This window comes from Ceratotherium simum, chromosome 2, assembly GCF_057802395.1.
Source record: "Ceratotherium simum simum isolate JZ-2026a chromosome 2, ASM5780239v1, whole genome shotgun sequence".
In the NCBI taxonomy this organism is placed as follows: domain Eukaryota; kingdom Metazoa; phylum Chordata; class Mammalia; order Perissodactyla; family Rhinocerotidae; genus Ceratotherium; species Ceratotherium simum.
Genome location: NC_141901.1, coordinates 48883984 through 48954959, shown reverse-complemented (window position 1 = coordinate 48954959; position 70976 = coordinate 48883984). Strand labels below are relative to the sequence as shown.

At 46.2% G+C, this 70976-nt stretch overlaps 2 protein-coding genes across 2 annotated transcripts in view; one reads left to right on the top strand and one right to left on the bottom strand.

The window, feature by feature from the left end:
* The first annotated feature begins 19858 nt into the window (after positions 1–19858).
* Positions 19859–53507, top strand: PHGDH (phosphoglycerate dehydrogenase). Its single transcript, XM_004420596.2, has 12 exons — positions 19859–20092; positions 30433–30584; positions 32282–32347; positions 35785–35839; positions 35938–36036; positions 43814–43946; positions 44471–44619; positions 46184–46336; positions 49431–49563; positions 50813–50943; positions 51896–52133; positions 53190–53507. Exons 1-12 carry the CDS (start codon positions 19955–19957, stop codon positions 53342–53344), a joined length of 1602 nt encoding a protein of 533 aa, XP_004420653.2. The 5' UTR covers positions 19859–19954; the 3' UTR covers positions 53345–53507.
* A 4526-nt stretch (positions 53508–58033) lies between these two features.
* HMGCS2 (3-hydroxy-3-methylglutaryl-CoA synthase 2) overlaps positions 58034–70976 on the bottom strand; it is a 19591-nt gene continuing 6648 nt past the window's right edge. The window contains exons 3-10 of the mRNA XM_004420594.3: positions 68283–68408; positions 67541–67705; positions 65966–66131; positions 64199–64369; positions 62954–63060; positions 62245–62370; positions 60880–60988; positions 58034–58417 (exon numbers count right to left, since the gene is read on the bottom strand). Of these exons, the coding sequence (XP_004420651.1) occupies positions 60882–60988; positions 62245–62370; positions 62954–63060; positions 64199–64369; positions 65966–66131; positions 67541–67705; positions 68283–68408 (968 nt within the window). The 3' untranslated portion in view covers positions 58034–58417; positions 60880–60881. The remainder of the gene's footprint in view (positions 58418–60879; positions 60989–62244; positions 62371–62953; positions 63061–64198; positions 64370–65965; positions 66132–67540; positions 67706–68282; positions 68409–70976) is intronic.

Below are 70976 nucleotides of genomic sequence, written 5' to 3'. Positions count from 1 at the left end.
ACGAGTTCGTGAGTCCTCGAGAACTAATCCTCCAGCTATCATATGCTGTCTCCAATTTTCCTCTCCTTTGTAGCATCTCCTTTTGGAAATGTCTCCTGTTGCCAGTGCTGCCACAGAAACCTCAGAAGCTGCCCCAGCTCCTCCCTCCTCCTTCTTCTTCCATCAGCCAATAAGGGCCGGTTCGGCTCCTTGGTCAGCTTTCTCGCCTTCATCAACAAACCTGCTCTGTTAGAATCAGGGACACAGGCCAGAAAGCAGTGCAAACGTGGAGATTTTAGTGAAACTGTACTCGTAGTTTTTACAAGCTTTACCTCGCAGTCCCTTCTTCCTTGAGCATCTGTAAGTCCATAGTTGTGGGGGGGTGGGGTGCGCAAACCAGATGGCAGACAGTCTTCTTATCATTGCCTTTTCTTTTTTGCCGACTGTTCCTGGGCTGAGCTTACATAACTTGATTCTCTTCTCCTTAAGAGGAAGTTTTACTCAATAGGTTCCTCAGTCCCACATGCAAACCTATGCCAGGTAGGTCTCTCAGAGAGGCCTAAATATGTTTAAAGACTTGGACACACACAAGTTAAGGTATCTGGGCCTCCTGACACAATAGCATAGATCCAATTCTGGGCTTTGCCTTTTTCATTTCACATTTTGAGTGTGGAACCAGGTTACTACATAATTATTGGGTAAGTAGTTATTATAAAAAATATTATTTATGATGAATATATTATAATTTACCTACTTGTTCCCTTATTTTGGACATTTAGGTTATCACTGATTTTCCTGTGGTTTAAATAGTGTGACTTGAGCAAGAACAATTTAAGCAGTCTTGACTGTGTGTTTTACTTTGGGGGTATATTAGTAAAGGAAATTGTAGCTTCTGTAACTCCCCAGATTTCAGAGGCATAACACTGTAACCGTTTATTTCTCACTCATATAACTGTCCAGTGTGGGGTTCTTGGTCAGCAGTGTGGGGGAGGGTTCTGCCCCACACATTCACTAAGGGACCCAGGTGATAGGGCTCTACCATTGTCAACACACGGCTTCCAAGGCCTCTCTGGGCGCCACCATCAGCCAGCAGATGAGTAAGAGAGGGAGGTTCATGAGAGGGTTTTGTAAAATAAAATTCATCCACTTTTATGGTACAGTTTGATGAACTTTTGGTAATTGTGTACAGTTGTATAACCACGGTGACAATCAAAATATAGCCATCTCCAACACCCTAAAAAGTTCTTGGTGCCCCTTTACATCTGAACCACTCTCCCCATCCTTAGCCCCAGGCAGCTTTCTGTCAATATAGATAAATTTTGCCTGTTCTTGAATTCCATATAATTGGAATACAATATGTATTATTTTGTGGCATGTTTCCTTTGCTCAGCATAATCCATATTGATGATTGTATTAGTAGTTCATTTCTTTCTATTGCTGAGTAGTATTTTGTTGGACAGATACACCATGATTTGTTAATCCATTCACCAGTTGATGGACATTTGGGTGAGTTCTAGTTTTTAGTTATTAAGAATAATGCTGCTATGATTTGCATAGATGGCTTTGTGTGTACGTATATTTTCATTTCTCTTGTGTAAATACCTAGAAGTGGGATTACTGTGTCATAGGGTAAGTGTACACTTAACTTTAGAAGATATTGCCATACTGTTTACTAAAAAGGCTGTACCATCTTGTATTCTCAACAGTAATGTCTGAGAGCTCTAGTCCTCATCAATACTAGGAATTGCCTGTGTTTTTAATTTTAGCCATTCTAGTGGATATATAATAGAATCTTGGTTTTCATTTGCATGGTCCTAATAACTAGTGATGCTGTGCATCTTTTCCTATGCTTGTTGTCTATTTATATAAAGATCTTCCTCAACTTAATATGGGGTTACATTCTGATAAACCCGTTGTAAGTTGAAAATATCGTAAGTCGAAAATACATTTAATACACCTAACCTATCAAACATCGTAGCTTAACCTAGCCTACCTTAAGTGTGCTCAGAACACTTACATTAGCCTACAGTTGGGCAAAATCATCTAATACAAAGCCTATTTTATAATAAAGTATTGTAATTTATTGAATACTCTACTGAAAGTGGAAAACAGAATGGTCGTGTGTGTACAGGATGGTTGTAAGTGTATCGTTGTTCAGCCTTGTGACCACGTGGCTGACTGGGAGCTGAGGACTCGCTGCTGCTGCCCAGCATCATGAGAGAGCATCGTACTACGTATCGCTAGTCCAGGAAAAGATCAAAACTCAAAATTTGAAGTATGGTTTCTACTGAATGCCTATCATTTTCACACCATTGTAAAGTTGAAAAATCATAAGTCAAACCATCGTAAGTCAGGGACCATCTGCATTTTATTTTGTGAAGTATCTGTTCAAGGCTTTTGCTCATTTTTAAAAATTGGATTTCTTCTTATCATTGCGTTGTAAGAGTTCTTTATATATTCTCAATATGAGCAAAGAGTATACTATTCACTATTCAGTACTTTCCAATACCTTTAGATAGCTGCTTTTTGCATTATGTTCAGACTTGATAGTTGTTTTCTGTGGGATGGGTTGGTTCTGTAGCATCTTACTCTCTCATTACATGAAGTAAGATTATTACAGGAAGTGGAGATTATGAAGGAGGCTTTAAGGGATGGAATTTAGCTCTCATCAATTCTGCTTACATCCTGTTGCTAGAATTCAGTCATGTGACAACACCTAACTCCAAGAAGGCTGGGAAATGTAGTCTACCTGTGAGCCCACAGGGTAAGTGTTCCCTGGAGAAGAACAAGATTGATGATCGGCCAGCAGTATCTGCTGTGGTGGACTTGGAAGGAACATGTAATGGCAGAAATTCTGGTCCAGCAACATGGTAAGTCTGTTTCTAGATCCCTTCCACAATAAGTAATCATTCAGAACCTGCTGTATGCTAGACACTGGGCTATAATAACTGAGGCTAACATTTACTGAGCACTCACTGTGTGCCGGGCATATATAGACTCCCTGTAAATGTGTCTTGACTGTTGAATGGACCTAATTTCCTGGGGTAGCCTGTGGAGGACTACCCACACTTTCATTGCTACTGCTGTTCCACGGTATGTTGAATGATGCCTCCCAATCTTGCTAGCCACAGCAAGAGCAAGGTTGTGAATAATGAGGCTGGTTGCCAAGCACTCCCATTTCCCCTGAGGGAAAGGCTCACTGACTTCAACATGCCAGTTTTTCCACTCTCTGGATAATTATTTGTGGGCTTCTGTTGACCTTCAGGGGTTTGGGTAAAAATCCAATTTACAAGCTGTCCTGTTGCTCTCTGCTATGTCTCTACACCAAACTCATCACTATGCACAGCATTCCATTCTAGAGCAGTTCACAAACCTATGTTTCTGATCTTTCAGTGAATTTCCTGCCTCCCTACATGGTTTTCCCAGATTTACTTGTAATAGCCCTTTGATTATCTACATGGATTGGAAATGCTGCCTATGTTATCATCTCTCTATCCAAAGCATCTAGACACAAAATATATGTTATAATACTAATAGCTAGCACTTGATGGGCACTGTTGCTCACAAACTGCTTCCGTATACATTATTCTATTTGGTCCACCCCCATCACGTAAGTCATTTGGATGACCAATGGTAGAACTACTGTACTTGTTCAAAGGCTTAGTAGAGTAAAATGTTCAATTTTTAGTTTATGTTTTTCCTCATTCTACTCTCTTATTACAAAAGTTACAGCCATTGAAATGGTCCAAAGACATTCAGTAGGATGGCCAGTGAGAGAACTAAAACAACTAGACAATACAAATAGGGTCAAAGGCTCCACAGTATTTTATAAATGACTGTTGTCAACATATCCACACCTAGAATCTCTCTTTTATATATATACTCCAGATAAAACCCCACCACCTGATCATCTTCTCTATCCCTTCAATGCTTCCTGATCTGTTTTTTTTTGTAACATGCACAGTCCTTTTATTGCATGGCTCTTCCTGACCTGGCCGGTGTCCATTCTCCTGTGTCAGGACTCATCACTATTCCCTCACAGCCTACATTCTGATATTGCTGATCTACTTGCAGTTTCCGGAATATACCATGGTTTCTCATGCATTGGTACTTTTAGGCATCTCATTCCCTCTGCACAAGGTGTGATTTATTTACTAGATTGCTCCGGAGGTCTTTCAATATTCAGCTCAATATTCCCGGCATTGGGACCTTCCTCAGCCCAGCCCAGAATCTCAGCCAGCCAATCTAATGTCTAGTAGAGCATCTGAGAACACCCTCATCAGAGTACTTTTCACACTGTTTTGTAATAGTGCCACTGACTTGCATGACTGCGTGGCTCACACACTATGTGTTTCTTAAGAGTATAGATTCTTTCTTATTTGCATAGTTCCTGGCATATTTTAATTGAGCCATAAATATGAATAAACAAATACATAAATGAATAAATAAATATTCACACCATATGCTTCAACTCTTGTTCATTCCACTTGTATTTGAGGTACCTTTTATAATCTTGTACAGATGGGCAGAGCAAGAAGAGACTCCGGAGAAAAGGAAAGATCAATAAATAAAATGGCTACAAGAAAAACACGTTCAATGAAAATGGTTGTAGAATAAGAGAAAATAAATGGTCATCTTTAAACACACTTGCCTTTTTTTTTTTATCAAGTATATACTCTTCAAACATATCCAGAACAATAGTGGCTCTTATTTCTCATCACTGTACAGTAATAACAAGTAACAGTTGTTTAGGATGTGTGTTTTCAAAGCATTTTCACATCCATTTTCTTCAGGACATGTTCACAATAACTCTGTTTTTCAGATGAGGATGTGGGAGATCAAAATTGACCACCCTGAAATATATCTCTTTACCTTGATTATTTTCTCTGATGGACATTTGACCTCCCCCAAAGTGCCTAAAGAATTTAACATAGAAGACTTGTTCAAGGAAGGAGTTACTATCATATGATGGCTGTAATATACTGCAAAATAGATGTTATAATAGGAAAGGCACCAACAAGCCCCTCTTATCAAAAATTCTCTCTCTCCCAGGCCACATTCTCTAGGTGGCCCTGCAAGGAGTTGCCAGACGAACGTTTACATTTATAAGGGAAATCTCTGTTTGTAAAGGTGTCTCCCTCTGTGTGCTGGGAAGAGGTGGGGATGGCCTTGTTTCTGGAAACTTCTCAGTATGGAAGGAAAGGACTTAAATCTACATACTCTTGATTACTGTGATTCCTGTCTCTCCAGCCACATTCTCTATAGGTGGCCCTGTAAAGAATTGTCTGACAGGGGCCGGCCCCGTGGCTTAGCGGTTAAGTGCGCGCGCTCCGCTACTGGCGGCCCGGGTTCAGATCCCGGGCGCGCAGCGACTCACCGCTTCTCCAGCCATGCTGAGGCTGTGTCCCACATACAGCAACTAGAAGGATGTGCAGCTATGACATGCAACTATCTGCTGGGGCTTTGGGGAAAAAGAGGAGGAGGATTGGCAATAGATGTTAGCTCAGAGCCGGTCTTCCTCAGCAAAAAGAGGAGGATTAGCACGGATATTAGCTCAGGGCTGATCTTCCTCACCAAAAAAAGATAAATAAATAAATAAGAATTGTCTGACAAACATTTACATTTCTCTCTCTATGTAAATTGTCTTCTTCCCCTCTGAAATCCCAAACCACTGGCCACTCCCAACATCCTCCTTTGTCTTTAGCTGAAGATAGTATCTAAGATGAGAATTGCCACTCTTGTGTTAAGAAACTCAGTTTCCCTGGTTTCTCACATGTATACATGTTATTAAACTTGGTATTGTTTTCTCCTGCTAACCTGTCTTTTTAATTATTTGCCAGCCATAAGAACCTTAAGAGAAAGGGTGGAGGGGGATTGTCCTTCTTCCCCAACAAGTACAATGAGCTGCATAGAGAAGAAGTGATTTATCAAAGTTCCTATCACCACTATATGGCCAAACTGAATGTCTGTCAGCTCAGGTCTTTACACGATACAGGGTCATTGTGACAGCTTCTGATTATTGGATTGCCAATTAATACTTTATCTGCCTATCTAACGTCTTAAGAGTCTCTGTTTGCCTTCTGGGGAACACAGAAACATACCGCTTATCTGCATGTACTACACATTGTCTAATAACTGGTTATATGGATAGTGGGACCAAGGTGCTAATGAAGACAAAATCATGGGCTTAATTCTAGAATTTACCAGTTAGGTTGTCTTTTTTTCCCTCTGTTGACAGCCTGACTCCTGTGTCAATCTCTTAATTAAAAACCTCTCCATGACATAAAAGGTTTTTCTATAACCTACTTTTCCAAACTAATTTCCTTTTTTTCCACCAATGAGAAGTTTCTGCTATAGCCAGGCCAGGATCTTTCCCCTTCACTTCCACCAATGTCCAATGCACATTGCTGCTTCCACACCTGTGCTTAGAACCTTCTGGAAAGACTCACGCTTTTTCATTGCTTATCCTATCCCTTCTTAAAGGTCCAGCCCAACCATTTCATGAGGCCTTCCAGAAATGCTAGCCCCCAATGAGCTAGCCTTCCTCTGAGCTAACCACTAAACATATGGTTCATTTTATTTTCTTGGTCCGTAACAATACTGATAATAATAACATAGTGCCTTATTACAATTTTTGTATCCTCAACATTTACTCAGGTCATAAGAAAGCCCTCAATAAATGCTTATCAAATGAAAGAATAGGGGTTATGCTTTCATTTAAATCTTCTAATACCAGACTCAGTTTGAACTATCAATAAGAACTGTTTTAGGACCATCACACTTCCTGGACCCTGAGCCTATAATGCCTAATGGATGAAGTGGCCTTGCTCTTATTAAAAATGGACCCATGATACCAGTGCTCTAATCTGTAATTTTGATGGTGGAGCTCTGTTCTCAGGTTATACTCAGAACTTCCCCTGCCCTTCCCTAAACTTAGCCCTTTCCTTTCTATGTCTTATTTTCCAAATAAAATGTAAACTCTTTTGGGAGCAGAGCACATATTTTATTTACTCTTTGATTCCCCACATTGCCAATCTTGCATAGCCCTTTGTACAGAATAGGTGTGTAATCAGTGTTTGTTAATTAAATAAATGGCATAGTGTTATGTATTGCTGCATGGTGTAATGGTTAAAGGTTGATATTGGTGTCAAAAGACCTGCACTCAAGTCCCTGGTCTGCCACTCTCTGACTTTGGGAAGGTTATGTAGCATCACTGCATTTACTTACATAATTAGCATTTCCAGGGCTCTTCATTCTTTCGTGTAGATCCAGATGGTATCATTTTCCTTGTACCTGAAGGACTTCCTTTAGTATTTCTTATAGTGAAAGTTTGCTGATGATTCATTCTTTCAGCTTTTGTATGTCAAAAAAGTTGTTTTCATTTTTGAAAGATGTTTTTGCTGACTACAGAATTCTAGGTGGATAGATTTTTTTTCCTTTCAGTACTTTAAAGATGTTATTCCACTTTCTTCTGGCTCGCATGGAGGGGAAATCCGCCACCATTCTTATCTTGGTTCCTCTGTATGTAACATCATGTCTTTTTTTCCCTCTGGCTGCTTTTAAGATTTTTCCTTTTTTTTCCCCAACTTAATTGTGTGATAGTTGGTGTAATTTTCTTCATATGTCTTGTGTTTGGGGTTCATTGAGCTTCTGGATCTGTTATTTAAAGTTTTCATCACACTTGGAAAAATTTTCGGCCAATGTTACTTCAAATGTTTTTTCTCTCCCTTTGTCCCCTCCTCTCTTTTGGGGACTCCAATTGCATTTATATTAGGCCACTTGAAGTTTTCCAACAACTCACTGATGTTCTGTTCATTTCTTTTCAGTCATATTATTCTAAATATTTCATTTTGGATAGTTTATATTCACATGTCTTTGAATTCACCATGATGTCTAATCTGCTGTTACTCCCATCCTGTGACTTTCCATCTCAGACATTGTAGTTTCTATCTCTAGAAATCTGATTTGGGTCTTTTTTTATATCTTCCATGCCTACTTAAAATGTTTAATCTTTCCTTTAGTCTTTTGAATATATGGAATACAGTTATCATAATTGTTTTTATGTCCTTGCCTATTAATTCTATCACCTGTGTCAAGTTCTGGGTTGGTTTCTGTTGACTGATTTTTCTCCTCATTATGGGTCACATGTTCCTGCTTCTTTGCATGCCTGGTAATTTGTTATTGAATTCTACACATGCAAATTTTACCTTGTTGCATGCTGGCTGTTATTATATTTCTATACATATTCCCAAGTTGTTCTGGGATGTGGTTAACTTAACTGGGTACAATTTGATTCTTTCAGGTATTTCTTTTAAGCTTTGTTAGGCAAGACCAAAGCAGTGCTTAGTCTAGGGCTAATTTTTCCCTACTACTAAGGCAAGAGAGAGTATCCTGTGAATCATGAGGGTTTCCAGTCTGCCTGGTAAAAATAGAAACTATTCCTGGCCTATATGGGCTCTGGAGATTGTCCCCTCTAATTCTTTCAGATTATTTCCCTGGCCTCTGGTAGTTCCCTTACATGCATACCATGGTCAGACTCAGCGGAAAACTCAAAGGACCTCCTCTTACCGAGCTCCAGAATTATCTCTGTTTTTGGCCCTCTCCTCTCCATCACTCTCCATTGCACAGCTCCATGTCCTTAATTCAGGGAGACCACTGAGCTTCGCTTGGTGTCCCTACCTCTGCCCTGTGGCCTGGAAACTCTCTCCAGACAGTAAGCTGGAGCAATCATAAGACTAACCTTGTTTGTTTCTTGTCTCTCAGAGATCACAGTCTTTTGTTTTGACATCCAGTGTCTTGAAAACCATGTTTCATGTATTTTGTCCATTGTTTTAGTTGTTTCAGGTTGGAGGGTAAACCTGGATGCTGTTACTCTATCTTGGCCAGAAACAGGAGTCTTACGCAGTTTCTTTGAGCCTCAATTTTCTCATCTTTGAAATGGTTTTGATAATGTCAGTTTGTTCTACCTTACTGGGTCATTGCTATTTTATGAACTATGCAATTTCTACGTAAGATCTTATTTGAATAGACAGAATGTGCATGCAGATAACTGTGAGAGAAGTTATATTGAGATTATATCGGTCATTTGCACATTACTGAGAATGTGTTAATCAGAGCTTTTACTAAAACAGATTCAGCGCTGACAGTAAAATTGCAGGTAGCAACCCATTTTTCCCCAGGTCTTCTAACTTTCCATGATACAAGATAGAGATTAGGGGTCCCATGTGGAGGAATGAAGCCAGATGAGAGTAAATTAGTCAAGGAATTATTCCAGATTGCCCTAAAATACAACACTAAGTGTTTCTATCAGAAGTTAAAGAGCTGGGCCTAGAGCCTGGTAGAAAAAGACATTGCCTCTTTGAGGACATGAGGGCTTAGATAGAGGGCAACCCTGGCCTGAAAGTGTGAGAAGGTGACCTAAGAAGAGAGAAGAGTAATTCCGAGGTCAGGATTAGGAATGGGGAGTTTGCTGTCTGGAAGAGCAATAAAATTAGAAGAATTTGGAAAAAAGAAAGATACGGTACAGCACAGTCTAGTCTAGTCCAGTGCAGCCTACAGTATAGTCAGTGCAAACTGAATAAATGGAGACTTTGAATTTGCAACTTGTCTCAGCTGTGTATATATTTGTATTCTGAAATCCCCTGTGTCCTGAGCTATGAAAGTATAAAGTCTTGAGCTTGATACATGTTGAAGAAGCCTGACCTTGGGGCCTGAGTTTTGGAGGGGAAATGATAATGTTTTGGAGGGTGCTAGGGACTGAATGTTTGTGTACCCCCTCAAATTCATATGTGGAAGCCCTAATCCCCAAAGTGATGGTATTTGGAGATGAGACCTTTGGAAGGTAATTAGGTTTTAACAAGGTCTAGGCAATGGAGCCCAAGTGATGGGATTAGTGTCCTTATAAGGGGATGAAGGGACCAGAGCTCTCTCTCTGCCGTTTGAGGACCAGCGAGAAAGTGGCCATTTGTAAACTAGTTCACCAAGAACTCAGCCATGCTGGCACTTGATCTTGGATTTATAGCTTCTAGAACTGTGAGAAATAAATGTTTATTGTTTAAGCCACACAGTCTATGGTATTTTATTATAGCAGCTCAAGCTGACCAAGGCTTTTGCAGGAAAGTACCTCTGTCCTCCTCAGGTCTCTCTGATTCATTTTGGTAATGACAGAAGATGAAATGTGATGAAACTTTGGTGTCTACTTAAAGATGTCTATTTTGTCTTGAATTCCACTTCCTATGTACGTGGCAATCATTAAAGGAGTGGCAGAGCCAGGGTCCAACCCAATCCTGCCTAAGACCCTAGTGGCATGGAGAGATCAAACTGCACCTTCTCTGTTTCCTTTCTTTCTTTTTTTTTTTTTGGTGAGGAAGATCAGCCCTGAGCTAACATCCCTGCTAATCCTCCTCTTTTTGCTGAGGAAGACCGGCTCTGAGCTAACATCTATTGCCAATCCTCCTCCTTTTTTTTCCCCAAAGCCCCAGTAGATAGTTGTATGTCATAGCTGCACATCCTTCTAGTTGCTGTATGTGGGATGCGGCCTCAGCATGGCGGGAGAAGCAGTGCGTCAGTGCGCGCCCAGGACCCGAACCCGGGCCACCAGTAGCGGAGCATGCGCACTTAACCGCTAAGCCACGGGCCAGCCCCCAAACTGCACCTTCTCTAGGCATCCATCACAGTGGTTGAATCTTCAAGATGCGTCAGAGGACTGCACCTCAAGCCACACAAGATCCTTTTACTTAGAGGTACCTTCCATCTTCTTACTCTACATCAACGCTGCAAGGCTGAATTCCCTGCTTCTTGCCCCACTTGCCTACATGGCTGCGTGCATTTGCCTCACTTCTGCTACTTTGCTCATGCTCTCTGTAAGGATACCACAATCTCTGCCAATGATGCAGCCAAAGATCCTGGAGGTACTAGAATGACGCTCCATGCATGCCCTGCTCTCTGGACTGGGGCCACACTGGCTTTCTTTCAGTTTCATGAACATGCCATGCTCTCTCCTCATCTCCCAACCCCTCTACAGATCTGCTTTCATGCTATCTCCTCTGCCTGGAGCGTTCTTTCCCCTTTTCATTCTGTCTCTCTCCCCCGAAAGGTTCAAATGGCCTAGTTAACATCTACTCTTTCTTCAGACGCCATCTGGAGCTTCACTCCCTCAAAGAAAACTCCCCTCCCCCCTCATACATCTTAAGTTCTTTCCTCAAAGACTCTCAAAGAACCAATTCTGTATAACATTTGTCCTAGGTTGCAATTAAACCCTCATTTGTGTGATTATTTAATTAACCCTTGTCATCTCCACTAGAAGAATGAAAGCGTGAAAGCTGGTGGTGGTCCATGAAAGCAAGGACCCCAGCACCACCCAGTGTGTCATAGTTACTCACTGATACAGTGTTTGTGGAAAGAATGAATGAAGAATGAGGATAGTGCACCCCCTCCCCTCTCCCCACCTGCCACTTGAGCAGCATTCCCCTGTGACTCCGGGTCATCTCCCTTAAATAGCTCTTTCAGATTTTGCGTATAGTGTGTCACACTCCAGTGGCTCAAAATCTAGCTCTTTGAACTGGTTGGGGGATGGGCAGCATATTGTCCTTTATTTCCTGTCTCTTTCATCTCTGGCCACAGTATCCTTAATCAGCTAATCACTCCAGGGAGTAGATGCTTGAGGAGTGAGGAGGGGAAGGTGGGGAGAGTTCTCTGGTCCCATCCATCCAGTCTCACTTTAGGCTTAGCTGGGACGACACAGGGTTTCTGTTTGTTTATTTGTTTTAATGTAAATTCCCTGGTTAATTAGAGGGAGAAGAATTAATGGGGGACAAGGAGACCATTAATGTCCCTTCTACTTTTCCTATCTTCTAAAATTTCTTTTTGTCTCTCTTCTACTTAATCTTTCTGTCCTGGATGAAATTTTGTTCTTCTCATTTTGCCTGGTTTCCAAGTATATTAGTTTTCTATTGCTGCTGTAACAAATTATTACAAATATGGTGGCTTAGAACAACACACATTTATTCTCTTAGAGTTCTAGAGTTCACAAATCTGAAATGAGTTTCACTGGCTAAAGTTAAGGTGTCAGCAGGGCTGGTTCCTTCCAGAGGATCTAGAGGAGAATCCATTTCCTTGTCTTTTCCGGTTTCTAGAGGCCACCTGTATTCTTGGCTTGTGGCCCCTTCCTCCATTTTCAGAGCACATCATTCCAGTCTCTGCTTCCATCATCACATGGCCTTCTCTCTCACTCTGACTCCTCCTGTGTTCCTCTTATGAACACCGTTGTGATTACATCCTCCCCACCCAGATAATCCAGGATCATCTCAGCATCTCAAACCCCTTAACATAATCACATCTACAAAGTTTATTTTGCCATATAATGTAACATATTCACAGGTTCTGGGCATTAGGACGCGGACACCGTTGGGGAGCCATTATTCTGCCTAGGACGCCAAGACACATTTCTCGGTAAATACCAATATGTTGGACAACGTCTCAGGCAACATAGAATCCCTGATTTCTGCCTGTTGTCAATAGTTATAACATTCAAGCTTTTGTGCTGTTGTTTCTAAATTGAATATAATATTTTAGAGATGGAAGGACCTTCCATCTCATTTTGAAAGATTCAGGAACAACACAATTAGGAGTTTAACTAGAGATTTGAAGAAATACTATAATCCCAATTTTATGTCTTATTGCCCTGTAACATTTGGTAAGTCATTTTATTTCTATAAATTGTAAAGTTGGGTTAACTATGATAATGTGTCTCAGATTCATCATTTGTAAAATGAGAATAATAGTGGTGTCTAGTCCATAGAGTTGTTGTGAGGATTTACTGAACTGTACTTATCTAACACCTAAAAATGATCAATAAATATTAGTACTATTATTATGGCTATTTTGCATTTTGTTATCATGCCTAATCCATGGAAAATATGGGGTTCTAACAAGAGGTTTATGGGATCCTAGGTGGCTTGTGAATAGGCGTCAGGAGGTGCATGAGTCTTCGAAACTGTATGCACAATTCAGATGGTGAGAGGGTTTGTAGTTTCATCAGATTCTTATAGAGTTCAGTGACCTAAACAGGTTTTGAGACACTGTAGTTGAAGGTAAGGCGAGGAGAGCTTGAGATCTCAGAGGGAAGCTCTCTGATTACTAGACTTCCGAAGTGGTAGCTCAGAGTCCATTCTCAGGTCAATAAGGTTAAAAATGTGATTTCACCAGAGCCCCGAGTGTTGATCCGAGTTTCCGAGAACACCACTAGCTCCTGTGTTCATGAACATGGGGACTGCCCGCTTAGTGACTGCGATACCAGATCCTTGTCCCTCTGTCACTCGACAGCATTCCCCTGTTGACAGGAGCCCTTCAAAAAACAGAATTTTAGTTTGTGCCTGTTTCTCTTTTGCCACAGGACTTAAACACGATGGGATCTGGTGAGAAACAGATCCACCCCGAGGCCATTTACTGGCATCAGGGTATCTGGAAAATAAAATAATTACTCAGAAGAATGGTAAAGGAAAGGAGTTACACCATCAGAGGGATATTTTTATACAGACTATGATAAAATCTAATGAATTCTCCCTGTACCACATCAAAGTACACCTCGCTAACGACACGGCTCTCCTGTCTGTCACATGTGCTGCCTTCCTTTTTCTCCTGGAACAGGGCTGGGTAGAAGCCAAGACACACGTTGCCTCATCTTTTTGAACGTGCAGACCAGCCTTTCTATTAAAACATTCTTCTTGCAGAAAAATTACAATACAATCGATTATATTAAGAAGTTTTTTTCTTTTTAACTTTCAATTGTGTTTGGATAAAATAGTATTCTTCTTCCCTTAATTTGATCTAGTGGTTCCCAAAACTCCTTTTTCAGGCATTTGCCTTCTCTCAGGATGGGTTACTTTCTCAGGCGGTTAACTTCATCCATTATTCATTGATTCTTATTAGTTTCACTGTCAGAGAGTTGCCTTTTCAAGTTCTGAGTGTACCTTACTGACTGGCTTCACGTGCCACACAAAGGATCTACTCCTCTGCTAATCATTATTATCATCATATTCATTGTCATCATCATCATAACAAGAATAAAAACAACAATGTAAAAAGGAGCTTTTTTTTGGTGTGTTAATATAGAGTGATAATTTTTAAACTTAGACAATACCTGCCCCTCCTTATAGCTAACCCTTGAATGGTTTCTCATCCTACTTAGAATAAAATCTAAACTCCTTACCATGGTGGGGTGGTCAAGGGTCGGTGTTGCCAGCTTGTCCAATCCGCACTCCCCTTCTCTTGGTTCAGCACCTTGACTTTTCCTTTGGGGACCAACTTTTCTCATACTCTTAGTGTACTCTTCGGATAGAACTAATCCTTTCCTCAGATAGAAGTGGGTGTTTTCCTCAGGACTGACTGGTCAGCACAGCCCTTCCCCTGGCCACAGTGATTAGTTGCTCAGGGACAGATACATGACCCAAGACGGCCCAGTGATGATCAGGTCGGGAAATTTTGTGGTAATTATTGGAAAATTAGTGCAATCTTCTAGGATGCTCAACTGCTAGAATATATAGCTGAATCTTATATTCTTCACTAACTGGTGACATTCTTGCCACATCTTGCCCTTCTGGAAATGAAGCAAACCCAAAGGAAAACAGAGACAGGAGAGAGACACAGATGGCCAGTGACACTGTTTGAGCTCATTTCTGCCCACACTTGATCTTTTCAGACACCTAAGTGTTCCCTTTTTTCCCTGAGCCAGTTTAAATTGAGTTTCTGCTATTAGCATCCACAAAAGTCCAGACTATTCACATGGCCTGAATGGTGTGGCCCTTGCTGACCTCTCCACCTCGTCTTGTGCCACGTTACCCCTTGTTCTCTATGTGACAGGTGCTCTGAACTTCTGTCAGTTCCTAAAAAAGCCATGTTCTTTTCTACCCAAGGGACTTTGTTCTTATTGTTTTCTTTCCCTTAAATTTTCTCCACTGGCTCTTCCTCCACTTTCAGATCTCAGCTTAAGTGCTGCCTGTCAGAGACTTTCCTGACTCTCCAATACACTCTGCACAAACAACACATACAGTCACACACCAAACTGTGAGCCCACTGAGGGCAGGGACCTCATGTTGAAGCTGGGTACCTGAGGGTTACTGTAGATATTCAATAAGTTTTCTTGTTTAACCTGAGGGGTGACTCAGAGGTTGAGAGCATTTGTGAGCTTGTGTTACGGAAGAAAGAGAATGCCTTCAGGGAGGTAACCATCACCAGATGACCAGTAGCCAGCTGCCGTTGATGTCCAGAAGTCAGATTGCCCAAGGGCTTCTCTGGAGTGAAAGATTACCCCTTTGTTTCTCTGAAACTCCTCCTGCCAAGCCCCTTACCTCTATAAAACACCCCTCTTTCTTCTCTTGTTAAGATGGATTTGAGAGAACTCATCCTCCCACCTTCTTGTTTTGCCCAATTCAAATAAAACCTTTCTCCATCTCCAAGCACTGACGTCTCAGTGATTGGTTTACTGTGCATCAGGCACAGGAACTTGAGATTAAGAGGTTCGGTATCAATGTGACTAGTTCAGTATCATTATCCCAGTGCCTGCCATTGTGCCTGACAGACAGTAAGTGCTACAGAAATATTTGTGGGCAGGTTTCTTGAATGTGCCAGACTTGTTCTGCTTTTTAATCTGCCTAGAATTTCCTTTCCTTAGTTCTTTGCATAGTCAACTTCTTATTTCAGTCTCAACTGAAAGATCATCTTCTTGGAAAGGACTTCCCTGATCATAAAATCTGAAATAGATGTCCCCTCATCCCGTCCTCTCTATCATGTCACTCAGTTTTATATTCTTCATCATATTTATCACACCTTGACATTATCTTGTTCAATTTTTCATTTACTTATTTATTTTCTGTCCCTAACCAGAACAAAAGCTCCATGAGAGCAGAGACTGTGTTTGTTTTGTTCAAAGCTTCCTTCCCAGTGCCCTCAGCAGTGCCTGGCACATTATAGGCTCTTAATAAATATGTGTTGATTGACTGACTGAATGAATGAATGAATGAAAGAAAGGCAAGCACTACAGGTTGCTCTTATTTGTTTGCTTTCCCTTATTTAATCCTCACAAGAGCCTTATGAAGTCAACACTATCCTACTATTAGCCCCTTATTACAGAGAAGAAAATTAAGTCTTAGAGAGGCAATATAATTTGCCCAAGGTCACATTATCAGTAATGTGAGAAGCTGGAATTCAAATCCAGATGTACCTGTTTTGCAGCTGACGATTCATCATCTACCTCTCCAAATATCTGTTTTATTACTCAGAATGTGAGTTTGGAGATCACAGCTGGGCTCCAAGTAGAAAAATGGGATTCCTACTTCTCCTGCTTCCCCCTCCCCCATTAACCTTATCCTCTACAGGCAGAGCAGCTGGACAGCTGTAGCTCTGGCACCCTCAGGTGCTTGTGGTGGGGACTTCCCTGGTGGGTTCACCACACACAAGGAAGCAGGAGAGTGCACATTATTCGTGGACTTCCAGCTCCAAAGGGGAGAGCCAACAAAGGGTTGGCATGGGCTCACACTAGGATCAGAACTGGTCACTGCAAAATGTGTCTCTTTGCCTTGGCTTGATTATTTTTAAGAAGAAAAGACTCTGAAAGAAACTTCGGCCTTCCCCCTAACTGCCTAAAAGAATTTGAGATAAAAGGCCTGTCCCCAGGACGGGCCATCATCATAGATCACTCTGGGTATTAGTAGACTGTGAGGGTCCTTGCTAAGCCCATTCTTATCAAAGTTCTGTTTACCAAACATTTGCTTTTCCATTTCCATGTGAATTGCCTTCCTTCCCTTTGAAGTCCCAAACCACTACCTCCAACATCCTCCTTTGTCTTTAGCTGAAGATGCTATTTAAGATGACATCCTTGGCCAGATGGCTGAGTTACCCAGTTTTTCCTGGGTCTCTCCCATGTATACATGTTATAAAGCTTTGTTTGATTTTCTCCTGTTATTCTCTCTCATGTCAATTTAATCCATAGCCCAGCCAGAAGGACCTAGAGTGTATAGAGGATTTGTCTTCCTCCCCTACAGACTTTTCCCCCAAACTCATGAATCAGAACAGGCTCTCTTCCCAAGGGGCTGGGGCCAGGGGAAGGGAGAGAGTGAGGGGTCTGGAAAGAAGGGCAGAATTATTTTCTTAATACTTTCAAGAGGGCCAAAGTTCCTCTTTTATGAATGGAGGCAATAACACAGGGAGAGGAAGAACATTTTCCTGCTCCTATCCTTGATTATAAAAGAAAAACTCTCCACTTGCAATTGATGTTGGAGATGGGGTGAGGGGTTGGGGGTGGGATGGGGAGGGATATTATCTACATTAGCAGTATATAGGGCTCAGCTCAGCCAGCTAATTTAATCTTGTCACTTCTAACAAATGACTCAGCACCTCTGTACTACCTTTACAGTCAAGTTTAAACTCCTTCTTAGGACAAGGCCCTTCCTGAGCAGCCCCTAGGCCCTCTGCAGTTTCATCTCCTGCTCCCCCCGCCATCTCCCGCGGCAGTTCTTCACATTGCTGGGTCCTTGTAAATGTCATTTCTTCTCTACCTGGCTACTTCCTATTCAGCTATCAAGATGAGGCAATTGAGCAAGAGCACCTTGAAGGCAGATTATGTTTTACTTATCTCTGCATCCTCAGGCCTCTCAGGGTGGTTGCCTTCAATGAGCATCAAAGGGTCAGCCTTGCTAGAAGCCTTCCTGGTGCCCCTAGGCTGTGCTGGGGGGGTTCTCCTTCTGCCTCCCAAAGCACTTAAGCACATCTCTATTTATACTTTAGAGCTATACTTTAGATGTTGTTTTTCTTTCTGTCTGAGGAAAGATGTGTGTCTTAGGTATCACCACAACCCCAGAGGTAAGCCATAGTACCTGGCACATAGTAGGTGCTCAAAAATTAATTTTTGAATGAAACTTCTACAATGTGGAAAGCACTGTGCTAGGCACTGTTAGAGGAACATAAAGTCATGATATCTCTGATCTTAATGAGAGTTGGGGGGTACAAGACATGAAATGTTCACATATGAGGCATTGTGAGATAATTTGAAGACAATACCGTAGAAATTTAAAGAGGAATGTTTCTGGCTTGTTCATGGTAAAAATTATTACACATCCTCCTTTCCACCTGGAAATGGACTCTTATCTGTTAACTATTTTCTTAATGGCTTTAGAAGTGTCTTACGTTATGTAGCTTGGATCCATTTTGAAAGTAGGTGGGGCACAAATAATAAATAAAGAAAATACTGCCTAGGTGACACATGTGGAAGGGCCTCTGGGTTGTGAGTTCAGACAGTAATCAAGATGTTTGACTTGGGGTAAAGGGGTGGGGTTATACTTTAGAGATAAAGGGTTTAGATTCTACACTGAACCACTGAACGAAAGTAGAGGGTGAGTCCTGGGAGGAGTTGAATGACAGTGGTAACAAAAACGGGTGCTTCCCAAGCCCCTTCATTAGCCTCCAGGGCTAGATCTACTGTCTGTTCCCAGGACCTCCCGGGGCTGCTGGGTACCTCCTGAGAGGAATAGAAATGGAATACTCATGAGTGCTGGAAAGTGGGAACAAGAAATCATGCAAACCAGTGAACAGGATAGACAAATGATCTTTCCGATTGGGAGCATTTGGTCTAAAACCTGATTTGTGCCTACACACTATCAGTCCAAAATTTTTATTTTATAGTATTGATATTGCACAGTTCTGTAGGATACTTGAGTTTTGTGAATGGTCCAGGACAACAGCATACACTGCTAACTGGGCTGGATGTCTATAAAACTGAATTCTAATTCATCTATGAGCATCCCTGATTCTGCCTCAGATCCTAGGTGGCCCTAAATAATCCAAAATAGAATTTTCCAATATTTCTATCAAGTGCGACTTGGAAGAGCATGTTTGTTGTGGGGTTTAAACATAAGGACTTAAGAGCTGGGAAACGCCTCCTTGGTCAGTATATAAATTAGGCCAGACTGACATCTCATTTTCCTTTTCTTCTTTTTCATAGTCTGGAGAGGAAGTGGAGGAAGAGGAGAATACTGAACTTGAACCCACATTCTGGCTGGTCTAAATGCACTAGGTCCTTGGTCTCTTTTAAACTCATAATTCATACTGCATCATTCATTTGGAACTAATCACTGCTTTGTGAGGTCTCGGAAACAGTTTCCTATCGCCTTTTTGTGTGTGTGTGTGAGGAAGATGAGCCCTGAGCTAACATCTGTTGCCAATCCTCCTCTTTTTGCTGAGGAAGATCGGCCCTGAGGTAACATCTGTGCCCATCTTCCTCTACTTTATATGTGGGACATCTGCCACAGCATGGCTTGATGAGCCGTGTGTAGGTCCACGCCCAGAACCGAACCTGTGAACCCAGGGCCCCCCGAAGCAGAGCACGAACCAGGAGACCGGCCCCTCCTACTGTTTTTTATTATTTAACTTGCAGTGTCTATGTCTTTGGTACCCTCGGATATTAGGCCACCATAGGAAAGGGGCTATGTCTTTAGGATGTTCCCGCCCCTTCAGCATCCAGCACGGTGCCTTGCACATAAGAGGTGCGTTCAATAAATGCTTGTTAAGGAATTAAAGAATGAGTCCTTAGGAGGAAAGACGATGAAACATTTCTCTCAGGTTGAGAACAAATATTTCTCAGTTTATTTCAGATATGAATCAGCTAGTCAGCGTAAATTGTGCTTCTATCTGCTCACCAGGTGTGAGGAAGGGCTTTGGCTGAGATTAAGTTCATTGCCCGAGAATAAAAAAGTGGGCGGGAATCTGAAGGCTCAGAACATTGAGGAGGAGGCGGGAGTCACCGAGAGTTGGAGCACTTCTGTCCAATCAAAAAGAGAGAGTAGAAGCAGGAGGGGGAGATAAAGGGGGAGCGGGAGATCGCGAATCCTGCCTAGTTACACAAGCTCGCCAGCCCGAACAGCAGCTTCTTGCCTGAGGTGCTTCTGCCCGGCGAGAGGGGCCGATTCTGAAGCCGACTCCAGCAATGGCTTTTGCAAATCTACGGAAAGTGCTCATCAGCGATAGCTTGGACCCTTGCTGCCGGAAGATCCTGCAAGATGGAGGGCTGCAGGTGGTAGAGAAGCAGAACCTGAGCAAGGAGGAGCTGATAGCCGAGCTGCAGGTAAGGCGAGCGGAGAAAGACGAGCGCTCCGTGGAATTCTGAGCCGAAACAGGCTGGCTGTGCGCGGGCCAGCACGCCCCACCCCCACCCCCGCTCCCTGGTATCAGTCAGTCCTGTGGCCTCTTGAAATTGGGGGTTGGGGGGAGGGGGGAGAAGGAGGGAGGAACGAACCGTGGCGAGCTGCAGGATGCAAACTTTCCGCTCAGTTTGCTCCCCGGGTTTCACGTCGGCTTGCTTCCCGCGAGCTTTGCAAAGTGCAGGCTGCTCCAACTGGTCCTGCAGGCTGCCGGCGGGATGCCAGCGCGGCTCCCTAGCGCCTTCGCGCGCAGTGGCCCTGGCAGCCGGGCGCCGCTTCTTCCCCCCGCTCAGGGGCACTGGGGGAGGGGGGCCAAAGTGGCTTCCCTGTGGGGAGCCCAGGGACCCGTGATCCTTCCCGGATCAAGCCCTGGCTCCCCCGGCTGCGTCCTGCCTTCCCTGGGAGGCGCTGGCGGAGTTCCAGCCTGTCTCGTGGCTGCTGGAGAAGCTGCAGGGAAGGCGGCCCGGCTGGAGCAGCAACTGCCGTGCCCGCCTTTCGTCTGATGCAAGACTGCTGCGAGTTTTCTCCGCCCCTCGGCCTCCTGGGAGCGCTCGCAGGAAAGAGGGTGGGCGGGGGGCGCCCGAGATCCCCGGGGCCGCCCACGCGGCCGCAGCTGCCACGGTGCGGGCTTAGTCTCCGCCCGCGGCCACAGCGGATGGCCTCGTCGCTGGTCTGGAATGACCAGACTGGACTAGAATCCGATCCCAAGCTCCCCCCCAAAATTTGTATTTCTCAGCAAATCTTTCTCAAGAACGTATCTCGGTTTGTTACGATACACAATTAGCGTCATCGACTTCAAATCTCTCTGCCTTGTTTGTAAGGGTCCTGCGAGGTTTGGTGGCTTCGTCCAGTCTTATGACATTTATTTTGTGAACTCTTCACCCCATTCCTGCACTTCTTAGCTCCATGCTGCACCCAGCACCCTGGTATTTTTCACCCCACCGGTCCGAGGTATCCTCTCCCACCCCCCAACTCCCACAGCCGCAGTGTAGCCTCCTATTAACCAACCTCAGCGCAGATCCACTCCCTCGACGATTCCCTCCTCCGGGGGCCCCTTAAATCAAACCACAGTGGCGGCTGCTGTTGCTTTAACCTCATGGTCGTCAAAACTGCCTGTGCCTCCTTGTCTGCCCTTGTATCTGCTGCTGTATTTCTCCACGGACCCTCCCGCATTTCTCCCCTTCCTCCCCCTGGTGCTGTATCCAGGTATCCAGCCCTGTTTCTGACCGGTCCTTGCCTTCAGGAATCTTGTAGGCTAGTTAGGTAGCCTGGCCAACACACGCGAGATGATTGACCAGATGACCCAGTACTTAGTGCTAAATGAGACTATCTGGCAGCCTAGACTCGGCGCTGCTGGAAGAGTGGAGAGAAGGGAGTGATCAGGTTGGAAGGGGTGGGGTCAAGGGCTCAGGACTTGATCCTTGGAGCGTGGTAGGACTGGATGGGAGGCAGGCGCATCACACTTGTCACCTCTTCTTTTATGTGGATGGTATCAATGGCCTTGGCTCTGGGCAATGGGCAGAAGGCAGTGGTGGAGTGCCTCTAGACAAGCTTCTGATCCTCACCTCCAGCAGACCAACAGGTTGGGAATTTGCTGTGATTTAGTGCTTTGTGGCTTTCTTATGGAAATTAGAAATCTTATACCCTGGGGATGGGGTAGGGACAAGGAGGGGTTAGTGCAGAGTTGAGAAGAATGGCAGGCCATACAAGTAATGAAAGGGGATTTCCATGAAGTCGGTATGTCAGCTGGTTGGGTGCTGGGAGTCTGGAGCTGAAACTTGGAGGATGTTTTAAAGGCACTGAGAACTCCTGGCAGGAGCTACTGACCGCTGGGCATTGTTGGGCTGCTTGGGAGCGCCCAGCCTTCGCGGCTGTCTTTGTAAAACATTAGGTTCAGAATGCTGGTTAGGCTCCTCGGGCAGCCTTGGAACCCTGGAGGAGGGTCCTCATAACTGCACTATGCCTTTTTATTCTGCGTGCAGAGGTGTCTGGGTTAGTGTCACTGCCCTCCCCCATTTAAGTCTCTTTAATACTGAAGGAAGCTTGAGCACATTGCTTGAGCAGGCCTGGCCTCTGTGCCCACTCCTTGGTATTCTGGGCAGGCACAGTTTGCTCTCTCAGTCCGTGGTCAGAAGTACAATCATCTCCCAGGACGGTGCTTTTCAGGCTTGAAGCAGTTCATTAGTGGGTGGTAATGAAGTTGTTTTAACTGGTCAGAATTAGCATTTAAAAAAACAAAATAAGGAATATCAGAAAGCAGGGCAGATGGTAAGGCTAAGTATTGTGTCGTGAAATTTGTTTCAATTATGTGTGTAGTTGTGTGTGTGTGGTATGTGAGTATAAAATCACAGTTTAAACATGTGTTTCTTACTGTAGGTCTTGAAAAAGTTTGGAAAACACTGGCTTGGAATAATAAAGCATCTGGTTTGGAACTCGCGAAACTGTTACTTAGACTGTGTACCCCTCTTCTATCAGCAGGTGTCACATCTTAAATAAAGCTAATATGCAGGAACATTTAAATAATCTTAGACCACGTATCAGTGGCTTTTAAACTTTGACCATGACCCAAAATAAGAAATTCATTCATTCATTCATTCCTCATACCTCAGTGTACACATACATCAGTGTACACACATGTATATTCACACACTCAAGTTTCATGAAATAATGTCCTTACTATATGTGATGCATTCTGATATTTATTCTGCTTCATTAAATAGCAATGCTGGTCAGAATCCACTCAACTGCATGCTGGTAATGCATCTAACTTACTGAAGCACATTTATATCTTTATCTCAGAATTTCAAGAAAGATAAAGACGGGAATAAATTTCCATGCAAGAGTCCATCTTTTGAAAGGCTCTTTTAAAATAACAAGTTCTCACCCTTTACACTAGGATTTAGTTTGCAAAAGTTGAATAGTCATCTACTTTATCAGTGCCACACATTGTGCCAGACACTGCCTACCTGCATTCTCTATAGCTGGGGAACATGGCCTGGAGAGTTTCTTTGACTTCTCCAATGATTTAAGTCAGAGGCTCGAGCAAGGCTAGACTCACCCCCAAGCCCAAGCCTGTCCTCCCAGGAAAGGAAGCATGTGTGAACTTGAGGAATGTGAATGGGTTTCCACTGCTAAGTTAGCATAGTTTGTTGGGAGCAGCCATAAATCCAGCAGAACAGTGGCGTGCTGTTTTCCAGCTCTAAGGCAGATGAGGGATGGGGAGCTGGGAGGACAGCGATGTGTAGGGAGTGCCTTTTCCAGTTGGCGCTCATTCACAGACATCGCACACAGAGAGCAGTAGACAGCAGAGCGGTTGCATTGTTGGGAGAGGTGCATTCCTGCCCAGGGAGTGCCAATGAGGACCTCGGAATGCTGGAGAAGAAAGTTATAATCACAGCAAACTGCAGGGAGGATGCGGATGGATTTGCAAAGGGCTGTGGTTTGCATAAGTAGAAGAGAGGAGCTCAGCCGGCAGGCAGCATGGAGCCAAATCTTGGAGGGATGACATGGGACCTGAGAAGGGGACCTGGGAGTGCAGGGGTTATGAGTGGTCAGTGGAAGATAGATTGACACGTAGACTCTCAATAAACATATACTGGTTAAATGAGTCAATTGATGATGCAATTGAACGAAGAATTGAGTGAAGCGGAGGTAGTTGAGGGTGTAAGAGACCTTGAAAGCTAGTGAGCTCTGGTCACGTGGGATGCCCGCTTCAGTGTGGGACCAGGGTCTGCTGAATGGGAGTCTCCACAGGCTGAATCCCCATTTGGGACAGGTGAGCTCTGAATGCACATCTGGTCTGACTGGAGACTCTTCAGACTTCCTGACTTCAAAGAAAGCTGCTTTGAGGAATACCACCCTTGAGGGAAAAGTAGAGAGAGACTACAGAGTAACTCTCCATTAGGGAGTTCTTTCCATAGAGAGAGGCTGTGCTTGTTAAAGGAAAATAGTGCTGTTTCAGTGCTTGTCCTGAGGGCCTGCAAGAACGGGGTGGACTGCTGAGGAGTCTACATCCTCCCCTACAGCCAGTCTGTCCTGTGAGAACCAGATTCTCAAGGTTTGGGGAGGGTGGTGGCAGCTTTGGAGAGAACATTCAAGGAGGCCAGACTTTTGGGGCCCAAGGGAATGATCGAGTAGAGCATCTGGAGCAGGACCGGGCCTGAGATGTTGGATGTTGGCCCAGGAACTTGACACTAGAGAGGTACGGTGATAAGATTATGACTCTTTGGATGGTCCTTGCTCCGTGCCAGCTTCTTGTCGATTGAACTTTGACCCTTGGTCCTGGGCTGACCACTTCAAAGGAGGTTTTATTTCCTCTGTGTTACCTGAGGTGCCATTGCTGGTGGTAAGGGAGTGTACACTGAAAATGTGCTTGCACGCTGCCCCACTGCCCTCCAAAAAGGTTGTGCAGTTTATGCTATTTCCCTACACTCTCACCAACACTGAATATGACCAGTTTTCTTTTTGCCAATATGATGCCTGAAAATACCACATTTTATAATTTCCATTTCCTTGATAGCTAGAGTTTAAGAGTCATTTTATAAATTACTAACCACTTTGCAGTTCTTCTGTGAACTCCTCATACTTTGCCTAGTTTTTTACTGGATTCTATCATTAAAAAAAATTGATTTGTAGGAAGTCTTGGTCCTTTTGGATGATGAATCCTTGCTCTGTAATATATGTTGCAAGGAGTTTTCTCTCCATGTCAAGCTTGTCACTTGCCTTTGACTTTGTTTATGGGATCTTTTCCATACAGAAGTTTAAATTTCAAATGTAATCTAATTTGTCACTGTTTTCTTTTATGGTTTCTGGGATGTGTGCCTTGCTTGTGAGACCGTTACTGGAGCAAACGTAGAAGCAGGTTAGGGTCTGTGTCTGGTAACAAAACTTCCCCATCCCAAGATCATAAAAGTATCCCCTGACATTTTCTTCTAATGCTTATATTTTAAAAATTATTTAATTCATCTGGATTTTTAATAATCCATAGTGATTTAGGAATTAAATTTTTTCCCTACATTTTTTTTTTTTTAATTTTTTTTTTAAATTTTATTTATTTATTTATTTTTACCCCCAAAGCCCCAGTAGATAGTTGTATGTCATAGCTGCACATCCTTCTAGTTGCTGTATGTGGGACGCGGCCTCAGCATGGCCTGAGAAGCGGTGTGTCGGTGCGCGCCCGGGATCCGAACCCGGGCCGCCAGCAGCGGAGCACACACACTTAACCGCTAAGCCACGGGGCCGGCCCTCCCTACATTTTTCTAATTCCATTTATTGTGTAGATCTTTCTTTCTCCATCAATTTGAATTCTACCTTTATTATTTTCTAAATTCCCAAACATACATGGGTCTGTTTGTCTAGTGCTTATTTGGTTCTGTTGACCAATTGTCAACTTCTGAACATTTTTCTCCTGGCTCCCTCGCAGCTTGCTCTCCCTTTTCGGAAAATTCTTGAGCACTGTCATATGTAGCTCTTATGCCTTCTTATCACGATCAAGAGAAGGGATTTCTGAAGGTGGATTTGCAATCATGTGACATGTTTAAATTACAGCCATGCACTGCATAATGATGTTTTGGTCGATGACAGACTGCATATACAACGGTGGTCCCATAAGATTAGTACCATATATACCAGGTGTGTAGTAGGCTATACCATCTAGGTTTGTGTAAGTACTGTAGGGGAAGAAGAACTTTTCCTCTACTCTTCTAAGTTCTTCTGGCTGGTCTAAGAATTAAATTGACATGAGACATATTAACAGGAGAAAAACAAACAAAAGTTTAATAACATGTGTACATGAGAGAAACCCAGGAAAACCAAGTGACTCACCAAAATGGCCAAAGCCTTCACCTTAAATACAAACCTTGGCTAAAGACAAAAAAGATATTGGGGGTGGAAAGGGTCAGGGACTTCAAAGGAAGGAAGGCCATTCAAGGGTAGGTGAAAAGGAGCAAATGTTTGGAAAACAAGTGTTTGGTCACACAGAAACAGAAGAACACAGAGGGGAGCCTGACAAACAGGCTTTCTAGGTTCCTCCTTGTCTACCACCTAGTTCATGTTATGCTAAGGCGATAGCTCGCATCCTGAGACAGGTTTTTTTTTATCTTAATTCTTTAAGGCAGTTAAGGGGAAGGTACCAAGAAAAACTTTCTGAGTCTTTTGTTTCTTAAAAATAATCAGCCTAAAAGAATCCTCACGTTAAAGAGACACATTTTGGGGTGGCAAATTTTGTTCCCCTTCAGTACACTCTGATATTTGCACAATGATGAGCTCAGCTAACAATGCATTTCTCAGAGAGAATCCCCGTCACTGAGCAACACGTGACTGTACAGGCCTACCTCGTTTTATTGTGCTTCACAGATATTGTGTTTTTTACAAATTGAAGGCTTCTGGCAGCCCTGTGTTGAGCAAGTCTCTTGGCGCCATTTTTCCAACAGCACTTGCACACTTCATGTCTGTGTGTCACATTTTGGTAATTCTTGCAATATTTCAAACTTTTTCATTATTGTATTTGTTATGGAGATCTCTGATCAGTGATCTTTGATGTTACTATTGTAATTGTTTTGGGGCACCATGAACTGCACCCACATAATATGATGAACTTAATCAATAAATGTTGTCTGTGTTTTCTGACTGCACCACCCACTGGCCATTCCCCAATCTCTTTCCCTCTGCTTGGGCCTCCCTATTCCCTGAGACATAACAATATTGAAATTAGGCAATTAATAATCCTACAGTGACCTCTAAGTGTTTAAGTTAAAGGAGGAGTCACATGTCTCTCACTTCAAATCAAAAGCTAGAAATGATTAAGCTTAGTGAGGAAGGCGTGTTGAAAGCTGAGATAGGCTGAAAGCTAGGCCTCTTATGCCGGCTAGCCAAGTTGTGAATGCAATGGAAAAGTTCTTGAAGGAAATCAAAAGTGCTACTCCAGTGAACACACGAATGATAAGAAAGCGAAACAGCCTTATTGCTGATACGGAGAAAGTTTTAGTGGTCCAGATAGAAGATCAAACCAGCCACAACATTCCCTTAAGCTAAAGGCTAATCCAGAGCAAGGATTCTAACTCGCTTCAGTTCTATGAAGGCTGAGAGAGATGAGGAAGCTGCAGAAGAAAAGTTTGAAGCTAGCAGAGGTTGGTTCATGAGGCTTAAGAAAAGAAGCCATCTCCATAACATAAAGGTGCAAGATGAAGCAGCAAGTGCTGATATAGAAGCTGCAGCAAGTTATCCAGAGATCTAGCTAAGATAGTCAATGAAGGCGGCTACACTAAACAATAGATTTTTAATGTGGACGAAACAGCTTTATACTGGAAAAAGATGCCATCTAGGACATTTATAGCTAGAGAGAAGAGTTCAATGCCTGGTTTCAAGGCTTCCAAGGACAGACTGACTCTCTTGTTAGGGCCTAATGCAGCTGGTGACCTTAAGTTGAAGCCAATACTCATTGACCATTCCAAAAATCCTAGGGCCCTTAAAAATTATGCTAAATCTACTCTTCCTGTGCTCTGTAAATGAAACAACAAAGCCTGGATGACAGCACATCTGTTTACAGCTTAGTGTACTGAATATTTTAAGCCCACTGTTGAGACCTACTGCTCAGAAAAAAGATTCCTTTCAAAATATTATTGCTCATTGACAATGTACCTGGTCACTCAAGAACTCTGATGGAGATGTACAGTGAGATTAATATTGTGTTCATGCCTGCTAACACAACATCCATTCTGCAGCCCATAGATCAAGGAGTAATTTCGACTTTAAAGTCTTATTATTTAAGAAATACGTTTCGTAAGGCTATAGCTGCCATAGGTAGTGATTCCTCTGATGGATCTGAGAAAAATAAACTGAAAAATTTCTGGAAAGGATTCACCATTCTAGATGGAATTAGGAACATTCGTGATTCATGGGAAGAGGTCACAATATCAACATTAATCGGAGTTTGGAAGAAGTTGATTCCAACCCTCATGGATGACTTTGAGGGGTTCAAGACTTCAGTGGAGGAAGTAAATAACTGCAGATGTGGTAGGAATAGCAAGAGAACTAGAATTAGAAGTGGCTCCTAAAGATGTGACTGAATTGCTGCAATCTCATGATAAAACTTTAATGGATGATGAGTTGCTTCTTATTGATGAGCAAAGAGAGTGGTTTCTTGAGATGGAATCTACTCCCGGTGAAGATGCTGTGAAGATTGTTGAAATGACAAAAGATCTAGAATATTACATAAAACTAGTTGATAAAGCAGCAGCGGGGTTTGAGAGGACTGACATCAATTCTGAAAGCAATTCTACTGGGGGTAAAATGCTGTCAAACGACATCGCATGCTACAGAGAAATCACTTGTGAAAGGAAGAATCAGTCCATGCGGCAAACTTCATTTTTGTCTTATTTTAAGAAATTGCTACAGTCACCCCAACCTGCAGCACCCACCACCCTGATCAGTCAGCAGCCATCAACACGGAGACAAGACCCTCCGCCAGCAAAAAGATTATGACTTGCTGAGGGCTCAGATGATGGTTAGCATTTTTTAGCAATAAAGTTTTTTTTAATTAAAATATGTACATTGTTTTTTTAGACATAGTGCTAGGGCAGTTAATATTCTACAGTATAGTGTAAACATAACTTTTTTGTGTGTGTAAGGAAGATTAGCCCTGAGCTAACATCTGTTGCCAATCCTCCTCTTTTTGCTGAGGAAGATTGGCCCTGGGCTAACATCCATGCCCACCTTCCTCTACTTTATATGGGATGCTACCGCAGCATGGGTTGACAAGTGGTGCATTGGTGCACACCCGGGATCTGAACCTGTTAACCCTTGGGCTGCCGTAGTGGAGCACGTGCACTTAAACGCTGCGCCACCAGGCTGGCCCCTGAATCTCACATTTTGGGGTTCTATTTCAGTACCACAGACATAAAGGGCTTGGAGTGCCCATGAGGGGTCCTGCATCTAGCTCTCTGCAGTCAGGCACAGCCCCCAACCAGTGACGATGCATGAAGCAGCAACACCTCCAGAGAAATAACGCTGCAACCTCTCTTGAACAGTCATTCCAGTGTTTGGAAGCCCTCCAGGTCTAAGTACTCTGCTGCAGCGTAAGCTTCATTCCTCTTTTCCCCTCAGTTGAGAAAAATACCTCTCTGCTCACTCTCCATGTAGCTTGTCCAGACTTGTTCTTGGGCTCTCGTGCACAATAAATACAGTGTGGGCCCTCGCCCTAGGAGCCAGGAGCCCATTGGCCTTTCTCTGTCTCCAGAATCCCTGTGGTAGGGAGGGAAGAGAGAAGATTCACATGGGATCCGGCTGGGGAAAATTCAGTGAGATTTACACTCAGGGGTGTAAGATCAGACGTGGGAGGGACCTGAGGGGCCATCTGTCCCAACCCTCTTGTTTTATTCTGATAGAGACCAGGGCTGGGGATGACATGACTTGGCGTTGGCAGACCTGGGACTAGAACTCCAGCTTTCTGATTCCCAGCTTGCTGCTTGTGCACCGACAGTTGCTGCTTCTTTACCTGGGACAGCCAGTTGGGGGCAGAGCGTGCACTTATTCACCTGCTCCATTTCTCGGGATTTCCTATTGGGTATCTGGGCAACAATATCCTTCCTCTGAGAAGATACCCCAGGATTCTGGATGAGCCTAAGGAGGACTGTCTTGGAGTCTAGCTTGGCCCAAGTAAAGTGGCTATGATGAATCCAGCAAGTCTTATTTTTCACATATGTATATTTTTAGTCTAATATTGCCTGGGTTTCTGAGCAACTGTAGACCGGTTTAATTGTTCTCCTCTCTTCCCCTTACTTTGAGATCTATTTTAGGAAATGTTTTTCTTTCAACAATTTTGTCTTTTGTTCAGTTCATTTATTCATTCAGCCGACCAACATGTATTGAGTGCCTTCCATGTCCCAGGCAGAGGGGCTTACAAAGTAGAATTCGATCCCAACTCACCCGTTTGGTAGCTCAGTGTCGGTAGAGGGAGTGATGTCCACTGAGCAGGGCCAGATATGATGCCAGGTGCTGTCCCTGTCCTGTCTCATTTCCTCCTCACATACTTGAGGCCGAAGCTCAGATTCATAGCTCGTAAGGGATGGAGCTTGGATTTGAACCCAGGACTGACTGATGGTAGAGCCTTTCAGATGTGTAAACAAAATACAAATGCCATTGCCTTCCCTTCCTTGAATATATCTGAAGTCGGCCAGCATGTAGGAACTCCCACTTTGGGCAAAGATGCTCTAGGAGGTCTTCTACACCAATTCTGTGGACCCAGAAGTTTCTTCTTCTGCCTTAGGACTGTGAAGGCCTTATCGTCCGCTCGGCCACCAAGGTGACCGCTGACGTCATCAATGCGGCAGAGAAGCTCCAGGTGGTGGGCAGGGCTGGCACGGGCGTTGACAACGTGGATCTGGAGGCCGCAACGAGGAAGGGCATCCTGGTCATGAAGTAAGTTGAGGAGGCCGGGTGGGGGGTGAGTGGGGAGACTGACCACGAGGAGGAAGGAAAAAACTTTAGAGAAAGCCCAGTCAGCGTTAGAAGGGCTTCCAGGAGGATGCCTGGTCTAGGCCAAGCCCAGACAGGTGGGCAATGCTCACAGCTGAAGGTTTTTGACATTGAAGCTGTTTGTAATCTCAAAATGCTTCGCAAACCCGCCCCACAGGTGTTTGCATGTCTGCAGCCTGGTTCTGGAATCAGAAGAATGTTAGTGAATTTATCTGCATTCTCTGCTCTGGCTCTGCCCCTCCCCCCATTGTTCTGTCTGGAGCCTGGTTTTGTTAGCTCTGCTTTTCTCTGTCTCCCTGTGCAGATGCTAGTAGGGTGACTCTACATTCTTTCTCTTCCTCACTTCCCTGCACCCTTCTGGAGTCAGGGCCCCAGTTTCTCTTTCACACTCCAGGGCCAAGAGGAAAAGGGCTCCTATTAGAGCTATTTTTCCAGAAACCTAGGGCAAAGGTCATGTCAGCACACTAGCATAAGGTGTCACTCATTTCTGGCTCCTGTTTTGGCACTTAGACGGTGAGGCAAAATTATCCTCCATCCACTTCTCTGTCCTTACGTCTTTTCTCTTCGCTTGGGAACCTTATCGTTCTCAAGTCCTTTCCCTCCACTTCCCCCTACAGGGCAGAGGTTAACTCACTGATCATCTGACTGAGGTCAAGATCCAACAGTAGAAATGTTAACCGGTAACCCATCCTCACTCTTGCCCTGGACCCAGAGGCAGCAGCCTCCAGTCCCTGTACCTCTTCCAGCGTCCCCACACAGTCTGTTCGCTGGGGGAGCTGGGAAGCAGGTGGTCTTGTGGGCAGACAGACTCTGAGAATCCTTTTATCTTGACTTTTTTTTAAATAGGATCTCTTGACTTTTTCTCCTTGTAACCTTCATTTCCCGACATGAAAAGACCCAGTAGGGGAAGAAGGAGAATGAAATGTGTGTTAATAAATTCTTTCAAAAACAAAAACAAACCTTTAAGAAAAGAAAAATAATTTTGTGGGTTACCATCTCTATTTTCTTTTCTGTAAAATGAGCAGAGTTAGCATTGCCTTGTGTATTCAGCTGTGAGGAAGCTTTCTCAGTTCAGAATTTGTTGAGAGATAGGAGGAGAAGTCAGACAGGTGGAGATAAAACTATTAGCTTTGTTACTAATAAAAGCCAGGTTGGGCAATTTGATGAAGGTCTGTGGGCAGTGGGCTGACCTCTGCATTCGGTAGACTTGCTCACTTGTCATAGGCACAGCCTCAGTAAGATTGATGGCAGGGAGCAGCAGGGATCTGTGATCTCTATAGGCAGGTAGATCCTGAGATGAGAGAGAAAAGGGCTGAGCCACATACATCTCCTAATCAAGTGAGGCACTTCTCCTCTGCCTTGGGATAAGTGAGTTTGGATAGAGAGGCCGGTTGTGTTTCTCTGATGGAGGTCCCTCCACATGAAAACATAAAGCCAGGGCAACGGGGTTTCCTTCCAGCCCTGGGATTAGGGCAGGAGAACATTGGAGAACCTAGGATGGAGGCATGGGGTTTGTATAAGAGCCGGTAAGCTCATGAAACAGGAGAGAGCACAGCATGTGCTTGAGGCTTTCAATTGGGACAGGAGTGGGAATACCAGGTCTGGGCCCACTGATGTCCTCTCTTTTCTTTGGTTTTCAGCACTCCCAATGGGAACAGCCTCAGTGCCGCGGAGCTCACCTGTGGGATGATCATGTGTCTGGCCAGGTAAGTCCCTGACTTCTCAGCAGAGCCAGTCTCTCTGGTATATCAATTATTATGACTCCCCAAGCAAAGTGACCCCAAGAAACTTAGAAACACTCAGCTTGGCGATGTGCAGACTACTAAGAACCTTCAAGACCATCAGTCCTCACTGAACATCCATGACACTGTTCTGCAGACCAAGGTCAAGTGGCTTCTCAGGTTCTGGTGCTTGCAAATGGGAAGAGGGCGGTTACAGGGTTGCTGCTCCTTACCTCAGAGCAGACTCATTGAGAAGATAATTGTGTGTATGATCTTGCTTTTCTCTTCAGTCATTTTCCACTCTCCACACCCATCCTCTGTGCCAGGTATTGAAGTAGGTTTCCACATATGCTGTGCCTTCTCTAACCTCTAAGCCTTGCAAATGCCATTTCTGCTGCCTGGAGCAGCTTTCCCCATCGTCTTTGTCTAGGTAACTCGTCTTATTCTTCAGGATTAAGCTCGAGTGTTAATTCATCCAAGAAGCTCTCTGGATTTCCCAGCTGGGCTATGTCCCTCGCTGATTCCTGTGGCCCCCAGATCTTACCTCTGTCACTTTCCTTACAGATCTGTTTTGTAAGAGAATGGGAAAAAAAGCTGCCCTGGTATCCCTGTGTTTACCTGTGGATTCATAACATAAGGAAACTCAAATGGCCAAATCTCTTGCTCTTCCAGCAGAAATTCTAGAGGTGGTGGCCTCTTGAGTAGCAGGGACAGCCTAGGGAGCAATGGATATGGCACATAATGTGTGTGAGTCTTATTGTGTTGGATAGTAGAAGGACTGTATTGAGCAGTGCTGTCGAACAGGCAATTCAAGCATTTCTGTGGTCAGTGGGAAGGGCAAGGAGCAATGGACAGGGCAGGAAGCTGATCCGGGTCCTTTTGCAGATCCTTGGATCCTTAAACCAGAGGACCCAGCCAGGCGAGACTCCTCATTTCTCCATTCAGTCCTGAAATCTTCTGGGGCTCAGAAATTACTCTTTTCCCCTCTCAAGACTTGTTCTCTCTCCTGCTGGGAGAGGACTTGGAGGAGTTCATCTTTGTTCTAACTCTTCCCCGAGATTTCTACCTGAGATCTTAGGTATTATTCTCTGATATTCACTGACCAGTGAAGAAGAGAGGAGGTTGGAGAAAGGGAGGAACAGGACAACTTGCACAGCAGAGGGACCCAGTCTGGAAGGGGTCCCTGAGCTGGCTGGCTGGGTCTCCCAGAACGTCTGGGCTGGATGCGTTTCCCCTGGAGAAATGTTGAGGCCTGATGCCCCGGTTTTAATTGCACTATTAAATTTGGTGGTATTTTTTGTGTGTGTCTTTGTTTTTGAGTGAAAGAGGGATCTCAGTGCAGCTTTCTATCTAATTAATTCTCTCACTTTTTTTCTGGAGGTAGAAGGAGAGGCTTGGGAGCCAGGAATAATTTTCCCCTTATTCCAGGAACAACTTAGTTTACAGGGATAGGCAAAGTGGAATGATTTAAAGGAAGTGCCCCATTCCCAACTACTCATCCACGACCTCGCTTGTCAAAGATGCATCCAAACTAAGAAATAAGCTCCCTAGTAAGAAGGAATTCCCAGTCTCTCATATCCTGTTGTGTGTTCGTTTAATCCGACTACTTTCCCATCAGGTCAGTGATAGAAGGGAATGAATGGGACCTGTGGATGGTGAAGTTGAGAGCACTGGGCAATGTGGGTGGAGAGCAGGCAGCATGGGCCTCACAGTGGGGGACATTGAACAGATGGCAGGAGTTCCTCAGGTACAGGAGAAGAACTGACACAGAAAGAAGGAGAGGAGAATACGATACAGATTCCACCATTTTGCCTGCTTTACCTTCTCTTCCCCTTATAAGTCAGTCCAGCTACCATTTAATTCTCAGGAGCCCCCTTGCCCACATCGTGGTTCTCTGCAGACTGGCCTGGTGAGGACACCAAAGTGTCCTTTTGGTTATAGCAGCTGACGGAGTGTTTGGGGATTTCTTGCGCTCTGTGGTTCAGCATGCACGTCCCTTAGACAACACCATGGAGTCAAGTGGGCAGCGATGAGAATGTGGGAACTGAGAGGAGGCAGGTGGGGGCTCTGTCTCACTAGATTGGAGACATTTATCACGGTAGCTTTGCTGAGAAGGGAGCACTTTCTCAAGGCAAGTCATTGTCCTTATGATATTCCTGAAATGACGACCCTCTGCTGAGGCCTGATGGCCCAGAGCAGTGAGCTGGAGCTTCTTCCCCAGCAAGCTTGTTACTTATACCCGGGAGTGCATGGGGCTCTGATCACAGGAGCGCAGATTCTACCCTCCACCCTACCCTCAGATGGAAGTCTGTGTCCTGGTTATGTGAGGACATGAAAGAGTGTTTTTTCTAAGAAGTCAGTGAAGTGGAAATATAGGAACAGTGTCTTGGAATCTCTTTTTTTACACACACACACTCAGAATGCACACATCACTGAATTTTGTGGCTGGCAGGAAAGCCTGCATTTAAATACTTAGGAGGCTAACTGGTGAGGATGTCTTCCTTGGCTTTGAATGCATTTAGCTGCTTCCAGTTGGGTGACGCTGGGCGAGGTGTTTAACCTCCAGTGCCTCCTCCGTGCAGTTGTTATGAGCATAAAATGAGCTAATGTGGTCTAAACATTTCCTACAGAGTGTGTAAAATAGACAAGGTTCTCCTTAAACATTCTAAACATTGTTTCTTGTGTCTTCCTTTTTTGCCTCCAGAGAAGTCTGGATGACCATGTTCCACATGACATATCTTGCCCTCAGACCTCTAAGTTTGTCCTGACTTCCTTTGCCTCCTCCAGCAAACACACCCAGACCTCCATGTTAACCAATAGGGGGAGATAGGCTGTGGAGTGTTTGTGTGTGCGCGCACACGCGTGTGTTTGGTGGTGGGACCTGAGGTGCCGTGGATGTTAGAAGTGTCTGGATTGCGGAACCCACCCAAATCAGTCTAGCCTGAGTCGGTTGGGGCTTAAGAAACTCTCAAGGAAGAATAAGTAATCAATTGTCCCCTGATACAGTAGAAGGTTGTAGCCCTGGATGGAATAGGAAAATGAAACTCCTTGAACTCCTGGAGCACTTGATGTCATCCAAGTCCCTCAATACCCCATTTTGTTATCCCTACAAACTCTGGAGGATTGGCCTTTACTTTTTACTCACCGTGAGGCACTTGGATGGCTGAGGTAGAATCAGAACCTCCTCCCAGACTCCTACCTGGAGACAGAAATCCCAAGGTTCCCAAGTCAGGTCTTGCTAAGGGTTTCCCTCCGTGACACTCCCCTGACCCTCCTTGCTGTTGCTGAGCCTGAGTCCCCAGACCCAGACTGAGCTTGGTTCCGTGGGGGAATAACCGTCCTAGGCTTTGGCTGTGCAGACCTCATGTTGCGCTTTCTTCCTGGGCTGGCAGGGCCCGCTAAACCTGTGTCTGTCCTTGCAGGCAGATTCCCCAGGCGACGGCTTCGATGAAGGATGGCAAATGGGACAGGAAGAAGGTGAGCAGCCAGCCTTGGCTCACCCCCCTGGGCCTGGTACCAGGGTCCACTCTGGGTGCTGACTGCAGCTTCTGTGCTTTTTCCCTGTTTGGTTGCAGTTCATGGGAACAGAGCTACATGGAAAGATTCTGGGAATTCTTGGCCTGGGCAGGATTGGGAGAGAGGTGGCCACCCGGATGCAGTCCTTTGGGATGAAGGTAAGAGGTCACTGGACCCCTTTGACATGGGGCTTCCTATAACAATTTTGGAAGAGGCAGCTTTGCTTGAGAGAAGCTAAAGGCTTTGTCCTAGGAGGGTCTGCCCCTCCCTTAGAGCCCCTGACTAAATAAGTGGTAAAGCCAGGGAGGGAGGGAATGCTGGCCTGCTGATCTGGACGCTTGAACTCGAAATCTGGGAATACTTGGTTTAGGTCCTTCAGTCCTGAGTCCCAGTGGAGCAGAGAGGGGTCTTGTATCCTCCTACCCGTCCTTTCCTCCTCTGCTGTGAGGGTCTCCTTGCTTTGTTCCTTATCTGTCTCCCGTGATAATTCAGAAAACAGGAGCAAATTTATAGCCTTACGACAGAGCAATTGTCCATCCATCTTCTAGCTCCCCTCCACAGTCCAGAAGAGACTGAAAGGTGCCTGTCTATACACGTAGAGCTCATGGTGGCAGGAAGATCTCACACATTTCTCAGAAATATTCCTGCCTCCCCCCAGGGCTCTGCCTTGTCCTATTCTGGGAGCTCAGTAGGCTTCTGTTTGAGGGAGGGTTGTCATCAATAGCAGTGCTACCCCACTCAGCCAAGAGAGGGGACCTGCAGGCCAGAGAGTCAAGGCAGTTGGCAGTGCATGTTTACCATGGCTGTTGAGGGAGAGATTGTGGGTTCAAACTGCAGCCAGGAAGGCTTTAGTTAAACATTAAGGAAAATAGTTTTGAAAATCAGATCATTTCAGGTCCACGAAAATTTTACATAGAGTGCTATGGAATTTTCCCTTTCTCTCTTGCTCCCTCCCTTTCAGTCTGTCCCTCCCACCTTCACAGAGCTAGAAGGGACCTTATCAATTAAGATTAACCTTTAATTTTATTTTGACCTCTGGACTTTGTAAATTTTTGCTAAGGGCTCACAGCAAATGGATGGTAGACAAGCTCGGGTGGGCATCCCCTTATACCACATTAAACATCTCCCACCTTCCTCCCCTCCCACCATATTTAAGTCAGCCAGACATCCTAAGCCTCAGCACTGGGAAGGGCAGGTACATTTTTCTAGATCTCTGAGAGAGGTGGGTGTGGCCTAGCAGGATCCATTGATCATGAAAACCAACCAAAGCCGTGCCCTTCTGTGCAGGGGTGGCGAGGGGCCATAAGCCACAAAGAGCACTTTCTCCTCCTCTTTTGTGAGAGATCAAGGTAAAGGTTTAGCTCATGGAGAATTCTGATCATGTAAAAGAGGGTCAGGGGTTAAGTAAAACTCACAGTGCACGTAGCCAAACAGGTGAGCGTTTCATTGAAGATGCAGCGGCTTTGGGACAGGTTGCCAGGCCCAGTGGCTATTCCATTCTGTTCAGTCCCCACCCCATGGCACCACAGCACATCAGACTGTTCTAGCTCAGGAACATTCATTGTCAAGGACTTGAGACTTTGGCAATGACTTAACCCAGACAAAAAGCCCCACCTCATTTCCTGAATGATTGAAGCGATTGGAAAGCTTCTCTGTTCATCTGGCACCACTCAGCTACTCCCCTGCCGGGTCTGCTTCCGAGAGGCACAGAGAGATGCAGGACCTTGAGCGTCAGCACTGGAAGTGACTGACACCTCTCAGATGTGTGTTTGATTCAAAGAGATGTCTAGGGCCTGCTCTTGATCATTAATCTGTGTCTCTGGGCGTACCTCGCACGACGTGCCCAGATGTTTTATTCCTAGCATGGCTTTGAGGGTGCGGGTGCTTTTATGTTACAGTATGTAGCTGCTTTGCTTGGGGGATCTTCTGTCCAGATGTCTCTGGAGGGTCGCTCTGGGCTGTCTTGCTTCCAGGACATGCTCTTTGTAAACCCCTGAAACATGCCTTGGAATGTCCCTCCTCTTCCCTCCATCAGCCCACGGGTTGGCTGGCTCTGGTCATTCTGGATTGGCCCAAGTGGCCTCTCTTCATGCTCAGCTGCTCACTTTGACCAAGCTCCCTGACACATTTCTGGGTCCAGATGAATTTTGTCTCAGGGCAGAGAGATTACTGGCCTGTATCATCCAAACCTCAGTCGATGTTCAAGCAGTTGTGGAAAGCAAGATTTTCTAAAGGGCAAGGAAGGAAGATTCTTGAACTAATTGTGAAAGGGACAGTTTATCATCATCCAGACAGGAAACAATGATCAGTGTTTACTAAACCATAAGTTGTCTTTTTTTTTGTTGATTTTTTGTTTGTTTGTTTGTTTGTGAGGAAGATCAGCTCTGAGCTAACATCCATGCCAATCCTCCTCTTTTTGATGAGGAAGACTGGCCCTGGTCTAACATCCATGCCCATCTTCCTTTACTTTATATGGGACGCTGCCACAGCATGGCCTGACAAGCAGTGCGTTGGTGCGTGTCCAGGATCCGAACCCGGGCCACCAGCAGTGGAGCGCACGCACTTAACCACTGCGCCGTGGGGCCGGCGCCGATAAGTTGTCTTAAACTGGTCTTGTTTTCGCTTTGGAAACTGATATTAAACTAGTAGATTATGAAAATCCCTAGATGTCATATACCTGGACTATTTAAAATTCTATTTTAATCATGTAGTAAGTGAATGCATTCTCATAACAATTGAAATGTAGATAAGGGTCTCCTTGACTACCATCCCAATCCTAGTCTCCTCAGAGGTATCATCGGTTTGGTGTGTGTCATCTCAGACTCTTTTCTGTGCATTTACGTGGAACACATATAGTTCTTTGCCTATAGGGGGCTCTATGCCTACAGAAAATAGGATATTGTACATGTTGTTAAGATGAAAACGTATGTCTTGGAATAAATACATTTACTCTTTTTGAACTGCGGGGAATTCTGTTGTATGGACAAATTGCTTTTTATTTGGCCATTCTCTCAATGATGGACATTTAGATTGTCTGCAAATGAAGACTTTTAGCAAGACATTGGTGAAGTCTTTCATGATACCCTTGGGGTTAAGATGGAGACCGTGAGCTTGGTGCTAGGGGTTTAGTCACTGGCTGAAGGACGGCTCCGTCTCAGTCTGGAGGGAGATGTCCCGGGTGGTGCAGGGCTCTCCTTGTCCAGCATTCTCATCAACAGCCTGAATGATGTGTCATTTGTGGATGACAGGAAGCGGGGAGAACTGGTTAATACCTAAGAGTACAGAATCAGGTCCTAAAAGACATAGGAAAGCTAGAATGGTTGGGCACCCTCACAGGAAATTTAGTTAGAACACAAGTCAGCACCCTACACATGGGTCCCCAAAGCACCTAGACAAGTGTTGGACGTAGAGGTGTTTATAAAAAGGTTTCTGGGCCGGCTCCGTGGCTTGGCGGTTGAGTGCGCGCGCTCTGATGCTGGCGGCCCGGGTTCAGATCCCGGGCGCGCCCCGAGGCACCACATCTCCGTCCAACCCGAGGCTGAGTCCCGCGTACAGCAACTAGAAGGATGTGAACCTACGACATACAACTGTCTACTGGGGCTTTGGGGGGAAGAAATGAATAAAAAAAAAAAAAAAAAAAAAAAAAGCTTTCTAAGGGAGGAGACCTTTGGTTGACAAAACCGCGGTGTGGTTAGCAGTGGCATGGCTGATAGAAAAGGTAATGTGACTCTCGTAGCATTAAGGAAGTATGGCTAGCTGAGTCTTGCACTTTCTTATCAGGGTTTTCTGTGAGGAGCAGACCAGCATCTCTTAACAGTTTCTTTGTGGGCAGTGTTGTGGTGAATCTGACGTTAGCCCACAGGGATGGACATTGAACCCAAGATACCAGTTGTCACAGATTCTTTCAGGTCCAGCTGAGGTCTGCGGTGCCAAATATTGTGCTCACAATGACCCTGTAGGGTCAATATTATTGTCCCAGTTTTACAGATAGGAAATTAAGCTCAAGATAATAGGACTCATAGGTGGTGGAGTCCAGTTCAGACTCTGGGTCTTCTGGCTTCCAGTCTGGTGCCCTTTGCCCTGCACCACAGCCGCTGTCGTCGTTCCTGACTTGCGTTAGTTCCATAGTCCCTGTGCTGTGTCACTGTGCCTTTCTTGGGACAAAAGCTCTCCAGGACAGGCAGCTCCTATCTCAGCCAGGTACCTGGAATTCCTACTGCCCGAGAGCAGTGCTTTTCAAGTTCTTCCCAGAACCTCAAGTTCTAGAAAGGTGCCTTAGGGACATGGGGAGCGGGCCCAGGGAGACAGCGGGTGGGGCTCTGGGCCTTCACCTCTGCAGCTTTGATCAGTTTTTATTTTGAGTTTCATGTCAGATTTCCTTGTGTGGGGAGGAGAGAATTCCAGTGCTAAGCTAAAGAATTTGGCTTTGAGGTAGAGAGAGGGTGTGACCATTAGGCTCCTTTGTTGGAGCCCCTTTACCCTGAAGACCTCCTTGTGCTCCTCCATCTACTACTCTCATCTACTTGTGCTCCTCCCTCCATTACTAAGCCAACAGGGCCCTGGAGCAAGACAGTCAGCATCTCAAGGCTGCCTTCTGTGACACCAGCGGAGGTCGCCCTGGAATACCACTTGAAAAGCTAGGGTCCCTCTGGTGCCCCTGCATCAGGAGTCTCTTCTGGGGCTGGGATTGGGGTGGGAATCTCTTTATGTGTCTCCCTAAGGCTTCTCTCTAGGAATAGTCTTTGGATGGTGTGGACCCGGAATTGCTCCAACTTCTGTGCATTAAGACATCTGACCCTTTCCAGGACATGTCAGGACCCTACTCAGGGATGTGTCCCCTGGGCCTGTGTCACCCTTTCTACTTCCCCCAACAAGGTCTCCCGGTATAAGAACACCAACCCCTCTCTGAGTTCAGCTTCTGTCTGCCCTGGGTAGTATCCCGAGTGAAAAATGAGAACAGGGGTTTTCTCAGCCCAGTTTTTTCCCTGAGTTGTCTGCAGATGAATGAGATGCTGTCTCTGGAAGAAGCTGAGTCAGGACCTGTTGACCACTGTGGAAGACACTTGTCTCCCCCACTCCTCATCTGCTCCCCTTTGGCCCAGGCATCTGCAGCAGGGGCGCTGGGCCAGGCCCCGCCCGTGGGACCCTTCTTCCCGGCAGCTCCATGCTGTTTCTTGGCTCCTGAGAGCCCAGAGGCGATAGAGTTGTGCGAACTCACTCGATCAGGCTCGGCTTTGTGACCTCCCTTGGTGTTCCTGTCCTCTCCCCACTCCACACGAAAAAAGTACATCTGGATTAGAGATGAATGGGGCCATTGTTCCAGCCAGCCTCAGAGCCAGCGGACAAAAGACGACTTGTGAGAACGAGGGCAGGGATTCTCTCTCCTCCCCTGGACATTTCATTCTCCTCCCGAGAGACCAGTAGGTTGTATCTGAGGGGAATGTCCATGTGGGCCTGTGGTGGTCGCTCATAATCCTGTAGGGCGTGGGGGAGGCAGCCTCTTTCCCCAAAACCCCCACTGATGTTTGGGGTGGAGCCCACTTGTCTTTCCTTGTTCCACAAGGCTGATGATGAAAAATGTGATGGAAAAGCTATACCTCATTCATAACCATTTTCATTTTCTTCCCTGGAAGGGCTGAATTTGATAGAGAAATCCTCTTTGCCATTATTTTCTGAAATAACTTTTATATTTTCCTAATTTCAAAAGAAATTCATAATCAGTGGGGAAAAGTTAAAAAGCGTAGGAAAGCATAAAGGAGAAAAGAAATTAATTCCGCTACCCAGAGATAACCACTGTTGCAGTATTATGCTTTATGTTCTGTCTGTTTGTTTTTGTTTAATCATGGGCCAACTCTGAACATTCTCCTCTCAGGGTTAAGGGAACTTTCATTTCAAGGAATATTGAATTATCAAATGTTGCAGCAGGGGATGACTTTGAAATCATCCACCCAGCTCCTTTATTTAGGGTTGAGGACCCAGGTGCACAGGGCACTGACTTGCACCTTGATACACAGTTGACGTTGACAGTGATTGAGGCAGGACTCGGGTCCAGTCTCCTGGTTCAGTGTCCACACCTTGGGTCCTGCAGGCCCGTCCGGCTCAGTTGGCTGCCATGCCTTCTTGAGGACATTGATGCTTTAAGAGTCTCATGGCTCCTATATCTCCTCCCCCAATTGGTGTTGCTGACATGGGCCAAGCTTGTGGAGAGAACCCTGGGAAGTCCTCCTGGGTAGACCAGGCAGAAAGTGGATAAGTCTTTGCTGTTGCAAGAGACAGATACTTCATACCTGGTTGCAGACTCTTCCCAGCTGCTCGTGCTGGCTCGGTAACATTGAAAGCATTGCCCTTGCTGAGAGAGGCGTGACTGGCACCCAAGACTCTTTCTGATGTAGGAAGGGAGATATTTTCATCTCACTCCACCCCTGATTAGAGAGGGTAGATACTAGGGGTGCAGACTCTGGAATCAGAACACTGGTTTGTGTCCCAGCTCTGCCAGTTGCTAGCTGTGTGACCTTGGCTAAATCATTTAACCTCTCTGCCTTAGTTTCCTCATCTGTAAATGGGGAAATAATAGTCCCTAAGCCATCAGGTATGAGGTAGATGAAAGCACCTGACATCCAGTAAGTGCTGAATAAATGTTCGCCACGATTAGCGGTGACCACATGTCTTTTCTTCCTTCCTTCTTCTGAGCTTTGTCTTCTTCAACTTTCCTCCTCCCGTCGTCTGATGACTTTTGGCCAGTTTCATGAGGTCAATGAAGTTTATACCCTGCTGCTTCCTGCCTTCCCCTGCCCCCCAGGAGTCAACTTTCCTTCCTTCTCAGCAGCCTCACGGAGGTCCCTCTGCTTTGGGGGCCGCCTCCCCGCTGGCCGGCCCAGACCAAGGTTCCTCCTGGGTCCTTCCCCATCTACGGTGTCTTCACATGTCTCACTTTGCTACTCTTGGTGTCCTCAGTCCCCACCCCAGTCAAACCTGCCTTGTGGAAAGGATCTGCCATTACCATTTATACCTCCACGTGATTAGTCACCAAGTTATGCCTTCCAGGACTGGATGCATTCTAAGCCTTATTAAAAGAAACCTCAGCAGAGGGGACCACAATTTCCCACTGGCGTGTCAGCACTGGTGTTTCACCCCCTTCCCCGGTGGCCAGGCTTAGTCTCACTCCTACCCTGCTCTGCACCACCCTCACTTCTTCCTCACCCCGTCGAAGTGGTCAGTGCACCTGCCTGTTGTCTGGCCCTGTGGGCCCTCCAGCTGTATCCAGACTCTCTCCTTCCTTTTCTGATTGTATCCCACTACCGTGTCACTGCTCCCCACATGATCATCCTCCCTCACGTGGGCTCCCGGCTTTCTAAGCTGCTCATGCATCTCTATGTGGTCAAGAGCTTGGAGGCAGACAAACCTCCCTTTGACTTCTGGCTCTTCCCCCTCCTCGTGTGGAAGCCATACTTCCTTCCGCTCTGAAGTAGAAAGAAGAAGAGTACCAACCCCGTTGTATTGTGGTGAGAAGTAACCTGGTATTTAGAAAGGCATGGCAATAGTGCTTGGTATATGGTAAATGCTCAATAAATAGTTGCCATTATTAATAATACCAATACTAATAATTTTTTTTTTTAATTTTTTTTTCTGGGGAAAATTCACCCTAAGCTAACATCTGTTGCCGATCTTCCTCCTTTTTTTTCTTCTTCCCGCCCCCCCCCCCCAAAGCTCTGGTGCAGAGTTGTGTATAGTTGTAAGTTCTTCTGGTTCTTCTGTGTGAGCCGCCGCCACAGCATGGCTACCGACAGATGAGTGGTGTGGTTCCATGCCTGAGAACCAAACCTGGGCTGCCGAAGCGGAACGCCCAGAACTTGAACTGCTAGGCCATCAGGGCTGGCTCCCAATACTAATAATTAATAATGACACTTATTCCCCCTCTCTTTTGCTTCTGACCAGACTATAGGATACGACCCCATTATTTCCCCAGAGGCCTCGGCCTCCTTCGGAGTTCAGCAGCTGCCCCTGGAGGAGATCTGGCCTCTCTGCGATTTCATCACTGTGCACACACCTCTCCTGCCCTCCACCACAGGTAGGTGTGTCCCTACCTTGTGACTGGCCATAGACAGGATAAGAGTGGGCCCTCAGTCTGAGCTTTCTGCAGACGCTGGTGACTAGCTGTGGGGAGGGCCCCACCCAGGTCCTGTAAGCATGGGGCATTGTGATGCTGTGTTAGGTGGCCCTGCATCAGACAGGAGGAGTGAGCTAGCTGGAAACGCACGGGGTGTCTGGGTGAGCTGGGTCAACATGTTCGACCAGTGACCCTGTGGATACTTTCTGGGCCACCGCAGGCCTTTACGGGACCTACACGAAGCACTAAAATCTCAGGGTCTTCTAGGATGTTTTTAAACTGAATCTGGTCCAAATCCAGAACAAGGATTCCTGCCCCAGAGCATCTGAGAAGGGAGAGGTGAGACCAGAGAGGCCATTGTCCCACAGGAAGGAGGCCTGTGTGGAAAGAGCTGGTGCAGGGGAAGGGGGGGCCTCTGGAGCCCATTCTGAGGGTGCGGGATCCCAGGCACCGTCGCCTCAGGAAAGCTCTTCCCTCCCTTCCAGGCTTGCTGAATGACGGCACTTTCGCCCAGTGCAAGAAGGGGGTGCGCGTGGTGAACTGTGCCCGGGGAGGGATTGTGGACGAAGGCGCCCTGCTCCGGGCCCTGCAGTCGGGTCGGTGCGCGGGAGCCGCACTGGACGTGTTCACAGAAGTAAGTGCCTGGCAGCTGGCGGATGGGGGAGGAGGGCAGAGGTAAGGGGTAGAGGGGCTCAGGGTAGGGAAAGCCCAGCAAGGACAAAGGTCTTCGGCTTACTAGTGTCTGTGGTAAATGGGAGAAATTGTGTTGCCGAAAACAACACCTTTGATTGAAGAAGCCCTTGCAGAGCTTGGTACAGAGGCAGCTGTGTTGTCTTCTGCAGAACTCAGATTTTGGCTAGGACCCAGTTCCTGATCTCAGGCTCTTCGACTGCTGCCATGTTGATAACTTCAGGGAAGACAGAGCAGCAAATTAGTTCTGAGGTCAAGGATTTGGGGCAGGAGAGAGAGGTTTAATGTATTCATACAGTTCTCTGATGAAATGATTCCCATTGCCAAGAAGACATTCCACCCAGTGTCCATAGGCTTCCCTTTCCTCTCTTCCCGGGGAGGGAAGGAAGCCCGAGGATAATGGTTAGAAGCATTTCCTGGGTCCCCAGGGTGGGCCGCTCTCCCTAGGTGTCTCTGCAGGAGGAGGGAACTCAAGCTCTGCTCACCCACTCCCCCCACCCCCTTGCTCTCACACCAGATGGAAAGATGAAGAGTGCATTTCCACTTGAATCCCATCAGCCTCTCTTAAAAATCCTGGCCCCAGCATCAGAGATCCAGGCGAAAGAGCATGGACTCTGTATTGGGCAGTGGAGGTTTGCTAGTTATGAGCTGAGTGTCCTTGGCAAGTCCGTAGCACTCACTGTCTAGTCCCTTCCCAGGGCAGTAGTGCCATTCCCTGCCCAGGGTTTGTACACCTGGTCTTCTTTCCCAACTAGGCGTAAGCTCCTGGAAGGCAGGCATGCCTGGCCCTTCCTGTATCTCTGTCTCCCTAACAGCACCTCCCTCGCTCTCGAGCCTCCTCGTGGCACTTACTGCTATGTGGCTGGCACCCACAGGCCTACACTGCCCAAATCCAGTGGGAGCCAACAGAGCCCTGGGGACATGATCAGAAGAGGCCTAAATAACATTCCCAAGGGCAATACAGTGTGCCCAGTGAGCAGAAGGGGTGGAAGGGAACCTGGAGGAGGGTAGAGGTGTCGAGCTGGGCCACCTTCCTTGGTGAGAGCCACCATATGGAGTGCCTGTGAAGAGCATGACGCTGTGCTAAGACCTAAGAGGAAGTGCGGCACGGATGCTGAGCAGGGAGTTTCGGGGAAAAACCTGTAACAGCAACAATAGCTGCCACTGGTCGAGAACCTCCTGTGTTACGAGTGTATCATCTCCACAAAATGTTATGAGGTAGGTAGTATGAACCCATTTTATGGATACTGAAACTGAGGCTCAGAGAGATGGACATTTGCCCAAAGGCACTTAGGTAGTAAGTGGTGGAGCTGAGATTCGAATCCGGCCCACAGCTCTGTCCACTCTGCTGTGGCGGAACATTCATGAGGAAGCCGTTATGGAATCCAGTGACCACCTTGACCAAACAGAAGCAGAAGGCAGCATCACTCCTGCCTTTCTCCCCTTCACTTCCTCACACCCTGGGGCAGTCCATAGCGGCCAACCGAGAGGTATCTCTTTCTGGGCAGGAGCCACCGCGGGACCGAGCCTTGGTGGACCACGAGAACGTCATCAGCTGCCCCCACCTGGGCGCCAGCACCAAGGAGGCCCAGAGCCGCTGCGGGGAGGAAATCGCTGTCCAGTTCGTGGACATGGTGAAGGGAAAGTCTGTAGCGGGGGTTGTAAGTGTCACCACGTGGGGCTGGGGCCTGGAGGTCAGAGGGAAGAGCGGAAGGAGGGGGTCTTGTTGATGGGAATGGTGACAGCGGGGGTTAGCAGTGGTGTGGTGACCAGATTCTGCCCTGGAAGCAGAAGATAAAGGTCTCCACTTGAGCCAGCCCTCTGGGTGGGGTGGCAGGAGCGTCCCTGTCTCTAGCCTTGATAGCCCAGGCCTGGCACAGGGAGCGAGCTTAGCCTGTTATATTGTAGCCTTGCTGCAGAGGCTGTGGCTCTTCCCAGGGCCCAGCCTCTGGAGAAAGGCTCCTTTGTTCTCCACGTTCCTTGGGAATGAAGGAGTGTGGCCAGGGTGACGGTTGGATGCTGGGGGTAGGGGCATGGCCTGTGGAGAAAACCCTGTTAGGGAGCGCTCACCTCGTAGTCTCCCCCCGAGCACTCCTTTCATCGTGCCTGCCCTGCCCTGACAACCTGCACCCCTACCCCCATGATGAACCCTCCACACCAGCTGGCCCCATTGCTTTCCCCAAATCAGGGCTTACTGTCCCCACATCTTATCTTTGCTCACACTGGGCCCTTCCTGGGACGTGTTTCTCCTCCAAGCCTAACCTGACTTAGACTTAAGTCCTGTCTCATTCATCCAGTCTTCAGACGTTCCTTGAGCTCCAGTGGGCACCAGACACTGTCATAGTCCTTGGGGGACACAGAGATGAATAAGGAGGGCACAGGTCTCCTGCAAGGGGCTCGCCACCCTTTCATGAAGACTTGCTTGGCCTTTCCAGCTCCATCTCAATCTTTTTGCAACGAACCACATTCTCTCTTGTTATTAAGGTTTCCTGAGTTTATATCTTTCTCCTTAACTGAATTCTAATTTCTCTGAAGGCAAAAAGCCAGAATGTAAGCTTCCTGCATAGCTCACGTGGCTCTGCCTAGAGCGTTTAATCGATACTCTGGTGCTGATTGAATGAGGGTGGCGCGGGGCTGGGCGGTGGTCCCTGACCTTCCTGGCTGACCCTCAGCACAAGGGTGCTCACTGCTGAGGACAAACAATGGCAGGAGAGACACAGGATGGTTTGTCCAGCCCTGCCAGCCTGGTTTGAGAGCCCAGCTCTCCAGGCCACCCTGCCCTCTACACCCTGAGACAGTAAGAGACCAGCTACTGCCCTGTAGGAGGACCCTGCACGGGTGTGACGAGCAGGCCTGGAGAGCCTGGTGGTGGCCACAGGATGGAGGTCAACAAAGACGCTTGGTCTGTCTGTGTCTGTGCGCGTCTCTCCTCTCTTGACTGTCTGTTGGCTCCTTGGGACAGGGCACGCCTTCTCACTCCTTGTGTGTCGTAGGCTTCTGAGCCGGGTTCCTTCCTCCCCAGTAACGCTGGTTGGGACCTAGGCTGAGGTTTGGGCTGCGACCGTTGCCAGCCAATCCGGGCTTGGCTTTTCCCTTCTCAGCCCTTTCTCAAGGCAGGTTTCTGCCCTCACTTGTGAGTTATTCACATTGTCACTAGGTAGCAGTGGCATTCCAGGCGTTTTCGCGAAGGGGACTCCCTATCATCAGCTCCATCAAATGGAACCGCAAAATGTCCCTGTCTTACTTAAGAGGTAAAATCTCTTCGTCAAAATAAACTTAGGCAAATTTAAGTCTTCACTCAAAGCAGCTGATGGTGTAGAGTAGGCATTTGGAAAGAAAGACATTTTTGTCTCCTAGGAAATCTCTCTCCCTAATTCTTTTCTGCGTCCTCCCCAGTTCGATTCTGTTCTAACCTTTGACACAGAGTCACATTAGGGTCAGGTTGTTGCCCAAAGGCACCTGGCTTTTCTTGGAGCTCTCCCCCTCATCTTCTAGAGAAGACTGAGGACCCTCCTTTTGTTCTGCAGACCTGCAATGAGTACCTCCCCGGGGTTGGGCTGTGCCCCGCACAGAGGACAGAAACAAGGCCTGGTGCCTGCCTTCGAGGACTTATTGGTTGCGCACTTTTCCTCCACCTGCCGCAGGCTCTCGCCCAGCCGGCTGTTGGTGGCACTTCAGCTCTGCTCCCAGCAGCTGGCCTTCTCTTGTCCACTCCCAACTGCTCTTCCTTTCTGACCCCCTTGGAGAGGGAGGGAGCCCTCAGGCCAGGCCACTGCCCACACAGAGGCTCTAGAGGGAAGCCCTGCCTCCTTGGTCGTTTCCAACATCCTGACTCTCTTCTTGAATTCTCCGCCAGTTATGTCTTTATGAAAACAGGAATGGAAGCACCATCTTTTCTTTTCATTGAATCTTGTAGCTGCTTGTTTGATTTGCAACAAACCCTAGGTTTCTAATGAAATCTTTCTTAGATGGTTCCCTTTACAAATTGCCTCACAAAAGTAGCCAATACTTAACTCAGAGCTGGAGCATCTTGAACCACAAAATGGAATAGAAATTTTGACCCAGGAGAAGCTGGCTTTGTTATCAAGCCCCTGGTGGGGTCCAGCCAGCCGGACCCTAGACTTGCAACTTTAGAAAGATATGTGGCTTCCACCTCCTTCAACCTCCTGGCACGCCTGTGGTGGACTTCACAGGGGTCAATGTTTGAAGTGTGATAGGATCATCAAAAGTATATGAATCCAGCTTTATAAATTGTGATGTTGGGTCAAAGTGTTTAGTGACAATGAAACATTCACATTACTTTTTTGTCAAGGTAGAAAATAAAAATGACGACAAATTAGGAATGCCATCCCAGAGAGACCTACCACTCTACGTCCAAGTGATCTGTGACTCCCCATTCGCCTTACGTCAAAGACCCACCTCCCTATTGTGCTGTCCAGACCCTCCCCCAGCATGGAGGGGTGGGGCTGGCACAGTTCAGGGAAGGGAGAAATGCCTTTTGTCCTCCTTTCTTGTGATTTGGAGGGGTCTTAGCCTTTTCCGCCATTTTCCGGCTCTGCAGCTCTCCTCAGCTCTAGGAACAAGCTGTTGTCTTGTTGGTGGCTGATGGAGGTTGTCATCCCCCAGACACGCAAAGCAGGGATGGCCCCATGCCTTCTGCTCTCCACGTGGAGCTGAGTTTCGGCAGCTGAGTGAGGCGGGTGTGCCCTGCCCCGCCTCTTCCTGACCTCCGCTCTGCTCCCCCTTTCTCTGCAGGTAAACGCCCAGGCCCTGACTAGTGCCTTCTCTCCACATATCAAGCCCTGGATTGGTCTGGCAGAAGCTCTGGGGGTGCTGTTGCGAGTTTGGGCGGGGTCCCCCAAAGGGACCATCCAGGTGGTAACACAGGGTGAGCCGGGGACACTGCAGAGGGAGGGGGAAGAGGGGCATGGACTCTGCACTTTCCTGGGTGTGTCTGCTGCATGTCACAGACAGTCAGGGATTCAGGTGACCCTGGTCTTGTGCCCCCATGTCACATGTTCTGTCTGAGGATGGCTCACTTGCTACCAAGTGGGGACAAAAGGGAGAGGGCTACAGAAAGTCATTGGGAAATATACTTAATTTTCACAAAGCATCTTTGTGCAGTGTTTTTAAGACGTACATGTTTTGGGTACAAGAGAGACCTCCACAAGAGACAGAGCTTCACGTGAGAGGCAGGGGATAAGTGGAGGGAGTCCTGAATTAAGTGACAGATCTCTGATTCTAGTTTTGACCCTGTGGCTTACCTGCTGTGTGACTTTGCCTTCCCTGAGCTGTGGGTTCTTCACATGTGAAGTGAGAGTTGGGGCGGGAGTGCCGGATGAGGGGGTGGGGACATTGTGTGCTCTGTGACATGCTAAGCCCTCAGACAAGCTGACAGTCCTTGGGGGCGTTTGCTCAGCTGGGGTGTGGGAATGAGGGCAGTGCCCTCTGATGCCCTTGGCCACCAAGCAGGCTCTGCCATCTTTGCTGCGGGTCCAGCCTGTTATAGATGTGGTTGAGAGACCAGGGAGGCTCCGGTCCCTTAAACTGAGAGACTTGTCCTCCCTATTGGCTGTTGGAAATCTACTCACCGGGGGAGAGATTGGGGGTGGGGGCGGGTGGACCCTGAGCATCGCCAGTACCACTGAGGGTAGAGCCAGGGGATCCCCGCTGGCCTGGGTGCCCAGGCCCCAGAGGAAACAAGGCAGGGAGTGGGCAGCAGTTGCTTCCGTTGTCCCTTTTTGCTTCCATTTCCTGAGGCCAGCAAGGGCATGAGTGCCAGGTAGGGTGGGAATAGGGGAATAGTGGGAAATAGCGTTTTTCAAGTGTCCCCTTGGGGAACGGCAGGCAGCCAGGCTGGCCAGGCCAGGGGCAGGTGTGCGGGGGCAGGGGAGTGGGGCTGAGTTCTGGAAAGAGGTTTCTTAGCCTGGTGTAGTGTGTCCTGGGTGTCCTGGTCTGGACCCCCATTGTGCCTCGGCTGGCTCTCTATGCTCCAGAGGAAGCAGAACTGCCTGGGCAGGCTGGGGTTGGGCCCCAGGGCAGTGAGGAGCCTGTAGCCCAGAGCTGGGTGCCAGTGGTCTCCTGCCAGCTCCTGCGCTGCTCCATAGCGCCCTTACGGTCTCTTCTCTCGGTGCCAGGAACATCCCTGGAGGACGCTGGGAGCTGCCTAAGCCCCGCAGTCATCGTCGGCCTCCTGAAAGAAGCTTCCAATCAGGTGGATGTCAACTTGGTGAACGCCAGGCTGCTGATGAAAGAGGCTGGCCTCAATGTGCGTACCCTGCCTGCCTCCCCTCCCGGCCCCCATCCCCAGCGCCATCCTCCCCCTGCGTTGTCTCCCGCTGCAGCTCAGCGCCCTGCTCATGGTGTGGGAGCCCTGGGTCCTGCCATGGACGCTGTCTCCCGGTGAGAGGTAGCTGCAATTTCTTCACCTGCAAGTGGAGATAGCGCCTGCCTCCGAGCATCGCCATGAGTGAACTGATACTCACGGAAGTGCTTTGTGTATAAGTGCTCTGTGAATGGGAGGTGGTAGCAGCACCCCCATCTCACAGCCCAGGAAACTGAGGAGCCAGGCTGCGGCTGGCCGGAAGCTGGGAGATAGCTCAGCGCTCTCAGGCTCTGACTCTCCTTCCAGTGCTCCTTTTACCATAGCGCCCGGTTTCTTGATTAGCTTGCAGACTGCGGGAGCAAGCAACACATCCTCTTAGCCTCTGCTGCCCCTCATGGCTCCCCTTTGGTGTCTTCCCCTCTGGTTCCCTTTTTAGATCAAAGTCTGTGTCTCTCACAGACCTGGCAGAAGCAGTGGGCAATAGAGCTCCCACATCCCCACCCTTCTCCTCCCACCACTTCCACATCCCACTCAGGCCACTGATGCTGTGCAGGAAGCAGGGAATTGGAGAAGGAGGGGCCAGGCTGGGTCAGCCTCCATGGAAGGCCTGCTAATCTGGGCCCTTCTCACAGCCCTGCCTCCCTCCCGCCCTCCTCCTCAGTTCCCGCCCCTCTCCGCCTTTACCGGTACCTGGGAGATCTCTCCTTGTCCTCCCTTTAGGGAGGCATTGACTGTCCCAGGAATCTAATGCTCAGGGGCACAAGGCTTAGCCCATTTTCCCTCTTCTCCAGCCCTGAATTACGGAGCGTGTTGGCCAGGCTGAAGCCCTACAAATTGGCCGTTAGGCCGAGGGAGGGACTGGGTGTAACTGTGCCTCCTTGCCTTCTTTCTGCAGGTAACCATCTCCCACAACTCTGCTGCACCAGGGGAGCAGGCCTGCGGGGAATGTCTCCTGACCGTGGCCCTGGCAGGTGCCCCCTACCAGGCTGTGGGCTTGGTCCAGGGCACCACACCTGTGCTGCAGGCCCTCAACGGAGCTGTCTTCAGACCAGAAGTGCCTCTCTGCAGGGGCCTGCCCCTGCTCATGTTCCGAGCTAGGCCCTCCAACCCTGGGATGCTGCCTACCATAATTGGTGAGGAAGGCCTGTAGGGCTGGCTGGTGCCCTTGAGGCAGGGGTGGGCATGTTGAGGAGGGTTCTGTCCTAGGATTGGGCTCCATGGACCTTTACCTCCTTCAGGCCTTCTCCATGCCTCAGGGCATCTTTGGATCTGCAGCATACAGAGGGTCTGTCTTGCCAGTTTCTGGAACATTTGGAGGGTGGTGAGGGAATTCAGAGGGAAAGTGCCTTATCGAAGGTCGCAGAACAGTGTGGCAGGGTTAGGACCCCAGACCCCCCTGTTATTAGCCGGGCTGCTCACCCTGTTAAGCACACGGTTTAGATCTGCCTGTGGAGCCATATCATACCTGGCAGCTCAGAACCAGAGTGCAGGCTTAGTTCTTCTGACCACAGGAGACCCCAGTAGACCGCCTGATGGCAACAAAGCCTGTCAGGGCATCCCCTCCAGCAGTCGTGGACATCTTGGACCTACCTCTGTCCCCTGGTGCCCGGGCCAGTGGAGGTTTTGGAGTACTTGCACTTTGGCAGAGAGTGTCCAGACGTCAGAGGGCCCAATTTCACCATCCCGGCCAGCTGCCCAGAGGAACTTGCCCCTGCTTTCCTCTCTTGCTGTTGGTCTGGATAAAACTGGAGAGTTTTATCCAGCAATCAGGAGATTGCTCTAGCTCTTTTTTTTTCCCCAGTCATTTTATTGAGGTCATAATGCTTTATAACATTGGGTAATTTCAGATGTACATTATTATTTATCAGTTTCTGTATAGGCTCCATCGTGCTCACCACCAATAGTGTAATTTTTATCTGTCATCATACATATGTGCTCTAGCTCTTTGTGGCTGGATCTTCCCTCCCTGCCTTGCCTGATGGTCAGGGTGTTCTGAAAGAGTCTCTGGAATAACAAGGGAAGGTGGGCAGGGGCCCTGTTTTTCCCTCTCTCAGCTCTTTGATTCTGAGACCATCACCTCCCGTTGCATCTTTGATCCCAGGAGTCCAAGACTTCTGACCCCACTCCCAGCCTCTCGCTTCTCCTTCCCCCATGCCCTGTGCCAACCAGAGGTTTCTTCTACTTGCCAGGCCTCCTGGCAGAGGCAGGAGTGCAGCTGCTGTCCTACCAGACCTCGGTGGTGTCCGATGGGGAGACCTGGCATGTCATGGGCATCTCCTCCCTGCTGCCCAGCCTGGAGGCCTGGAAGCAGCACGTCACTGAGGCTTTCCAGTTGCAGTTCTAACCTTGGGGCTCACCGGTCCATCTCGAGGGCTGTTCTGAAGAAACCTGCCCACTGTGATCAACAGGGAGAGGAGATCCACCTTCCTGGGGCTGACACTGTGCTGCAGACCCCTCCTGACCCCTGTAGTACAGCAATAACCACCTAATAAAGAGCCTACCCCAAATTGCCCTGCGTCTTTGCATTGTCATCACCCTGAAGAGCCACCAGAGGGCAGCCACGGGGCTTGGTTTTGGCTGCGGAAGGGTAGCGGGTATGGAGGCTGATCCGGAGGGGTGAACTGCATGTCTGGGTCTCCGTGCTTTCAAGAGGATCCCTCTCCTGTCTCTCTCAGGTTATTCAGAGGCATTTTTATAGAAACAAAGCTTAAGGTATTTCAGATTCCTGTGGTATTTCAGATCCCATTCATCTGGAAATATACGTGTACCTTAATAAATGTAATTCAACAAACATGCACAGTGTTATGTGCTAGGCACTGGGCTCAGTGATTTGCCTGAGAGGACGATTAAAACCCAGACTGCTCCCATAGAAGTCTCCATCTGGTAGGAGGGACAGCATGCAGAGGTCACTGGAAGCAGTGAGGAAAATGCTACAGGTGTACATGAATTCTCTTGAGTCCAGGAGCAGAAGTCTTGGGCTGAGGATGTTGTCTCCAAGGAGATGTTTAGAGAGATTTCATAAGGGGAAGGAAGTGTGAGGAAAGGTGGGGCGTGAGGATAGTTGGGGGCTTCACAAAACAAGCTCAGTACGGGTTGGGCAGTCTATTACTTGATTTTTAAAGATAATTATAACCAAAGGGCACTCCCTCACCTTTTTTGGTTTCGCCATTTGAGGGTTTTCTCCCCCATCAGTAGGGGATGCCCTCTCCCTACCTTGTGCCCAATAGCATCTGTTTTTGAGACTCCTACCCGGACTAAGAAGGCCCGGCACAGGGCAACTGATGGGTGCTGACAGCGAACCCACCACTTTGGCCTCCTTGGTGCTCTGGTTGAACTAAAGGTCAATAGGAACTCCACTAGTTATTGCCAGGCTAGCCTCTGCAGGGCGCCCAGAACGTGTTTGGCGTGGCCTTGCTATAGCAGACCTGGGAGGGGATAGGCCTGGACATGCAGGGCTGGCTGTGAACAGCTCTGACCTTGAGTAGTGTTTAATTCCCCTAAGCCTTTGTTCCCTCATCAGTGAGAGGGATAATGATGCCTCTCATAGAGCCACAGTGAGGATTAAATGGATTAAACAGTGTTTATGGGACGTGTGCTAGGCACTTGGTGAACACTGGTTTCTTCATCCCCATGGCTTTCTTTGCTGGTAGATGAGCAGGTCTCACTGAGTCTCTTACAAAGAACCATGCACCAAAGAGCCCTCTCCTTGACCTTGTAATGTTCAGCCAGATCTGGACACGGTGTGCACTGATGTCAGCCAGCTCCTTCCTTCCCATTGGAATGAGATCTGCATCACGTGGCATCTGGTGAGGGAGTCCCTTGAGCCTGCTGATCACTAGAAAAACAGGCTGAGATTGATGAGGTTAAAAATTGAGCTCAATTTTCAGCCGCTCAGCCTCTTTCCTCAAAAGTCGCTCGACAAACCGCATTCTGTGCTCTAAGGTGATCAGAACAATTCTAGAAACCCAAATTCCTTGAGTATCCCAAAATATCTTCCTAGACATGGGTGGCGTGAGAAGGCATGAGACAATTTCATTGAACCAGGCTGTCCCGTGGCTGTCCACATAAATGCTCCCAAATTTAAAAAGACAAGATTAATTTTAAAATCCTGCTGGTGCTACACAGAGGGTGCTGTTTACTCCTTTATGTAACTGTGGTTTGTGGCATCTCTGCACCACCTAATTTTATTTTATTTTTTTTGTTTATTGCAGTAACATTGGTTTACAACATTGTATAAATTTCAGGTGTACATCATTATACTTCTATTTCTGCATGGATTATATCATGTTCACCATCCAGATACTAATTACGGTCCATCACCACACACATGTGCCTAATTATCCCTTTTGCCCTCCTCCCTCCCCTGTTCCCCTCTGGTAACCACCAATCCAATCTCTGTTTCTATGTGTTTGTTGTTATTATCTACTACTTAATGAGTGAGATCATATGGTATTTGACCTTCTCCCCCTGACTTATTTCGCTTTGCATAATACCCTCAATGTCCATCCATGTTGTCACAAATGGCTGGATTTCATCGTTTCTTATGGCTGAGTAGTATTCCATTGTGTATATATACCACATCTTCTTTATCCATTCGTCCCTTGATGGGCACTTAGGTTGCTTCCAAGTCTCGGCTATTGCGAATAACGCTGCAATGAACACGGGTGTGTGTATCTTTACACATTGGTGTTTTCATGTTCTTTGGATAAATACCCAGCAGTGGAATAGCTGGATCGTATGGTAGTTCTATCCTTAATTTTTTGAGGACTCTCCATATTGTTTTCCATAGTGCACCACCTAATTTTAGAGTGGATTTCATTCCCGTGTATCTTGGCTGGGAAGCAGAAGGCTCGCTATAAGCTCAGTGATGGAGGCAGGGCAGGTGCTGGGATGGGGGGAACTGGCCTCGGAATGCTGACTCCTGGAACTCAGAGGTTTAGAAGCATGCGAGTGCGTGCGTGTGTGCGTGTGTGTGTCTCCCCTGGAGACCTGAAGTTGCCTCGTGGTTGGTGGCTGGACCATTCTTCACATCTGTTTTAGAACATGTTGAGCATTCTTGCTTGAGGTGAGTATAACATGGCTCTACTGTTATCTAGTAATCGCTCCATCCTCTCGCCTGCTCTAGATCACTCGAGGCGATTTTTTGCTCACAAAGGGAAGTTCTTTATCTGCATGAGAGTAGCAGGCCTTAGGGTAGAAATGGTAACATGAAGATTGGGAAATCTTTCCCTCACGTGCTGACCTTCACAGGGGGAGAGGGCTTTGTTGCAAGCTGGCAGGAGTGAGTTTTAATGAAGTGGACCCCAGAGGAAGGCCCAGGGCCCAGTAACAAAGCTGGTGAAGACAGGGAGTTGAAGGGGCCGGGAACCTCTGTCTGTGCCATGGTGGCAATGACCAAAGCCATCCTGGGTTCCCTGCAGTTGAACTCAGGGTGGCTATTCAGCGGGCACGCAAGGGTATGGGCGGCGTCCATCCAATTGGTCAGCACTGTGATATCCTCGTTGTTAAATATTTTTAATGTCACTCCCGTGTTGTGTCCAAATGACTCCCAAGTGGAGGCAGGCCTGGCCCAGCATTGGGTGATGTGGAAGGTCCTGGTTGCTAAGGCCAATAGAGGCAGTTTCAGTGAACTGTGTGGATAGAAGTCAAGGCCTCAAGTGTCTTAGCTCCAGAACTCAGGTGAATATGGGCTGTTCTCCCATGACTACAGACACGACCCCAGAGATCTTAGGAAAGGCACATCTTGTCCTGCCAGGATGCCAACTAGACTGAGGTTCCCAAAGAGCTGACTGAGGAGGAGCAGGCAACAGGGCCAGCAAAGGGGCTGCTAAGGGGCAGCCACAGCTGGTGTTTTAAGAGTTCAGCCAGCACCCCGAGAGGGCGAGGAAGAAAGTCAGCTGATGCTGGATTAGTGCTCAAACTGGGGCTTACCTCGGAATTTCTGGTGTCTGTTGTGACACGAACAGCCTTGGGCAAACAGTGAAGTGGACGGGCCCAGCATCTCATTCCTATGTGACCAGTGCCCCATTATCCCTAGGGCCACCCACCCCCAAGCCAGCCCTGCCCCCCACCAGTGGAAACCATCATCTCTCCTCCAAAGTGCCCCTTTCTCCTTGGGGTGACTGAGGAAACTTTCTAAAGGAAATGAATGACAATAACTTGATGTCTCCCACTCCTTCCCCCCTCCCTCCTCCCTCCGCAGCTCAATTCCCGCCTCCTTAAATGATTGCTTTTTTTTAAAATTTTTTTTATTTTTGGTGAGGAAGATTAGCCCTGAGCTAACACCTATTGCCAATCCTCCTCTTTTTACTGAGGAAGATTGGCCCTGAGCTAACATGTGTGCCCATCTTCCTCTCTTTTATATGTGAGACGCCTGCCACAGCATGGCTTGACAAGCCGTGCACAGGTCCACCCCACAAACCACCGGCTGCTGAAGCAGAGCACATGAACTTAACCACTATGCAACCGGGCCGGCCCCACGAATGCTACTTTATAAGAGGATTCTGGAAAAAACAATGCCCTAACCAAAGAAGTACAAACAATCCTGTAATGGAAAAATTTCCTGCCAGGTATCAAAACTTTTTTTTTTCTTTTGGCTGCAGAAGCCCAAAACTTTACCTATTAACCTCTGCCCTGTGTTTATTTGTCCAGATAATACTGGCAAGGTATGACACGGGAGCTTTGACCTACAGCTCCCACAATCATTTCTGGCTCCTGTCTGCTGGCTGTCTGTACTGTGTGTTTAGATCAGAGAAGGAAGCTAGGGGTGCAAGCTGTGTTTCCCCACCTTTGTTTCTCCTGTACTTCTCAGAGGATGGAACTGGAGTAGGGGACGGAGAGTGTGAGGTGAGTGCTCAGCGATTTTACTGCTGTGGCAGTAAGTGTGGGGTCTGGAGAGCGGGACCTCAGAGCCAGGAGGTCTGGCAGGCTTCTCTGCATGTCTACTGCTGTATTTTTTTGTGTTCTGGTTTCCAGGAAATACAAGAATCATTTCCTCCTTCTCTATTTTCAAAATTGTATTATATTAGCTCAGTACAAGATATAAATTTTAGAAATTCACAGAAAACCTTAAGAAATAAAGATATAACAGCACAGAGATTTAATAATAATAATAGTAAGAAAGCTGTAACAAATGATAGGCAAATCATCTGGATCTTGAAGGAGACAACTGACCTGTCACATTTCTGGAGGTCAGCCTTCCCTCCATTCCTCCATCTCCTTCTTTCACGAAGGGCCCCTCCAGCACCCCCAACCAGTGGCTGTGGCTGCAGCAGGGAAAGGCATGAAGGACCCGCTCACTCTACAGGGCCAGGGCTTATGGGGGCTTCTGTGTCCAATCCAATCTATTTGCCAGCTAAGAGTAGGATTTTTAATAGGATTGAGGGCAGAGACTTTTCCCAGGAACCGCTCCACGGATCTGTAGAATTTAAAAAACCAAAAGGACATTCAATCATGAGTCTTATTCTGGGCACCCCCCTACCCCCAGGACCTGCTCCTTGCTTGAGGCAAGGCTGTGCAGAGGGGTTCTCCTAACTGCATCCCCAGGTCTGAGGCACTCTACTGTCCACCCAGCCACATGCCTGGATGCCTGAGCCACCTGTGCCCAATGCCACAGGAGCCAAGGCTGGGAGGTGGGGAGGGTCCACATTCCAAGTTCTGTCTGTGATAGGAGAGCAGGCTGGGCTGGTCGGGCCTTGCAGAGACAGCTCCGCAGAGCACTGCACTGACATGAATGCTTCATTTCTGCAAAAATCTCACTGGTGTAGGCTCAATGCTCATGTGAGTGATCGGCATGAGACAAGTACACAAGCCCAGGTTTTCTCTTCTTAGGTACAATGCTGCCTAAGCACTGCGAGAAGCTTGTGGACCATGAGAGGGAGGGAGCCTGATTCGGAAAGTGGCCCTTGAAAATCCCAAATTTCTCTTTCCCTTTGTCTCTTCTCTTCTGTTTCCCCTCCCCTCCCCTCTCCTCCCTCTCCTCCCTCCCCTCCCCTCTCCTCCCACCCTCCCCTCTCCTCCCTCTCCTCCCTCCCCTCCCCTCTCCTCCCTCCCTTCCCCTCCTCTTTCGTCTCCTTCCCTCTCTCCCCACTACATCTCATTCTCTGCTTCTGATGACTGAACTAGCTTGACACATTTAAGAGCCCCCTCTTGGCCACTGACTTGCCCTTAGGAGCCATAATTCCAGCAAACAGACAGCTCCCTGGTCATGGCAAAGTCTAGTGAACTTGCTTACTGAGCTTGCTGTTCTCAACCACACCCCGCAGCCCCTTGTCCATGTCGCCTGGCCCCTAGCATCCCAGCGACAGCACTTCCGCAGCCTAACTGAGGAGGCCCAGCAGTGGAGAAGTTTGACAGCGGTTAGCAGTGAACTGAGGGCACCCTCATCCTCTGGCTTGCCTGCCCTATCTGGGTGTCTCCTTTATCTGTGGACTTCTTCTTCCTCTTCCCCTGCTCCACATCCTGCCCTTGGCAAACCTTTTTATTCTTCCCCTTTAGTCTACCAAAGAAGGGCAACAATCAAAAAACGGAAAAATATAGACGAAGTATTTGGGCATGGGGACTGTATTTATTGGGATTTATGGGTTGTAAAAAAATTGCTTCTCACTCTTCCATTCTGCTTTTCTTACCAATTTCAAAGATAAACTGAAGGTAGATATCTGGGTCCATGAACTACAAGATTCTAATTCTGAATATTTCATTTTCCTTTAAAAAGTACCATAATGATGATCCAGCTATTCCACTTCTGGATATTTATCCAAAGAACATGAAACATTAATTTGAAATGATATGTGCACCCCTATGTTCATTGCAGCATTATTCACAACAGCCAAGAAGTGGAAACAACCTAAGTGCCCATCAATGGATGAATGGATAAAGATGTAGTATATAAACACAATGGAATACTACTCAGCCATAAAAAAATGAAATCTTGCCTTTGTAACATGGATGGACCCTGAGGGTATTATGCTAAGTGAAAGAAATCAGACAGAGAAAGGCAAATACCGTATGGCTTTGCTCATATGTGGAAGATAAAAAAGAAAAACAATAACAAACACAGAGATATAGAGAACAGATTGGTCATTACCAGAGGGAAAGGGGGTGGGGGGACAATGAAAGGGGTTAATGGGGACATTTATTTGTATGGTGATGGATGGAAACTAGACTGTTGGTGGTGAACACAGTGTAGTGTATACAGAAGTCGAAATATAATGATTTACACCTAAGATTTATATAATGTTATAAACCAATGTTACATAAAAAAAGAATTCTCCCATTTCACTTCTCACCCCAATCCTCTTCCATTACACCCCTCCCCACTTATTTCCCAATCCTCACTGCTTCTCCCCAGAAGGACTCAGTGACATGAAGATTGCTACTTCGCGCCTAAGCCCAAGGCTCTCTCCAGCTGAGGCTTCTGGCTCTAACAGAACCCCAACATCCTATATCCCTATGAATTTGTCTCCAGTACACTGGTGGGTACCTTTTCTGAAGCTGTTCATCTTTGTCACTGATCTCATCCCTTTGCAGTAGTGAGTTCTACAGGTTCAGGTTCACAACCTGCTTCCCCTTATGGGTGCTAATTTAGTTTCTAGCAAACTTCTAGGAGAGCTTCCTATCATGAACAGATCAGGTAAACAAGTTGACTTTTTTTTTTCACATTCATGATTTAAGAGCGTGCCCGTCTCCCAGCTTTTGCCTTTCCAGGACAAAGAGCTCCAAGAGTTTTACTTGGTCCTCATGGTACAAATTCCCCAACTCTGATCATTTTGGGAGCTCTAGACCCTCTCTGGCCTGGTTGTGGTATCAGAACTGCATCTGTTACCCACAGGAAAACTTTCGGGCTTTATGCCACCAACCTTGCAAACTCTCATTCACTACCTTTAGACTGGACGCCGGGCATACTTTCTGCGGTGTAGCTCATCCACTCGCTCCAGGTACCAAGTGCCTGGGAAAAGGCTGTTTGTGTCACCAGGTGGTGAGAAATTCACTGTGGGATGAGGAGAAGAGGCAATACTCACAAAGAGCTCTATGGGGTTGGGGAAGAGAAAATGATAATAGAGATGCCTATGCTTCACACAAAGCTCTCCTGGCTGTATTGCAAGGGGCTCTGAGGTCATCTATAATACAGCCAATAGAGCACTGGACCAGCAGAAGAACCAGAAGATGCCATCTTGGATCTAGTACTTAAGGCTTGGCTATTAGAAATTTTGTTATAGAAGTGTGACATTTTCCTAGAGTAAATATGCCCTTCCTCCATTGAAATCTTCATTATGTCCTTTTGCCAATAGTACTTAGCTTGAAGCGTACCTCAGAGCTTCCTGTTTTCTAATAGATACTTCCTTCCTAACCCTGAGTTCTCTGACTCTGATTCATTGTAGTATTTCAGCATTTTGACCATTAATGTTCATCCCAGAGGTCCTATTTTTATTTTATTTATTTTTCTTCTTTGCTCTAACATGTCCCCTGTTCCAGATAAGATCAATGACTACTAGGTCTAGGTTTTCTGGAACATTCACAATTCCATATGTTCTGTCTCCTTTTCAAACCATCCTGCAAACCTTGTGTCCCAAGTTTTGCCTGAGAAAATATATTAACCATGGTTTTAAACCACCATTTGGTCTCTCCAGTCCTAACTTTAGCTTTTGTTTACTTTTCCTTTGTTGCTTTTTTAGGCAATATTTTATTTTTATGTTTGGTAGGGAAAGGGCGAAGTTGGGCAGAGATAGTAATATTTGTTGATAATTTATTCATGTACATTAATTTATTTAACCTGTTTGTCAATATTGCAAAGTTAATATGATTTTAGAAATGAGACAATTGAGAAAAGTTCAATAATTTTCCCAAAGATAAAGAGCTAGTGAGTGTCACAGGTCAGTTTAGAATTAGATATCTAGCTCCAAAGTCTAGGCTCTTTCAACTGTTACATAGATAGTATTTTCAAAAACCATACATCTGGCTTCCATGGGACTATATTGTCCAGTATCCTGTCTTGGGTGGTTAGCTACAGTCTATACTGGGAAGCCACATACTGCCTCCTGCCTCTTCTCAACTCTGCCTTCTGCTTCCCCACCCAGTTCTTGCCCCTTTGGACCTAACAGATTTTCTCCCAATTGTGTCTCATGGACGCCTTCACCCTGGTTCAGACTATATTCTAGACTTCTTATGAATCCCTGGCTCTCAGGTACTGGCATGGAATCTGAGAAAAATTGCCTTCTCCTCTTCTATTCCTTCTCTTTTTCTTACCCTTGTGGTAGAAGTGTTCTCTTTCGTCCATTATTTCTGTGAACTTCTCAGGAGACACACGCTTCCGAGAGGCGAGGCGTTTTGGCAGGTCTGATACACTGGATACCAGCTTCTCCAAGGGGGAACCTGGGAAGCAAAAGTGAGATTGATAAACCTGCTTCATGGTCATTATTACCACTACCAACCATGAGTCCAATGGCCAGCCAGGCTCTGTGGGAGCTCAGACCCTGGGGGAAAGTGCTCTGTGTGTGGTTTAGAACATCAAGAAATGATAAAGGTCAGCAAATGTGATGTTGCAAAACATACTGACAAACACAATCATTTAGTCATGGTATATCCCACAGAGTGCTTAGATGCCTGCCCTTGATTATAGCCTTCATAAAATAATCAACAAATATTACTGGATATTTCAAATCCATCAACTTCTCTTTAAGTCACAACCAACCACTCTTACCTCTTGCCTGGACTATTTGCTGGAACAACCTGACTGGTTTCTACCTTTGTTCCTCTTCAATCTAATCTCTAAGTAGTAGCTGGGGAAGTGCTTCAAATACCTAAATTAGACAAACTTACTCCGTCGCTTAAATCTCTTCAGGGATTTCCTTTGCTCTTAATCACAATTCTATTAAGATGGGAGGTACTGGTGAGGCAGAATTTCTTTTACCAGATGAATCCTGCCAGAAGTTTCTGATAGAAAGACAAGACTCACCTGGAGAAGCATCCTGGGATGCTCGAAATGAAAAAAAACTTGCTGCCAAGCCAGAGCCATAAGAGAAGGCACCAATCCTGGAGCCAGCCAAGTCTTGGGCAGAGTGCCTGTAGGGAAAGAAACCAAAACCCAAAAAACACATCAGCATTATATTCTGTGCTTCAAATAAACCAACAACCTATCAGCCCAATTTCATCAACCTCTTGCAACTAGAAAGGGGCTCTGGGCACTCTACACAGGGAGAGACTTTTGGGAGCCGCTGGGGCTAGGCCCAGAGGAGGAAAACTTGCCAAGAGGAGAGCAGCTAAAATCCAAGTTACAGAAGACACAGCGAGCACAACAGAATTTCTGGGTGTAAAAGGAACTTCTCTCCACCCGTGAGGACAAGATGAATTCAGTGAACTCTGAAGGCATCTCCAAGAGGAGGTCAGACCACTGGACTTAACTTCAAGGCTCTCATGTTGACTGGTAATGCTTCAGCAGTGGTAACTTTTATCACAGCCTCATTAGTAATAACTTGAGCAAGTTCGCTCATATATATATATACACACATATATATTTTCCTATGTTATATACTCGTACTATAGTACAAGTATTTCCCTATAAAGCACACAAAATAGAATATCAATAGAAATAATAACCAACATTTGAGCACCTGCTGAATATTACTGTTTTAATTGCTTTAGACATTTAACACTCATCAAAACCCTAGAAAGCAGGTATTGTTATTGTACATATTTTATAGATGGAGAAAGTGAGGCACATAGAGATTAAGTATTTTTCCAAGGTCAAAGCTAATAAGTGGTAAAGAGATTTGAACCCAGGTTATGGGCTCTAAAGCTAGACTCTCTTAACCACCATGCTTTACTAAGCACAGCGATTTTACATGGATGAGATAAAAATATGCATAAACGTTCTACTATTTTCTTGCTGCATCCAAATAGATCTGTATATCCCCTAACATCAATACATGCACTTCACTTTAGAGACTACTGTTCAATACTGATGGTAAATCTGCCTATACATGCACCTTTGAAACAGTTTCTTTCATTTTCTTCCCTTCCTCCCTTCCTTCCTTCCTCCCTTCCTCCCTTCCTTCCTGCTTCCTTCCTTCCTTCCTTCCTTTCTGCCTGCCTGCCTTCCTTCCTTCTTTAAAAAATTCTGAACCAGAAGAGGAACCACACTTGGTTGACCCCTCAGACGATGGGACAGGGGGTAGGAGGTGGTGCCAGACGCAGTACTCACTGGGACAGAAGTGAGGCCAGGCACCCATACAGAGATGAGGTGTACGTATTCCCATTGTGCGTGGAGAGGTAAAGCGAGGCCTTGGTTTTCTTGTTGAACATGTCCAGGGAGGCCTTTTGAAGTGCTTTATCCATGTCCTTGTTGGTATAGGTGTCTTCCAGCTTTAGCCCCCTGTGAGGCAGCCAGAGGAATAGGCAGGTGAGAGGCCACAGGAGAAGAGGGAGGCAGCAAAGGGAAAAGTAACTGCTTCAAAGAGAAGACTTTGGGGCACAGGTTTTTACTATAGAATATTTGGAAATACAGAAAAGCACAAAGAAAAAATGTCACTAACAGTCCTACCATTCAGAGAGAGCACTTAGGTCATACTTTTCTTGTGGAATCCACCCCTACCTTCACACCATTTACTGGAAAATAAAAGCATGCTGTACATTCTGTCTAGTATGCTTCCTTAACTAATTTTTCTCTATGACATTAAGTCATCTTCTATATCATTTTTAAAGGCTGCAGAGTGGGCCACGATAAGATATACCCTACTTTAACCAATCTCCCCATTCCTGTCTTCATTACTACAGTGAATAGCTACATGTTCTTTTAAACATGTGCAATTACTGAGTCAAAAGGTATGCACATGTTTAAGGCTTCTGCTTCATGTTTTCCTATTAATCCCCAAAACCCTTGTTTCAATTTACACATCCATTGTTGCCCATTTTCAGACAGCCTCGTTGATTCTGGGTATTCAGATTGTAAAAAGGCTATATAAAGAAAATGGTAACTTATTTAAATTTGTTACTAACAAGCATGCATATTTAAAAATATGATGATGTGCATTTCTACTTTGAGGAAATTTCTTGTCCATATCCTTTGTTCAGTTTTCTACTTAGAGTGTTTATCTTATTATTGATGAGACTTTCATCTATTAAAGACATTAAGCTATTATCTCTGGTATGTGTTATAATTTTTGTTTTCATGGGGCAAATCTTATAAGCAGTGTTTGTGCTAATTTTGATGTTTTAGTTAGTGGCAGGGTTAGTAGTAGTAGTAGTTAGTAATAGGAGCAGGTGTTGGTGGAATACTCCAAAACTTGAAATGAACAGATACCAAGAGGAAAGAGCAAGATTCCTCTCCCAGTGGAAACTCTTTGTATTGAAGATTCTTTTCTAAATGTCTTGGAGTCGTGCATCAATAAACAGCATTCATTCTGCTTTATGGACATCTAAGGGGGTGAGCTGACTATCTCCATTTCACAGATGGGGGAAATTGAGGCAACAAGCAAGACATCAATTAAGCCAATGGCAAGTGAGAATGAGAGTGGACACTGCCCAAGTTGCCGTCCTGTACTGTGACTACTTGCTTCTAGGTGTTTCTGTCTAGGTGTTTCTGTTTCAGTATAGACTGTGAGATCCTCTAGGCAGGGATCATGGAGTCACATTCATTTTTGTGTCCCTAGAGTTTAGTATGACATCTGACACATAGCTTATGTTCATAAAATGTTTATTGACTGAATGATTTCGCCACACTCTCTTTCCCCTTTTTCTCATTCTCTGAAGCTTCTTATAGTCACTTGATCTAGAGGTGCTGGCAAACTTTCTGTGCTCCCTGAGACAAAAGGCAGAGGGCCCTGTGTAGACAATAATCCATTAGCCCATGTAAGGACTTGATGTCATTTCTGCTGCATTGGAGGAGTGTCCTTTTTTCCCCACAGGAGTGGCTGGTGGTCCAGACTCAAGGCATGAGGAAGCCTCTAGACTCCCCATGAAGAGGACTCACCTGAAGGCCTCCAGCCCCTTATAGAGGCTGGTCTGTGTGTCGCTGCTGGCTGACAGGAAGTCATTGAACATCAGGCGAGCCAGGGATTTCTGGGCCATCTTGCAGAAGGGTGTGTGAAAGATCATAAACTGTAAATCATCAAGGGTGAAAGGTCGATCGATGCCAGCTGGAAGGGGAAGTGTGAAAGCAAAGATGTGGCATGATGGATGAGCCACTTAGACCTATTGTCCAAGATCTAACTGTGCAGAGGGACTCTTGGCCTCCCAGAGAACTAGCACCTACCTCCAGCAAACACACATAAGGTTTGTTCATTAATTTTATAAGCACTTACTAAGCACTCTACTTATAAAGAAAGGAAAGAAATAAACATTTTCTTCCTATCTACTATTGCCAACCTCTGTGACAGATACTTGCTCCAAGTCAACTTTGTGTTATATTATTTTCTCTATTTTCCAGAGGAGGAAACAGAGTCTCCCAAATATGAAGATAAGTCCAAGGTCACCCAGCTTGAAAATGGCTGGTTCTGGATTTAGGTTCTGATGTCTCTGACTCTATGCTCCAGACTGTCTCTCTCACTCCAAAGAGGATGGCAATGCACTTTCTGCCCTTAGAGAGTTTACAATTTAATGTTGTGACCCAAAGCAGCATCCATCAAATTCCGTGTGAAAATAAGGAGTAAAATTAGAATGCCACAAGAATTCAGAGGAGGGGAGAGTAATTAGCCAATAGCAGTTTGACAGTGGACAGGCAGAGGCAGAGAGGTCCAAGTTGCCTCCCTACCCATAGGAGCAGCCGTGGCAGCCAGCATCCTACCCAATGCATGGAAAGGGGCAAGAAGTGGCTTCTTATGCCACCTCTAATGTATCCGTGCTCTGACACTTCAGCACATGCCTTTTCCCATACTGAAACCTGCCTTTTGCAGATGCCCATCTGAGCACGGTTAAGCAGGTAAGAACCCTTTTTATTTTTTTAAAGTAGATTTATACGTATTTTTTAAATAGCATTTACTTGTTTCTTTTCTGATTATGAAAGTAGTACATATTTTTTTAGCATAAAAATTCAAAAACTAAGGGTGAAAGTAAAATCATCTTGTAATACTACCATCCAGAGAAAAATCACTGATAATGTGTATTTTATTAGTGCCTTTGTATTCTGAAAATGTAGGTGAGATTTTTCAAGATCAACCAGATCTTAAAAGGTGGCAGATTACAACGCAACAGTCAAAATCACTCCTGACTCCGACAGAAACAAATCCCAGCCCCAGTAGGATGTGACTCCTCTGCCTCACCACAGTACCTCCCCAGGTGGATGACACCCACTGGTTTCATACTGATGGCTTTGGCCCTGAATTGTTTACTTTCTTTCATTTAGCTCAAGTTAGAGGCAATTTCATACTTGAATTTGGATGATTTCCAAATAGACTTTAGCATAGACCCAGGGAAGGGTGTAAGAAGAAGGGGACAGGAAAAAATTCTCTTGAGATCATTTTCAGAGGAGAGAAGAGATTAAGCTTTTAGGACAAACTCTTGGCCCCATGTAAACAGAGCCCCCACTTTCAGCCCTCTGAGCCCCTACCTTGCTTCCACTGGTTCTGGATTTTTTGACGGTATGTTGTGTAACATCTGTCCAAGGCCTGTAAGTAGCACTGAATGGAGAGCTTCCCATCCACAATTGGGTACTCTGAGGTCGCATCTGGTTTGTAGAAGTCGTATACATTCTCCATGTGGGTTCCCCTAAGCCCTAGCAAGGCACACAGAGGGATTCAGGGACTGCACGGTGCAGGCTACATCCAGCAAAGAAGATGGGACAGCCATGTACAAACAGCTTTATGTCTCATGCCCAAGCTCAAGCCCACTCAACATCCCTCACGTGCTCAAAGGGAATTGAATAGATTGTTGCTCTTGTATAAATGAGATTTGTAGTTCCCTTTTCATACTTATATGGGCTTAACAAAACCTGGAATAGGAGCCAAAAGTCTCAAAGGACAGCCTTTCACTTTATACCAAATCATCTTCTTTCATCTTCAATTGCCAGTTTAGCTCCCTAAATGTCCTCGTCAGCAGCATCAACACCATTCATTCCATGCATCATCATCCTACTGTGTGATGGTGCAGAAGAGAAAACCTCGCTGATCCCTCTCTTGCCTTCCTCCCTACCCCCTGCTCCCTAGTCCAGCCTTTTGAAGGCAAGTGATATCATCCCCAAATCCATACTTCTGCCTTGAGTAGTGGGTGTGCCAATTTGGGATTAGGAGCTATGCATTTGGCTATGCCATGCACAGTTTCTTGGTACCGTGTATCCATAGTTTACTACAAACCTCTCTCCAGGGCTAGAGGGGCCTCGGGCCCAACCAGCATTGCCACGGCTCCGGCCCCACCTGTGGGGCGAGCATTACCACTGGGATAGACTGCGATGTCTCCACAAACCACCAATGCGTAGCGACCTGTAATGAGAGACGAGAAATAATGATCATCACTACCAAATCTCGAGTAGGCTACATGCCTCCTGTGTGCCAGGCACAATTTTAAGTACTGGAGATAGACCAATGAACAAAAACAAAAGTCCTTGCCATATGGAGCTCATGTTCTAATAAACTCATTATCACGCATTTGAAATGCAAAGCCAAAACTCAGCGTCCTGTTACTCTAGCTGTAAAATGCTCATTTATTCACAATTTCTTTTCTGAGTTCAATGAAAAATTTATGAATTTGGAGACAATTTGGGTTTGTGCCCATCACCTTATAGCACTCCGTGATCCTAAAATTCCTTCCAATCATAGAAGGCCAAGGGATAGGGAGGAAAAGCAATACTAGCTAGACATTTGAAATACTAGCTAGACACTAGTTATCCTCAAACAATCCTTAAAATAATCCAATGAGGTAAGTAATATCCACATTTACGGATGAAGACCCCGCCTTCCAGAGAGATTAAGTAGATTGTCTAAGGTCACCCATGTAGTGAATAAGGAATTTGATATTCAAACCCAGTTCTTTGCACGACTTGGTACTACTTTCATTGTTAAAAGAGTTACTGTTGAGTAACCACATTTAATGTAGATGATCCATAGTAACTACCTCTATAATAGTCAGACTACCATTCGTTGTGTGATTGTTGTCTTGACTATTATTTTTTCCACCTTCATCTGTTAGTACTGCCCCTAAAGCTTGAGTTTGTGGGCGAGATATGGTAGTAATTTTAGTATTCTACCTGTGAGGAAACCCCAGGATTTATCTCAGCACTGTGTTGGGAGCCATATTTCTATATAATTTAATCCTCATGATAAGTCTGTATATCAGATACAGTTATCTCCTTTTTATAGACAAAGAAACTGAGGCCCAAAGAACTTAAGTCTCTTGCCCAAAGCCACACAGCTAATAGATGTGGATTCAGAGTCAGGATTCCAACCTAAATTCATTAAAAGCCAAGAAAATTCTTTTAAGAATTATAACAACTCCAACTCAAATCTCAACAAAAAAGTATTGTTTTTTCCCCAATTATATATATATATATATATATATATATATATATATATATATATATATATATATATGAAACTATAGAAGCATATTTAGAAGCCATTAAGGAAAAGAATAGTCATGAATAGAGATGAGGAATAATTTGTACCATGTTTGACAATACTGAATAGATAAGTGTATGCTTGCAGGTACGTAAAAAAATTCTGGAAGAATACACAGAAATTGTTAGTGTTAAATTCTGGGAAGTTGTAATGGAGTCTCAAAAGGGAACTTTTTCTTCACTTTACACCCTTTTGTTTATGTGTATACAGATATATTTAACTGTAAGTTTCAATTACTTTTATAAAAAGAAAAAGACAAGAAAAAATGAGGTCTTCCGGGCAATCTGAGGCGGTATCACTCTTTCCTTCCCTGATACCCTGCTGTCTCTCTGGAGTGGTTCAGAACTTCCTGGTGAGTCCCAGAACCACTCCCTCCCATCTGATGGTCCCTAGGTGGATGGTTGGTCAAGTCAGAAGCAGAGATCTCATCTACACTGGCCTTGTCTAGTCTGGGCAGTTGCCATCAGGCTTAAGCTTAAATGTTTTATTACAAACTAACAATTCACAACTCAATAGTTTCTTTACAAATTTTTTCCCCACCAAGACATTATATTAAAGAAAGATGCATTTGCAGCCCTTTCCTGTGAAATACCCAGCCACTTAGCAGAATCTACTCATTTGATATGACATGCTTGAAACTGATGATGTTCCCAAATATAGGCTCTGATTTTTGGTTAAAGGCTGGTAAATGTCCTTTGCCCTTCATTTCTACTCTCCAACTGAGTGCTTGATTGGACATGTTGGTAGTGGTGGTAGTTGGGGCTGCTGGAGAAATAATAGTGTAAGTGCCAAGCAGGAGAAGCACTGTAAGAACAAATTTGGTGATGTAGAGACTGGAACATTCCAAATCAATGGTGAGGCTATGCAGAGCAGTTGAAAAAACACTGAATGGGCGTATGGAATTGCACTGTCTTGCTGTGTCAACAGAGATAAACCAGTAAACTCTTCCTGGCGGCCTCTTTTAAAATAAAGAATATTGGATTAGATAATCTCTAAGGTCCCTGCCAACATTAAGACTTCATCATTAATTTTATAATTAATGTTCATTATGGTTTCTAAGGTTTTAAATTCTAGTTTCCGACTTAGTAGATATAGAGTGCCTTGACTGTCTGGATATTGTTCTTTCACATCTCCGTGGATGTCTAACTCAATCCTTTCATCAGTCCACAAGGCAGGCAGGCAGGTGAATAAGAACTCTGAGGCTCAAAAAGGTTAAGGGATGGGGCCGGCCCCATGGCTTAGCAGTTAAGTGCGCGCGCTCCGCTACTGGCGGCCTGGGTTCGGATCCCAGGCGTGCATCGATGTACCGCTTGTCCGGCCATGCTGAGGTGGCGTCCCACATACAGCAACTAGAAGGACGTGAAACTATGTCATACAACTATCTACTGGGGCCTTGGGGAGAAAAAGGGAAAAAAAGGAGGAGGATTGGCAATA

What these genes read in the sequence shown, in the direction of transcription:
- PHGDH (XM_004420596.2), top strand. Translation starts at nt 19,955, where the DNA reads ATGGCTTTTGCAAATCTACGGAAAGTGCTCATCAGCGATAGCTTGGAC. An exon ending in ATGATCATGTGTCTGGCCAG is followed by an intron (nt 32,348 to 35,784) that starts GTAAGTCCCTGA and finishes CTGTCCTTGCAG; the next exon opens with GCAGATTCCCCAGGCGACGG. An exon ending in GAAAGTCTGTAGCGGGGGTT is followed by an intron (nt 46,337 to 49,430) that starts GTAAGTGTCACC and finishes CTTTCTCTGCAG; the next exon opens with GTAAACGCCCAGGCCCTGAC.